At 39.5% G+C, this 72,089-nt stretch overlaps 1 protein-coding gene across 1 annotated transcript; it reads left to right on the top strand.

The window, feature by feature from the left end:
* Positions 1-30,470: 30,470 nt before the first annotated feature.
* CYP3A96 (cytochrome P450 3A96) lies at positions 30,471-59,188 on the top strand. The gene is given in 13 exon segments (NM_001146163.3): positions 30,471-30,624; positions 34,276-34,369; positions 36,549-36,601; positions 37,177-37,276; positions 40,835-40,948; positions 41,210-41,298; positions 42,604-42,752; positions 47,522-47,649; positions 48,721-48,787; positions 52,008-52,168; positions 54,523-54,749; positions 56,252-56,414; positions 58,947-59,188. Coding segments are annotated over 13 exon segments (1,506 nt in total). The 5' UTR covers positions 30,471-30,553; the 3' UTR covers positions 59,037-59,188.
* Positions 59,189-72,089: the final 12,901 nt, after the last annotated feature.

Raw genomic sequence — 72,089 nt, forward strand, 5'->3', positions numbered from 1 at the left:
CAGGCAAGGAGGGAAGGCTGATCATAGAAAGACCCTTACTGTCATCCACTTAGATAAGCAAGTCTTGCTAAGCTCTCTTGTCAGGCAAGGTGACTGGTGGTGGAGAAATAAAGAAATTTTACTTCTCTGAAGAGTTTCAACCCATTATCTATGAATTTCATTCTCCTGAGAATTTTGGGGTATCTTCTCTAGGCCAAAAGGGAAAAGAGAAAGAAAATTAACATTCATTTAAAGCATCTATTGGAGTAGAAGCTTTGGTGCCCTCATATATCCCTGAAGAACTTTTCCATGCTGAGTGCTTCCTATGCTTCAGGGACTGAGGATGCTCTGTGCCCATGGGCATGTGCTTGGCTCACTGAGGGCCAGGGAAGAAATGCCAGGTAGTTGATGTCCAAAAGAGCATGCTGCTGCACACATTGTAGGCCTTCAGTAAAAACATCTAATGGCTGTTTGTGAAACATGTATTAGAAACACTGGAGGACTCACCCCAGCATCATTCATCTTTATGTCATTTGAGGATTTCACAGGATCTGCTAACAGGAGGTTCATCTGCACCTTAATCATCTGTTGGGGTCACCAGGAACATTGCTGTCCAGGCATCTTTTAGATCTACAGACATTTTCTGACCACCACTCTGCATCAGACACGTGACACCTTAGTTTGGTGGGGAAAAGTCACACTCGTGAATAGACCAATTCGAGATGGCGGGAGGTCAGCCTAGGTCCTTCGCGAGCACAGAGAAGGAGCACTTGTCTCCAAAGAGAGTTGGGAGGAGGTGATGTCTGCTATCCATTGGATTGGAAGACCAACAGTTGGTTATCTGAAATTCCATATTCACTTCTTTAGGCCAAGAATTTTCCTCTCAAAATGAAATTTAATTTGAGGATACCAAAAGTTCTTGTGAGAGTAACAGTGTAAATCTATATGAATGTGTATATCATTCTACACATCATCTATGTATATATCTGTCTATATCAGTCATCTATCTATATTTACCCATTTCTCTATCATTTATATCTATCTATATCTGTCTATTTATCTATATTTTATCATCTGTGTATCTATCAAGAAAGATAGAAATGTCCTAAGACACCCAGGTATTCCAACTCCTGTTGTTTGAGTCTTTCCAACTCAGACACGAGAAGAAAGCATTCAAGATACCCTTACTCTAGCCTGTCTATGATCTCGTGGGAACCTCCAAGCAAGAACTGCCCAGCTGCACCCACTCAACCCCAGATTTACATGGATAATAAAATATCTTTGCTGTTTACTCTTTTAGGGTGGTCTATCACATCACATTAAATAAATGGAACATCCCTTCTTCATTTCAGCTAGAATAAGATCTACAAGACCCAGAAGGGAGATGAGAGCTGAGGGAAACTGGAGAAAGGAATAAACCTTTAAGTTACTGTGAATCACAGGAAGCAATAGAGGGGTAGTGGGTCAGCTCAGAGGAAGGAGTGCTGGGGTCTAAGCACGATGACACTAAGAATCATGATAAAATAGATAAGAATGAAGCCAGAGTAGACGTAATGTCTACCATGACCACTTCAAGGCTGAACATTGGGCAGACATAGAGAATTGTCTTTTAACCTTGCCTGTTTCCAGGTGGCCAGATAACAATGCAGTGATTTTTCCCTGCAGTTAGAACATTTGGAAAGCCCTGGGCACAAGATAAAGTGTAACTGGAAAGGGCGATGAATCAGACTTAGCCTTGCACACCCTGCAAATTTTCCCTTAAAAACCCAGTCATCCTATACTGAGATGTGCTCACCTATCAACTTGTGAGTTGAGGTGTACATCCATGGTTGGTAAACCTTTTTAATGAAGCCTACCTTTCTTTAAATAAAACTTCATCTTTGCCTCATAGAGCTGCTCATTTTGGTTGACAGTCATATGACTCAGGTGAAAAAGAAAAAAAGGGTACTGACTTTATTTATTTATTTTTTTGTGGTAATATTGGTTTATAACATTATATAAATTTAAGGGTTACATCTATATATTTCGATTTCTGTGTAGATTACATGATGTTTACCACCCAAGGACTAATTGCAATACATCACTACACAAATGTGCTTAATCAAACAATGTGACTTCCCCCCTCCCACTTCCCCTCTGGTAAGCACAAATCAAATCTCTGTCTCTATGTGACTGTTTGTTGTTTTTATCTTCTACTTAGAAGTGAGATCATACGGTATTTGTTTTTCTCCCTCTGATTTACTTCACTGAGCATAACCCCCTCAAGGTCCATCCATACGTGTTGTCACAAATGTCCAGATTTCCTCATTTCTTATGGCTGAAGAAGAATATTCCATTGTGTATATATACCACGTCTTCTTCATCTATTTATCCCTTGATGGGCACTTAGGTTGCTTGAAAGTCTGGGCTATTGTGAATAATGCTGCAATGAACATAGGGGTGCATGTGTCTTGAGACATTTGTGTTTTCATGTTCTTTGGATAAATACCCAGCAGTGCAATAGCCAGATTGTATGGCAGTTCTATTCTCTTTGAGAAATCTCAGACTGTTTTCCAAAGTGGCTATACCAGTCTGTACTCCCACTAGCAATGTATGTGTGTCCCCTTCTCTCCACATCCTCTCCAACACTTTTGGTTTCCTTTTTTGTTAATTATAGCCATTCTGATGGGCTTGAGGTGATATTTCATTGTAGTTTTGATTTGCATTCCCCTGATAGTTAATGATATTGAACATCTTTTCATGTGCGTGTTGACCGTCTGTATATTTTTTTGGTGAAATACCTCTTAAGATCTTTTGCCCATTTATTAATTGGGTTGTTAGTTTTTTTTGTTGTTGAGATGTATGGGTTCTTTGTATATTTTGGATATTAATACATTATCAGATGTATGGTTTGCAAATATCTTCTCTCAATTGTAGGATTGTCTTTTCATTTTCTTGGTTTCCTGTGCTGTGCAGAAGTTTTTAGTTTGATGTAGTCCCATTTGCTTATTTTTTCTATTGTTTCCCTTGCCCAGTCAAACACAGTACTTGAAAATATGCTGCTCTTATCAATGACGAAGAGCATACTGCCTTTGTTTTCTTCTAGAAGTTTCATGAGTTCAGGTCTTACCTTCAAGTCTTTCATTCATTTTTGAATTAATTTTTGTGTGTTTTGTAAGAAAATGGTCTACTTTCATTCTTTTGCAAGTGGCTGTCCAGTTTTCCCAGAACCACTTATGGAAGAGACGTTCCTTTCTCCATTGTATGTTATTGGCTCCTTTGTCAAAGATTAGCTATGAATAGATGTGTGGGTTTATTTCTGGGCTCTTGATTCTGTTGCATTCATCTGTGTGTCTGTTTTTGTGCTAGTTTCATGTTGTTTTGGTTACTATAGTTTTGTAGTGCATTTTGAAATCAGGGAGTGTGAAACTTTCAGCTTTGCTCTTATTTCTCAGGATTGCTTTGACTATTCAGGGTCTTTTGTTGTTCCACATAAATTTTAAGATTCTTTGTTCTATTTCTGTGAAAAATGTGATTTGAACTTTGAAAGAAATTGCATTGAATTGATAGATTGCTTTAGGAAGTATGGACATTTTAACTATATTAATTCCTCCAATACAAGAGCAGGGAATATCTTTCTGTTTCTTTGTGTTTTCTTCAATTTCTTTCAGCAATGTTTTATAATTTTCAGTGTACAGGTCTTTCACCTCTTTGGTTAAGTTTATTCCTAGGTATTTTATTCTTTTTCTTGCAATTGTAAATAGGATTGTATTCTTAATTTCTTTCTGCTACTTCTTTATTGGTGTATGGAAACGCACCTGATTTTTGTATCTTGATTTTGTATCCTGCAACATTACCATATTCATTTACTATTTCTAAAAGTTATCTAGTGGATTCTTTAGGGTTTTCTGTATATGAAACCATGCCACCTGCAAAGAGTGACAGGTTCACTTCTTCCTTTCCAATTTGGATCCCATTTATTTCTTCTTCTTTACTGATTGCTCTGGCTAGGACTTCCACTACTATGTTAAATAAGAGTGATGAAAGTTGGCATCCTTGTCTGGTTCCTGTTCTTAGAGGAATAGTTTTCAGGTTTTTTCCATTGAGAATGGTATCAGCTGATAGTTTGTCATAGATGAACTTCATTCTGCTTAAGAATTTTCCTTGTATGCCCATTTTATTCAGAGTTTTTACCTTAAGTGGGTGCTGTCTCTTGTCAAATGCTTTCTCTGCATCTATTGAGATGATCACATGATTTTTATTCTTCATTTTGTTAATGTGGTGTAACACTTTGATTTGTGGATGTTGAACCATCCCTGAATCCCTGGAATAAATCCTACTTTATCATACTGTATGATATTTTTAATGTATTGCTGTATTTGCTTTGCTAATATTTTGTTGAGGATTTTGCATTGATGTTCCTCAGTGATATTGGCCTGTACTTTTCTTTTTTTGTGTTGTCCTCATCTGGTCTTGGTGTCAGGATATCGTGGACTTTGTAAAATGAGTTAGGAAGCTTCCCCTCCACTTCAGGTTTTGCAAGTTTGAGAATGATAGGTATTAAGTCTTCTTTACATGTTTTGTAGAGTTCACCAGTGAAGCCATCTGGTCTTGGACCTTTAAATTTGGGAGATGTTTGATTGTTGTTTCAATCTCCTTACTGGTGATTGATCTATTCAAATTATAAATTTCTTCTTGATTCAGTTTTGGAAGATTGTATCATTCTAAGAATGTGTCCATTTCTTCTAGATTATCCACTTTGTTGGCATATAGCTTTTTGTAGTATTCTTTTATAATGATTTCTATTTCTGAGGTGGATGTTGTAATTTCTCCTCTTTCATTCCTGATTTTACTTATTTGACACTTCTGTCTTTTTTTCTTGGTGAGTCTAGCTAAACGCTTGTCAGTTTTGTTTATCTTTTCAGAGAATTAGCTCTTAGTTTCGTTGACTTTTTCTATTTTTTTTTTTTTTTTTTTTAGTCTCTAGTTCATTTACTTCTGCTCTGATTTTTATTATGTCCTTCCTCCTACTGATTTTGGGCTTTGTTCATTCTTCTTTTTCCAATTCCTTTAGGTGCACTGTTCAACTCAGATTTTTCTTGTTTGTTGAGGTAGGCCCGTATTGCTATAAACTTCGCTTTTAGAAGCACTTTTGCTGTATCCCATAAAACTTGGCATGTTGTATTTTCATTGTCACTTGACTTCAAGTATTTTTAATTTCTCCTGTGATTTCTTCATTGATCCAATTGTTGTTTAGTACCATTTTGTTTAATCTTGACGTATTTGTGGCTTTTCCAATTTTCTTCCTGTAGCTGATTTCTAGTTTCATGTCATTGTGCTCAGAAAATATCTTTGGTATTATTTCAATCTTCTTAAATTTATTGAGACTTGTTTTGCTGCAAAATATGTGATCAGTCAAGCAGAATGTTCCACGTGCATTGGAAGAGAATGTGTATTTTGTGTGTGTGTGTGTTTTAAGGAAGATTAGCCCTGAGCTAACACCTACCACCAATCCTCCTCTTTTTGCTGAGAAGATTGGCCCTGGTCTAACATCCACGCCTGTCTTACTTTGTTTTATATATGGGATGCCTGCCACAGCATGGCTTGATAAGCACTGTGTAGGTCCGCCCCTGGGATCTGAACCAGTGAACCCCAGGCTACTGAAGTTGAATGTGGCAACTACCACTGCCAATTGTCCAGTACCTATTGTGTGGTTTTTTGATGGAATGTTATGTATAAACCTACTAAGTCCATCAGGTCCAATGTGTTGTGTAAGGCAATTGTTTCCTCATTGATCTTCTGTTTGGATGATCTATCCATTGATGTCAGTGGAGTGTTAAAGTCCCCTCCTATTATTGTGTTACTGTCTATTTCTACTTTCATGTCTGTTAATAATTGCTTTATATATTTAGGTGCTCCTATGTGGGGTGCATAGATATTTACAAGTGTTATATCATCTTTTTGAGTTGTTCTCTTTATCATTGTGCAGTGCCCTCGTTCGTCTCTTATCACAGCTTTAGCTTTAAAGTGTATTCTATCTGATATAAGTATTGCTACCCCAGCTTTCTTTTCCTTGTCATTTGCCTGGAGTATCTTTGTCCATCCCTTCAGTTTCAGTTTGTGAGTGTCTTTAGGTTTGAAGTGTGTCTCTTGCATGCAGCATATATATGGGTCTTGGGTTTTTATCCAATTGGCCACCCTATGCCTTTTGATTGGAGCATTTAGTCCATTGACGTTTAAAGTAGCTATTGATAAGTATGTACTTATTGCCATTTTGTTATTTTTTTCTGGGTCTTTTAGTAGTTCTCTCTTCTTTTCTTCTCCTCTTGTTCACTTCCCTTGTTGCTTTCTTTAGTATTATGTTTGGGTTCCTTTCTTGAATTTTTGTGTATTTACTATAGGTTTCTGGTTTGTGATCACCGTGAGGTTCATTTATAATAAGTAACGTATGTATTTAGCAATACATATTAAGTTGATGGTCTCTTTAATTTGACCTCTTTCAAAAAGCTCTACCCTTTTACTCCTCTCCTCCCACATTTTATGTTTTTCATCTCATATCTAATCATTTTTGTGTGTGTATCTGTTACCCTCATATCATGGAAATAGGCAGTTCTAATAATTTTGTCTTTGAGCTTCATTTTATCTTTATAGGTGGTTGATCTGCTACCTTTACTGTATTTTTGCCTTTACCAGTGATTTTATTGATTTTTTGGAGATAATTTTCTTATTGCTATTTGTGGTCTTCTCTTTCCCAATTAAATAATTCTCTTTACCATTTCTTGTAAGATTTGTTTCTTGGTGATAAAGTCCTTTTGTTTTTGCTTGTCTGAGAAATTCTTTCTCTCTCTTTCCATTCTGAACTATAACCTTACCAGGTAGAGTATTCTTGGGTGTGTGTTTTATCCTTTCAGCACTTAAATATGTCATGCCACTCCCTTCTGTTCTGTAAGATTTCTGCTGAGACATCAGCTGATAGGCTTGTGAGGTTCCTTTTGTATGTAACTGCTTGCCTTTCTCTTATGGCTTTTAAGATGCTCTCTTTATCTTTAATTCTTGACATTTTAATTATAATGTGTCTAGGTGTGTGCCTCTTTGGGTTAATTTTGTTTCGTGCTTTCTGTGCTTCCTGTACCTGCATGTCTGTTTCCTTCTTTATGTTAGAAAACTTTTCAGCTATAATTTATTTAAATAGATTCTCTGCCCCTTTGTCTCTCTCTTCTCCTTCTGGGACACCTATAATGTGAGTGTTAGTGTGTCTGCTATTGTCCCAGACGTCTCATAAACAGTTTTCTATTTTTTTATTTTAATTCTTTTTTCTTTTATCGGTTAAGCTTGGGTGATTTCCTCTAGACTTTCATCCAGCCTGCTGGTCCATTCTTCTGTATCATCAACTCTGCTATTGAGTCCTTCTAATGAGTGGTTTCCAGTGTTGTATTTTTCATCTCTGATTGGCTCTTTTTTGTATTTTCCAATTCTTTGATGTTGTTCTCACTGACTTCATCCTTTAAGCATGCTTCTGACTTTTTGTTTGAACACTTTGTCAGGTAGATTGCTCATTTCTTTTTCATTTAGTTCTTCTACTGGAGATTTGTCCTCTTCCTTTACTTGGAATGTATTCCTTTTCTTCCTCATTTTTCCTCCTCTGTGCTTATATCTATGCATCAGGTGGGTCAGCTATGTCTCCTGATCTTGGAGAGATGCCATTATGTAAGAGATGCCTTATGAGGCCCACCACTGTGCTTCCTTCTCATCACCAGTTCCAAATGTTCCTGGTGTGACCCCTGTTTGGCCTACGTGTGTCCTTCTGTTGTGGCAGGGTTGCCCTTGCTACAGGTGCCCAAGGAGTCTAGGCTGTCCTCTTGGTCAGCTGACCAGCTGACTGTAATGCTTAGTTGTGTGTGGATGCTATGGATCCTTCAGTCACTGTATTGGGCATAGGGAGCCCCAGCACAGTTGGCAGCAATGTCTAATACCACATTCGTGTTGCAGTTTTTCTGTTAAGTGAGTATGCCCCTTGCGTGGCTGGTTTCTAGTTCAGGTGCTTACAATTCCTGTAGGGCTCCAGCCTGAAAGGCTCTTGTCAGCTCTCTCAGGATTGCAGCTGAGTTGGGCTGACTCCAGGAATGGGAACACCCAATTGTTTCAAGCTTTGTAAGGTGGGGCAAATCCCCTATGTGGCTGTTTGAGGAGCACAAGTGTTCTGCAGCTGACAAGCCCCACTGGTCACAGGGCCACACACACCATCAACACAGTGCTGACCTGGGTGTGTGCTGCAACCCCCTGAAGCAGACCCAGTTGCACAACTGTAGAGGCTCCACACACTCCACCTATGCCCCACACACTCCATCCACTCTTCATGCATGCCCTGCCCTGCAGAGGCGGACACACTCACCTGGCTGCAGAGGATCCAGGCACCTGGCTTATGCATGGCCACAAGTTGTCTGATGGTTTGCTGTTAGGTGGAGCTTATCTCTAAGGAGGGCTGCCTGCTCTGATTGAGCTGGATTAAATTGGTGCTCTAGTGACGGGGGCAGACTCTGTGCTAACATGCCAGTGGAAGAACACTGATGGCATTTGCCAGTGTCTGTATCAGCAGGCCACTACTAGGCTGCTGCCAATGTCTCAGTCCCTGTAGAAGCCTCACCCTTCACTGAGATGCACCCAGAGACTATCAGGTGAGCCTTTATTCACCAAAGGACTGTGCACCTTTCTTTGTGGTGATTTTAGGTTGCTTTCCAAAATGGGTGAATTGGGCATGGGCCTTCTTAGAGCCAGCTATTTCCCCCTTGTGTCTGATAGCTTTTCTGGGGAGTATTGCCCATTGTACTTAATAGCCAGCAAAGTGAGATATTATTGCACTTATCTCAGTTGTGCTGAGTCCAAAAAGATGCTTATAGAGGTAACACTCCCCCACTCAGGTCCCCCACTCCTCCAGGGAAGGCTGCGTACCTTAGTATTGACTCTGGCAGTCCAAGAAGCCCTGTGGCTTGCAAAAGTGGTCTTTATCCTCTCTGGAAGTGAATTTCTGCCTCTTCCACCTCAGTCAGGACTGTCCCCTTTTGCAGTGATTCTTTTTATGCAGTTTTCAGTTCTCTCAGGGGTGATAGTTGCAAGAGTAGTTGTAAATTCGTTGTATCTGTGGAAGGAGGTGAGTTCAGAGTCTGCCTACACTACCATCTTGACACCTCTCTGGTACTGACTTTATTGGCCACCTATCACGTGCTGGTTCAGCTTGACACCAAGTCTTTGCATGCCCACAATATACCTCTCAGCAGTGCACATTGTGTTTGTAGGTTGTGGTAGCCAGTTTTCAAGAACATCTTCAGTGAGTCTCTCCTCCTAGACATTCACACACTTTTGTAGTCTCCTCCAACATAAATAAAGTTGACTTGTGAAGCCACTAAGATATTGTGAACATGATGTTGTATGTTCTCTGTTGTTGAGTTGTAAGAAACATGGAGGTTCCTACCTCTTTCCATCTCTGATTACCCATTCTAGGGAAAGACATTTGCCATGTTATGAGGACACTCAACTAAACACATGGCAAGGAACTGAGACCTCCTGCCACAGTCAGTTCTGGCTTCCCAGGCCCCAAAGTGAGCTACCTCTGAAATAGATTTTCTAGCCCAGTCCAGCTTTTTTTTTTTATTGAGTCATTTGAAAACTGGACTGGATAGAAAATGGCTCAAGTGATGACAGCCTCAGCAAAGAGCTAGGCTGCAACCTCATGAGAAGCTCTGAGCTGGAACCACTCAACTAAGTGTCTTCTGAATTCCTCAGCCATGGAATCTGAGATAACAAAATTATTGTTTAAGCCACCAAGTTTTTTTTTTTTTAAGATTTTTTTTTTTTAAATTTTATTCCTTTTTCTCCCCAAAGCCTGCTGGTACATAGTTGTATATTCTTCGTTGTGGGTCCTTCTAGTTGTGGCATGTGGGACACTGCCTCAGCGTGGTTTGATGAGCAGTGCCATGTCCGCACCCAGGATTTGAGCCAACGAAACACTGGGCCACCTGCAGCGGAGCACGCGAACTTAACCACTCAGCCACGGGGCCAGCCCCTTAAGCCACCAAGTTTTAGGGTAAGTTGTTACATAGCAAACTATAACCACTACAGAGACAGAGGTGCTGAGACATCATCTTGGATGGCTGCAACAGAGAATGCTGAAGATTGCCCAAGCACGTGGCTGTCCTTGTGGGCAAGGGAGGGAGTTGGTGTTAGTGATGTTGTTGTTGGTGTGTGTGCCTCTGTGTTTGTGTGTCTGTATGTACAAGGACGTGTGTGTATTTACAGGGATGTGTACACACATGTGAAGGGGTAGGGTCCCAGCAGTTGTCCTATGGGAGGGTAAACATTACTGCTGCTCATAGGGTGTAGTGAGAAAGCAGACTCTCCTTGGAGTCATTAACCAGATCTGCTAGGTGGGAGATCTAGTTATTTAAACTTACTGAGTCTCAGTTTCCTCTTCTGTGAAGCATCGATGAGAATAATAACACCTATTTCAGGGACTGATTGGGAGGATTAAAAAAAATAATACAATTGAGGCTATGAGAATGAGTTCAGGCACGTGGTGAACTAGAAATAGTGCTGGCCACTGCTATTAAGATTCATACTTTTGAGCCACAGAAGTGATGGAAGCAGCTCAATTTGCCACAGGTGAACTTGCCGGTGAGTCAATTTGCTGAATGTCTCAGTCATTAAATTCCTAAAGATACTTTCTGAGGTTTCAGTTCTTCCTCCACGCCCAATCTGTGATCTTATATCATGAGGTGAAGGAATGGGTTTTCCTGTAAACACACTTTACTATTTTTATTCTGGTCTTACATTCTGTCCTGACATGTGCTGCATCCCCTGCATTGTCCGTTTCTTTGGTCTACCCTTCTGCCTCTAGTCTATGGGCACATGGGCATATTGGTGGGATTTCCCTTTAACCCACTTTACTATATTCTATATTTTTGTGGACTTACGTCTCTGTCTCTGGCAGAGAAGTGGCACTGATGGAATATCCTAGCTCTTAAAGTCTTACAAATATGGTGAATTGACTTAGCTTGATAGGACTTCAGGTGAAGTGCCAGAAGCAGGCATTGGCCTTAAAACCAGCTTCTTTAGATGTCAGTGGTCCCATGGTCCTAGCCACATTTGCCCAAAGCTTGACCCTCCCTATACCAGCAACTTTCAAGTGTCTTACATCATTGCACACCATGACTCTCGTGTTGTGCCATGAGAGCTGGTACTACTGATTAATTAGTCTATTTACAGATTGATGTGACCTCTGCAATCTCCATCTTACTAAAATTTGGGGGTAGTTGTGCAAAATGAGATAATTCCTTCATTCATGCATTCATTCAAAATGAAGCATCAGCTATAGCACTGTTAGGCTCCAGGAATATACAAATGAATAAATTGAAGTTCCTACCAAGGAGGATCTCATAATTTACCTGGAGAGACAGAAACATAATTATTGTAAATTAGTGTGCTTCCAGACACCCTTTGCTCTCACACATGAGGGAAAGAGAAAGGATCTGTGTTAATTTATTAGGGCTGCCACAGTAAAGTGTGACAGATTGGGTGGATTAAACAACAGAAATTTATCCTCTTACAGTTCTGGAGGCTGGGATTTCAAGATCAGGGTGTCAGCATGGTTGATTCCTCCTGAAACCTCTCTACTTGGCTTGCATATAGCCATTTTCTCCCTGATCTTCACATGGTCTTTCCTCTGTGCATGTCTGTGCCCAGTTTCCTCTCCTTATAAGAACACTAGTCAAATTGGATTAGGGCCCACCCATATGACCTCATTTAATCTTAATTATCTCTTTAGAGATCCTATTTCCAGCTACAGTCACATTCTGATGTGCTGGAGGTTAGGACCTCAACATATAAATTTGGAGGGGACACAATTTAGCCTATAATAGGATTTGAAGAGAGAGCCCATGGGCCTCCAGGTAGCTGTCACAGGAGGGTTAATGATACTGGCCCTGATATCAGTTACCCTACATTAAACCCAGCATGTATGGGGTTAAAACCAAAACACTCATTCTCTGCTTACTTCATGGCTTCCTGGCTCCAAAATCCACTATCCTTTATGGAGACAGACAAAGCCAAGGACAACCACCTGGATTCATTATCTCCTCCACCTCCTCCCTGCAAAGGAGCTACAGGCTTGCAGGAAAGCACTGAACAGCAAGGTCACGGGCTCCCTCCTCTCTGCAAGTGGTCTCAAGGCCAAATACAGGCTGGTGGAAAAGCTCCAACCAGCAAGAATCCTTCCCCTCCCCTACCTAAAACCCCAGCAAAAAACCTTCCTCTTAGGTTTTTGGGGAATTTGGAATTTCAGCGTTAGCTGCACTTTCTCCTTGCTCAGTGCTGTGCAATAATAAAATTCCTACTTTCTTCCACTACACCCAGTTTCAGAGATTGGTTTGCTGCACAATGGGTGAGCGAACTCACTTCAGGTTCAATATCACTAAGAGGACCAGAAGTAGTGAAAGTGCACTCTCATTAACGCTGGGTGGAGGGTGGGGCTGGGATCTGGGTGCCAGTGAGAAGGGCCCAGGCCAGCAGAGGTGACTCTCAGGGATGATAGAACCACAAATGCAGCACCGAATACTCGAGGACCCCCTGTAGAACCAGGGCAGGGAGAAGGTGTCACCTGAAAGGCCCAGGGCAGAGTAGATGGTCTGAGCCACTTCCCCACCCCCTTAAATCATACCCCCAAACATCCCAAATTCCTCCTGGGAGGAGCAAGGGAAGAGAAGGCTGGATCAGAAAGATCAAACTCAGAAAACTTGTTACCCAAATGAGACTGAAAAGTTGTTTCCTGGTAACAAGAAATTCTCCCTCCCAAAGCCCACTCCAGGTTGGGTCTTATGGGGATGATGAGCTCAATTATGAAAAGTTAAAAGGCTAAATTTTCTTTGAGCATCTGTGCCACACTGGTGTCCTCTTAGGGCCCAGAATGCTGCCAAGCACATTGTAGGTCATTAGTAAAAATATCTCATGGCTGTTTGCTAAACGTGTATTGGAATACCATGTGGACCCAAGTGGAATCACTCATCCTTATGGCACTTGGGGATTTCCAAACACCTGCTATCAGGTGGTTTATCTCCACCTAAGACACTTCTGGGAGGACAGCAGGAAGGTCCTTTTCCAATCTTCTTCTTAGATCCACAGATATTTTATGAGCACCTGACCACTCTGGGTCAGGTATGATATCTTCCCAGCTTGGTAGGGAAACATTAGACCCAAGAACAGACTTATTCAATATGGTGGGACATCAGTCCTGGTGATTTGGGAGCACAGAGAAGGAGCACTTGGCCCCAAAGTTTGTTGGGAGGAGGTGACACCTGATATGGGGCTTCTGAAAATGTATTTTTAAAGAAAAAATTTATAGATGTACGTGTTGTATAACATTGCACAGTCCTACAAGGTTTATACTGAAACTAGCCGTGCCTTGCTCTACCTGATCTGCATTCTGATTTTTCCCTCAAGAATCTACTTTCAAGCTGTTTAGTAATTTCTTCTGGTTTTTATTTCCATGTCAGTAAATTACATGGTTATACTACTGTTTCTTGATTGCTCTGGAAGAGGAGAATTTAGGTTCCTGATATCATCCTTTCCTCACACTCATTTCCTGCCTTCCCCAAACAGGAGAGGCATTGGATTCCTATTTGGTGTCTGCATCAATATGACTTAAGCACTTGGTATTCACAGCTGAACCAGGCACAATCTATGTTTCCATTTATGTTCTTGACAACTTTTCATTTTCCTTGGAATCAACAATTTCTTTTTGTGATTTCATGAGTTTTCTCGGTTCCTGCCATGGCTTTTATGCAAGAAGTGTAAGTCTGCTCTGCAAGTTCAAACACTTGAGAGTCTCTCTCCTTGCTTCAGTCCAGGCTGCTTGCTCCTGGTGATTTCTGAAAAGTCAACGTTTTGGGCAATCCCCTCATTTCTCTGCTGCAATGAACTGCCTGTCTCCGGATTCTGTAGCTGTCTCTTTCTTGGTTTTCTCTACTGTTTTGATAAAGGACATCTTCTTGTAGCTGTCTAAGGAATGATGTGCAGGAGTAAATTTTTTTTAAGAACTTGCATGTCTGAATAATTCTCTGTTATACCCTCAGACTCGATTGATAGTTAGGGCATAGAATTCCAGTTGGGATAGAGTTTTCTCTCTGAATTTGAAGACTAGAGTGTAGCTTTTAGTATTGTTTTTGAGAAGTTTAATGCCTTTTTGATTTCTTATCCTTTGTATGTAAGCTGTTTCTTGCTCCCTTGTGGAAGATTTTGGGACCTTCTTTTTATCACTGGTGCTCTGAAATTTTTTGACTATGTGCCTTGGTGGATCTGTGTTCCTCCATCATTTTACGCCAGGCTTGTCCAATCAAACTTTCTTTGATGATGCAAATGCTCTATGTCTGTGTTGTGCAGTATGGTGGCCTTCACCACATGAGGCTGTTGAGCACTTGAATAGTGGCTAGTGTGACCAAGAAATTGAATTTCGTATTTTATGTGATTTTAATAAACTTGCACTTAAATTGAACTAGCCACATGTGTCTAGGTGCTACTGTATGGGACAATACGGTGTATTGGTCTTCAGGTTTGGGAAATTTTCTTGAATTATTTCTTCCATTTTTTCTGTTCTCTGCCTTGCAACCCTTATTGGTCAGATGAGGGAACTGCTAGAATGATTCTATAATTTTCTTATTTTTTATCTCCCATTTCCATCTATTTATTTTTCTTTTGCAGTGAATTACTCTTCAACTTCCTACCTTTACAAGGACTGTTATATCTTCTACTGTATTTTTTATTTCCAAGAGTTCCTTTTTGATCTCTGTTCTGAATTCATGTGAAAACAGCTTTCAGGCTACTCTGACTGTTTTTGAATCTCCTTTCCTCCTCCCACATTTCTTTTGCTCCTTTGAGCTCCTTTCTCTGCTTTTTCTTTGACATTTCCTTTGAGTGGTGGCTGATCCTTGCCTGTTTGCTCATATTTGAGAGTGTGCGTGATTTGTCAATGGTGAGCTTCAGTGTAAAGCCATCTCGCTGGAGACTCCCTAAATTCAGGATCATAGATCATTTAGGCTTCTAAGCTTCCCAAGGAAGAATTCTCTGGTTTTCTGCCCAGGAGATGGAAGTTTGACCTGATGGTCAGGTGGGAACAAGTGATGGAAATCTCAGGGTTCCTCCACTTTTAGTTCAGCATCTTATCTCCCTCTCTGCCAAGGGTCCTCAAGGCCAAGTCTGTTCACTTCAACATGAGCATAGAATAATACCTCAGTCTTCTGGGTTAAAGGTTTAAAGAATTGTCCATAACAATGTATCACATACTGGGTGGTCTAAACAACAGAAATTTATCCTCTTACTGGCCGGAATTTTGAGCTGAAGATGTCTGCAAGGTGGGTTCCTACTTTAGTCTGTGAAGGAGAATCTGCTCCATGCCTCTTCTAAGCTTCTGGTGGTTACCAGAAAACCATGGTGTTCCTTGGTTTGTGGCAGAGTCTTTCCAATCTCTGCCTCTATCTTCACACAGCTGCCTTCCCTCTGTGTGTGTCTCTGTGTCTCTTCTTCTGAGAACACCAGTAATTGAATTAGGACCCAGAGACTTTAGTATGACCACTTATTAACAAATTACATCTGCAAAGACCCTATTTCCAAACAGGGTCATATTCTGAGGTTGCTGGTGGACATGAAGTTTGGAGGGGAGCCCTATTCAACCCAGTATAGGGAGGAATCTGGAAGTTTACCTCTTTAGTGTATAGACTTTAAACAAAGTTCTCTTTTCAGCCTCACTTACACTTTCTGATTTTGCAGATCCCTGGTGTATTCAGTTTCTGAGCCTTTCAGGGCTTCAGCAGTGTGGTTGTGATTGATTCTGGTCTCTGCAGTGTGCAGGCTTCAGCTTTCTCTGCTCTGCCAAGTGAGTGGCCTTTCATGGGAGACACATGGTAGTCACAGGTATAGATGTCGGGGCCAGACCACCTGGGTTTATATCCCGGCTCTGCGGCTGTGTGACCTTGCCTAAGTGCTTAACCTCTTCATGCCTGTGAAAAGGAAGTGATAATAAGAGTACCTACTTACTACACATGCTTCTTGTGAGGACTAAGGAGAGTGCTTAGAAAGGTGTCTGGCATGAAAGGCTTGTGATGACTTTTGGCTACATCTACTTACTGGGTGAAACTTTTGGTTGCTCTTGTCTCCTCTCTGGTTATCTTTGTCCTGTTGAATTTATACCTTTTAAGAAAGCTCTTTAGTGCACTTTATTGGGGCTTCAGCATGCTTTAGAAGTAAACGTATCTGTTCAATTAACCATGTTTAATTTTCTGAGAGGAATCTTAAAGTTAAGGAGGCATTCATTTGGGAGAGAATAAGGCAGACAGTGCACCCTGAGCAAAGGTGTAGAGGTGTGAGGCAGCACAGGGTGTGCCGGAAGCTGCACACACTCCAGTCTGAGGCAGCTTGAGGTTGAGGAAGGGGGCTGGGAACCAGCTGGGTGGTCATCTCTCCCTGGACAAAGCACAGGCAATGCCTGACTGTGGGAGGACTCTAACATGTGAGCAAGCTGAGTAGAAGTGCACAGGTCCTCTCTGAAAGGAGATAAGCCAGGAGGCTGTGGTTAATGTCTAAGTCAGAGATGATGAGAGTCTGACTAGGGCAGAGGGAGTGGGGAGTGAACTAAAGTCTATTTTGTCTGGTATTAGTATAGCCACCCTTGCTCCTTTTTATTTTCATTTGTATGGCGGATATTTTACCATCCTTTCAGTTTCAACCTACGCATGTTGTTAGATCTAAAGGGAATCTCTTGCAGACACAACATAGTTAGATTTTATTTGTTTTATCCAATCTCAAAATCTATATGTTTTGAATGGGTAGTTTAATCCATTTAAATTTATATTCAAAGTAATTACTGATAGGGAAGAACTTGCTCTTACCATTTTTGTCTTCTGTATGTTTCACAGTTCTTTGCCTCTCAGTTCCCCCCTTACTGCCTTCCTTTGAGTTTGTTGGATGTTTTGTAGTGAGATTTTTTGATTCCCTTCTCATTTCTTATTGTTTATATTTTATAGAATCTCTTTGTGGTTGCATGAGGATTATATAAGACATCCTAAATTGATAACAATCTACTTTAAACCAGCTTCAATCCCATAAAGAGTACTCTTTCACAGCTCTGCAGACCCCTATATGTTATTGATTTCATAAATTGTCTTCATATAGTATGTACTATTAATATATATTATAGTTATTCTTTATCCTTTTGTATTTTAAATGCTATAACAAAATTAAAACAGACTTAGAAACCAAAATTACCATAATATGGATTTTTATATTTGTCTTTACTGGAGAACTGTGTATTTTTGTATGTTTTTGAGTTACTGTGTGGCAAAAAAAAATAAAAAACAAGTAGAAAAGATAATCTATTTCTCTCAGCTTACCAGTCCTATGGGGATGGTACACAGTCCCTGCCTCCTTTCTAAGGGGTATTTGAAAAATTCTGGCTTCTGTAATTGCTACAGTAATTTCCTCTTTGTTGGGTTTTATTGATGAAATTCCCCAGAGAATTTAATGGGTAAGAACCTATTATGTTTCAGCCAACTTCCATAGGGTCTTTTCTTTGGTGATTATAATGTCTTGGCATGCAGATAACTGCCTTTTAGCTTCTATTTCAATGACTATATTCTTCCAAAACTGAAACTATCAAATAAATCTTGTCTTTTAGTGGCAGGCACTAGAGTTGTCCCATAATATTATGTTCCTGAGGTGAGCTGAATTCATATTCTGAACCTGTGTGAACTATTCTGATTATAACTGAACTTCCCGAGGTTCAAGTGTGAAGTTGAGGCCATTGTTTAATATTCAACAAGGATTATGCCAGTGAGGCAGTAGAGACCCTCTGTGGCCCTTGACCACATTCAGCGAAGAAATGCTTAACTTTAATTTACAAAGCTGTTCTGGGTAAAGCCAACAGGAGGCTTCTCCACTTGGCATCATCCTCTTATGACATCTATTTTCCACCTCGATTGTTGGCTATTGTTTGAAAAGTGTTGATTCAGAAAGTCAGACTTGACCATTTGGCTGATCTTGGAGTGCTCACTCAAGTTGCTTCCCTCTTCCTTCCTGCTCCATCTTTCATTGCTCTAGTCATGTCCTCTGTCCTAACCTAGCAATTTTGTGTGTTGTCTCCCTCAGGGACTTTGATTTCCAGGAATGTGTTGGACTCCATCGTGAGAACTGGGGGTCTCGGAGGTAGCTTGGAGAAAGGTCTGGAATAGGAAGTGAGGGAAGCATTGGCAGTTGGTAGGCAAAAACGTAAAGATGAGCATAGAATTACCCTTACTGTCATCCACTTGGATAACCAAGTCTTCCTAAGCTCTCTTGCCAGGCATGGTGCCTGGTGGTGGAGAAATAAAGAAATTTTACTTCTCTCAAGAGTTTCAACCCATTATCTATCAATTTCATTCTCCTGGTAACTTTGGGGTATATGCTCCAGGCCAAAAGGGAAAAGGGAAATAAAAGTAACATTCATTTAAAGCATCTATTGGAGTAGAAGTTTTGGTGCCCTCACATATCCCTGCAGACATTTTCTAAGCTGAGTGCTTCCTGTGCTTCAGGGACTAAGGATGATCTGTACCTATGGGCATGTGGTTGGCTCACTGAGGGCCAGGGAAGAAATGCCAGGTAGTTGATGTCCAAAAGAGCATGCTGCTGCACACATTGTAGGCCTTCAGTAAAAACGTCTAATGGCTGTTTGTGAAACATGTATTGGAAACACTGGAGGACTCACCCCAGCATCATTCATCTTTATGTCATTTGAGGATTTCACAGGATCTGCTAACAAGAGATTCACCTGCACCTTAATCATCTGTTGGGGTCACCAGGAACATTGCTGTCCAGGCTTCTTTTAGATCTACAGACATTTTCTGACCACCACTCTGTGTCAGACACATGACACCTTAGTTTGGTGGGGAAAAGTCACACTCGTGAATAGACCAATTCAAGATGATGGGAGGTCAGCCTAGGTCCTTTGGGAGCACAGAGAAGGAGTACTTGCTTCCAAAGAGAGTGGGGAGGAGGTGATGCCTCCTTGAGTCTTTTAAAAATATCTTTAAAGAAATAGTATTTATAGATGGAAGTGCTTTATAATGTAACAGTCCTACAGGGGTATAGCCAACTAGACGCACCTTGCCCTACCTGATCCCCACTCTGATTCTTCCCTCCAGAATCCACTTTCAACCTGTTTAGTAGTTTCTTCTGATGTCTATTGTTGTGTCATTAAATTACCAGCTCATATTACTGTTTCTTGATTACTGTGGAAGAGGAGAGTTTAGGTTTCTGATATCCTCCTTGCCTCATACCCACTTCCCACCTTCCCAAAACAAGGATAGGAATTTGATTCCTATTCAGTATCTGCATCAATATAACTTAAGTAATTATTATTCACAGTGAGTCACAAATAGATCTTTGATTCCATTTTTATTCATGAAATCTTTTCATTTTCTTTGGAATCAAAAATTCTTTCTCGTAATTTGATGAGTTTTTTATGCCCCATCATCTGTTTTTCACCAGAAGCACGACTCTGCTGTCTGCAAGTTCAAGCCATCCTGAGGCTCTCTCCTTTGTTTCGTCCAGGCTGATGGGTCCGGTGGCTTTTGCAGGGTATTTGTGCTGGACATTCCCCTCGCTTTTCTTTTAGTGCTGAATTGCCTGTTCCTGGAGACCATGGCTTTCTTTTCCTTGGTTTTCTCCCTTGTTTTTGTGGAGGCATCTTCTTGTAGCTTTCGGAGGAATGGTGTAAAGGAGTAATTTGTTTGTTAAGAAGTTACATGTTGTAATAATTCTGTTTTCTTCCCTCATACTTTGATGGTTTAGGCACAGGATTCTAGGCAGTCTCAATTTTTCCCTCTGAATTTGCAGACACAGAATCTTACTTCTAATATGGCTGTTGAGAAGTTTAATTCCCTTCCGATATCTTCCCTCCCTCCCCTTTTCTGGAAGTATTTAGGATCTTCTTTTTGTCCCTGGTGTTCTGAAATTCCATGATGATGTGCCTTGTTTGATATGCTTTCATCCGTTACTCTAGGCCAGAGCTGTACAATTGACCTTCCTGTGATGATGCAAGTGCTCTTTGTCCAGTATGATGGCCTCCAGAAGCATTAGGCTATTGAGAGCTTGAATTACAGTTAGTGTGATGGAGGAGGTGTGTTTCTCATTTTACCTAATTTTAATTAATTTAATTTACCTAACCACATATAGCTTGGGGCTACCATATTGGACAGTGAAGTGCATTGGTTTTCATTTCTGGGAAATTTTCTTCAACTATTTCTCTTATTCTTTCTGTTCTCCATTCTGAAACCCCGATGGGCCAGATAATGGAATTCCTGGAATGATTTTTCTAGTGTGCTTATCTTTTCTGTTCTGTTTTCCATCTCTTTGCCTTATTTTTTCTTTCCATTGAATTCCTTATTTTTACCTTTTTACTTTTCTACAGAATGCTACTCATTCCATATTTTTTTCCAAAAACTCCTATTTTCTCTCTGCTCTTATTTCAAGTAAGCACAGGTCTCAGACTGGTGTGATTATTTTCAAAGGTCCGTTCTTCCTCCCCCTTGCTTCAGTTCCTTTGAGCTCCTTTCTCTGTTTGTTTTGGTCTTTCCATTGAATGTTGACTGGTCCCTGCTGGTCTACTTGTATTTAAAAGAGTCTGGGATTTGTCAATGTTGAATTTCAGTGCGGTGGTTTCTGGCTTGACCCTCTTAAGTATCAGGATCTGTCAATCCTTTGGGCTGTGCACCTTCCCAAGGAGGAATTCTTTGGTCTTCTCCCCAGGAGGAGGAAGTGTGGCCTGTTGGTCCATGGGAGAGGGTAATGTAAATCTCATCATTTCTCCTGCTTTTCAGTCCAGCATTCTGTCCTCCTCTTGCCAGGGGTGCCCAAGTCCAGAGTCTGTCCAGTTCAATGTGTGTAAATAATTGTCCCTCAGTCTTTTGCAGAGTAGATGATGTGGCCTTAATATAATAAAATACCACAAACTGGGTCACCTAAAATGACAGAAACTTATTGCCTCAGTGTTCTGGAGGAGAAAGGCCTAGATCAAGGTTTTGAAGATTTGGTTCCTATGGAGTTTCTGGGGAGAATATGCTCCATGCCTCTCCCTGGCTCCTAGTGGTTAACAGCAATCCTTGGTGATCCTTGGCTTGTGGCAGCATCAGTCCAATCTCTGCCTCCATCTTCATATAGCTGCCTTCCCTCTGAGCGTCTCTGTGTCTCATCTTATAATGACACCACACATTGAATTAAGGCCCACATGCTCCAGTATGAACTCACGTTAACATAACTAATTTCATCTGTACAGATCCTATTTCCAAATAGGGTCACATTCTGAGGCTGCTGATGGGCATGAATTTTGGGGGAAAGACTATTCAACCCAGTACAGGAGGGAATCTGGAAGTGCAACTTTTCTTATACAGACCTTAAACAATCCTCTACTTTCAGCCTCACTACACTCTGATTTCAGATATACCTTGTCAATTCAGTTCCTGAAATCTTCTGGGTGTTAGCCACCTGGTTCTGTTTGCTTCTGGTCTCTCCAGTGCTGTAGCCTTCAGCTTCAGCTTTCTCTGCTGTGCCATGTCTTCATGGCAGACATACAGTGGTCAAAGACATAGACTCTGCAGCCAGGCCACCAGGGCTTACATCCTGGCTCTGTGGCTGTGTGATCTTGCCCAAGTAACTTGACCTCTTTGTGCCTGTATAAGGAGGGTGATAATAAGACTACCCACTGTATACAGTTATACTGAGGACTAAGGAGAGTGCTTACCAAGTTGTTTGGCATGAAGAGTTTGTGATGACTCTTGTCTCCTTGCTGGCTGTCTTTGTTCCTGCAGATTTCTGCCTTTTAAGAAAGTCCTTTAGGGGCTGGCCCAGTGGCTCAGTGGTTAAGTGCGCACATTCCACTTTGGCGGCCCAGGTTTCGCCGGTTCGGATCCAGGGTGCGGACAGGGCACTGCTTGGCAAGCCATGCTGTGGAAGGCATCCCACATATAAAGTAGAGGAAGATGGGCACGGATGTTAGCTCAGGGCCTATCTTCCTCATAAAAAAGAGGAGGATTGGCAGGAGTTATCTCAGGGCTAATCTTCCTCAAAAAATAAAAAAGTCCATTTGTTCATTTTACTGGGGCTTCATAGGTAAATGCTTGTGTTCAATCCACCATGTTTAAGCTTCTGAAGGAATCTTAAAGAAGAGGAGCCATTTGGAGAGAATAAGGCAAGCAGTGCACCTTGTGCAAGGATGTGGAACACAGGGTTTTCAGGGGCCTGCAAAGACTCCAGTTTGATACAGCACATAATCTGTGGAGGGGTGCTGGGACCATAGCTTGGCGTGAACACCTGCTGCCTGTAGGAGATAGCGGCAATACAGGCCTGGACGAGGGGTCATATTTGTGAGGGCCCTGATTAGATGTGCAAAGGTGGCCCTCTGAAAGATCACCCAGGAGGCTGTAGTTATTGTCCAGGTCAGAGATGATGAGAGTCAGAGTAGTGTTAGGTAGGTAGGGAGTGAAGAGATGGCATAAGTTTGAAAGATATTTGTGCTGTTAAAGAATATTGCTAGTTATCACTTCCCCAAATTTTATAATGATAATTTTTAAATAAAGAAAATTTGAACCAAAAGATGGGGAAAATTGTTTACTAACACCCGTGTACCCACCACCTAGAATGAATAATTAACATTTTGCTTTATTTGCTTTAAACCTATCTATCCACCCATCGGTCCATTTCACTTTTTGACTCATTTTGGTGTAAGTTTCAGAATGAGAACCCTTTGCTCCTAAACACTGCAACACGCGTGTCATTAACTAGATGAATCCTAGTGTGTGAGTTAAATTAACCTACTGATCCTGTCTTTATTTAAAATTTTGATATTTTGTCCCTCATAATTTTTCTGGCCTTAATATTGATCCTTAAAAATATTGGTTAGAGCACAATTTGTGTTGATTACTGAGATTTTTGGCAATTTTGTGCTCAAGTGGAATGCCTCACTCTCCTTGCTCTAGTCCTGCCCTGCCTGGAAGTCCTTACTGAATTTTGTAAACACACCATGTCTTAAGGAGGGAATCAGTTCTCCCTAGTCTTGGTTTTGGTTTCTTTGAGATTTGCATTTTCTGTACCTAGAAAGTGCTTCACTTGGGAACTGTTTAGAAGCAGATTTTGCCTCAGGGAAGGATGAGGAGAGTGGGAGAGATTTCAACCAGGGGGGGCTTTACAATCCTACAGGATCGTAAATCCTGTAGATCCAAACCCTACAGGTTGGTGGTCCTGCTCATGGCCCTGTGCTCACATATCTGGACAGGAACCACTAGTACAATTAGAATTCAGGAAATTAAAGCTCTTAACAATGATGACCTCAATGGCTCTTTGTATATCATGTGGTAAAAAGAGCCATGTAAATATAATCAGTAACAAGGACAAAGGTAACAGTCCACACTCAGCAAACTCTCAACCTTTTAATTATTTTTTCTACTAAAGCTTGAACTCACATCTTCTCTTCTTGCTAAAAGAAACTACATTACACAATTTGCTGTTAACCTATAACACTCGTCCTCTGCCAGCCACAAGTTGAATTGTTCATGTGTTCATATTAGGGAACATTTCTAGAGGACCTCCTGAGGGTCAGGTATCTGGCTGGGTAATGTCACATGTTTTCTTCAGTCCAAGCCACCAGGAGCCAGACTTGCAGATCTGGGCCCCAAAACCCTAGAGGTCATGGGCCAGGGTCTGGTCTGGTCTGGGTTCCTTTGGATGGAAGGGCATAATTATTAACACCCATTTTGTAGTATGGGCAACTGAAGCTGAGAGTGTTTATAGAACTCACACAAGGCCTGCATATCTGTCACATTCGGTCGATCCCTCTCTGTCTGCTGTCTACAAAACAGAAAGCACAGATGTCCTTGGCATCCATAGAGAACTCAGGGGCCACCTGGGCGATGTTCCCAACTACACCCTTTCCTTGTCCCTCTCTAGCTCTGGCATGTTCTCACAGACTCTTAGTCGCCATGTTCGCACAAAGTCAAAATCACAGAAATTTTACTACTTCATAACCACTAGGATGGCTATTAACAACAACAAAAAAAGGAAAATTGCAAGTGTTGGTGAGATTGTGGAAACGCTGGAACCCTTCAACATTGCTGGTGGGAATGTGGAATGGTACAGCCATCGTGGTAAACAGTTTGGTAGTTCCTCAAAAAGCTAAGCATAGAATTACCCAATAATTCTCCTCCTGGTGATACACCTAAGAGAATTGAAAACAGTTTCACAGAAAAATACTTGTGCTGCATATTCCTAGCAGCACCAATCACAACAGCCAAAAGGTGGAAACAATACAAATCAGTGGATGAATGTGTGTAGAAGCTGTGGTATATACATACAGTAGAATATTATTCTGCCTTGAAAGGAATGAAGTACTGACACATGCTCCAACAGGGATGAACCTGGAAAACATTATCCTAAATGAAGGAATCCAGACACAAAGACCATATATTACACAGTTGCATTTATATGAAACACATAGAATGGGTAAATCCAAGAAGATAGAATGTAGATTAATGGTTGCCAAGGACTGAGGACAGGGGAAAGAGGGGAGAAACTGCTTAAGGGCATGGGACTTTATTTTTGGAATAGAAATACTTTGGAACTAGACAGAGGTGGTGGTTGCACAACATTGTGAGTCTACTAAATGACACTGAATTGTTCACTTTAAAATGGTTAATAATAAGTTATGTGAATTTTACCTCAATAATTTTTTTGAAATCCCAGAAATGTTCCCTAACAAGTACAAGATAGACCACTCTTGTGTCTTGTAAGCCCAGTGACTTATTCCAGAGGCCCTGCCCAGTCTCCATCCTCCTACTGACAGGCCTAGGGACAAGCCTTGGCCTTTGAAGTAGAGGGTCACTAGCTTTGCCTGTGATCTGATTACTTCTTTTCAGCTGTAATAAAAGTTGGCTCGATTTAGACACTGTGCCTTGCAGCCAGAAAATGACAAACATACTCAACAGTGATAATAACTGTAAGCTGGGCCACTCTCACAACCTGATGCACCTTCTCTCCTTGTCTTCTTCTGACCAAACATCCCTCTGTCTATGGTGTGCAAGCAGAGTGTCACCTTGTCTGGGAAGCTCATGAACCAAGGTGGTTCCGGATCTGATTCATCTCTGTCTTCCCAAATCTTCTGATGCCTTTGGAGGTTTCTGCTTGCAGTGGAGCACTCCACCTGGGTCCTCTGCATAAGTGCGATTTGTGATAGTCTTATTCACTCGTTAGCCCCATGGTGTGTCGTACCACTGGGACAGTGAAGACCCAATTCAGACAGTTAGAGAGGAACCCATGGCCCTGGGGATCTCCGTGTGACCTGTCATGGAATAGGGCATCTTCTGCTGGAGTTCAAGAGTGGGCTGAATTTGGCTGGGCTGTGCCTCTGGAAAAGTCACGAGGGCTTGGCAGACACCATGGTGACATGTCTCCTTGAGAACTCCTTGGAACTGTGCCAAAAATGATGAGCGTTTGTTTATTTTCTGGAGAGGCAGTTCATTACTTCATCTGATTATCGCAGGAGCTGTTGTTCTAACTAAAATTCAAGAATGCCATCTTGCAAACCTAGGTGATCTCAGCTAAATGAACCACCGTCCTTCTTCTTTCCCCACTGCCTCTTGCAGGTCAGTTCAAGACTGCTCATTAGGGACAAAAACATTTAACTTTTTGAGTGATTTTCGAACTTTTAACCCTGGGATCCACAAGCTGGATTCCTGTCAAAAACAAGTAATGACATTCTTCCCATTTATAGCAAAATTTAAGTCAACTGATGGAATTTTTTTTATTTAAAAAAATTACTACTTTTGAAAAGGCTATATGTGCACATAGTAAAACATTAAAATGGAGGAATGGGGAATAACGCTTTTATACTCTGAAGATTCACATTTTCTTAGGTTTTTGTTAGATACTTTTATCAGATTAAGGAAATTCCCTACTATTATTTTATATCATAATTTTCAGTCAAATATTGTCTTATCTGAAACTATTGAGATGATATGACTTCTTTTGGTTAAAAAAGTCGGCAAGATGATAATTGGTATTTATACTTTTTATTTGTTAACCACCTTTGAGTTCCAGGATTAAATCCAATTTGGCCATGGGGTATAATCAGTGGTATATTTGGTTTGCTACTATTTTCTATAGACTTTTTGCATTGAAGCTCTTGAGTGAGACAGGCATGTGATCTTCCCCTCTTGTCCTATTTTGCATGATTTGGATCAAGCTGATACGCCTTCATAGATTGAGCTGAGCATGATGTGTTCTTTTTCAATTCTCTGGATTGATTTTATGTGACCCTTCAGTTTCTCTTGCCTTCCCCTCTGTGGTCACAGCCTCTAAGTCCGCTATCAGTGGTCCCTGCCTCCGAGTAGTTATGCCTCTCTGTAATGCCTTCTCCTTGGTAAGGGCCGGATCAGGTGCTTTGAATGAACAGAATATGACAGAAGGAATGGGATTCCATGTCTGAGATTAGGTTATAAAAAGACGGTGGCTTCCATCTTAGGTATTCTGTTTTACTCACTCATTCTGAGGGAAGCCAGCTGCCATGTTGTGAGCTGCCCTAAGGAGAGGCTCAGGTGGAGGGAGAAGTCGGGGAGGCTTCTGGGCAACAGCCTGTGAGGAACGAGGTCTATGAGCATGTGAGGAATTGAATCCTGCCAATAACCACATAAGTTGGCTGGAAGGTGGATCTTCCCCCAGTCATCACTTTTTGGGACTCCAACCTAGCTGGACAGTGGGACTGAGTCATCATGAGAGAGTTTGAGCCAGAGGCACCCAGGTAAGCTGCACCAGGCTTCCTAATGCATGAAACTGTGACATAATAAATGTTTGTTGTTTTAAGTGGTTACATTTTTTTTAATAATTTGTAATATACCATTAATAACTAATTTATCTATCCTGGTATTGGCCACTTGTTCATTTTCAGCCACCACTGCAGGGATCACTTTTGCATGGATTTCAACTGAATTTGTGGAGGTGTAACCTGATGGTGCCTCCCAACCTACCAAATTATCCATAATATGGAAGTTTTGGAAAGTTAATGCCCCATGGGAAGAATATTTGACCAATGAGAGAAGGAAACCAGTGGATATGTTCTTCTCCATTCCATCTTTTTGATGGATAGATTGAGATGTGGTGGCCATTTGGCCTCTCAGAAGATAGTCTCTGTTGATCAAAGAATCAATTGCTTTTGATATCAAATGTTGTCCACGTTGGTAAGGACCCCTTGTATAGGTTCTCCTCCTCCTATGCTTCATTCCCATTTTCCTTCACTCTTGCTCACTTGGGATAATATTCCCTAATGAAATAGTGGCACAAAAGCCTGTGTCTCAGGCTGTCCTTTCTTGGGAAACCAAGCTAAGATCTATTGGTTCCTTGACATTTACTGTAAAACTCCTTGGACATGATGTTTTCCTTATGGCAATATTTTTGACTTCTGCTTAATAGTTTTAGCATTTTTTAGACTATTTAGCTTTCTATTTCTTCTTGGGTTGGTTTTGGTCAATATGTTTTCCTAGGAATTAGCCTTTTCCTTCTAATATTTCAATTAATTCTTTTTTACAATTCTTAGCAACAATTAAATTAATAGCCCTGATATTCTTGATTTAGGTCTTCAACCCACAAGTTAAAAAAAAATTACCAGTTTGTGCTACTAGTTAACTTCTAGTAAATGCTTGCATTTGACAGAGTAAATATACAGGCAGCAAGTGAATATTAATTGAACAACTGAGAAATAACTGATTATGCCTTTTTGTGTAACTTTATATTCAAAACCTAATGTCATAAGGATATAATTCGTTTAGTAGGATATCTCATATTTGGTATGATGGAATTAGAATTATCACTATTTCATGAAAATAGACACATGGCTTCTGGAAGCAGTTGCCTCCTAATGAGGCTCAAGTACTGCTGGCTTCTCTTTGATGTGTGGCCAAGATTGGAAGCAACCGTGCCTCCCACCTTCTCTACAAGTCCTTGCTTTAGAATGGTCCACTGGGGACAGTGCCAACAGATGTCTCCATAAACTCTTGAATCACAGTGAAGATACGTTTGTTTTATGTTGGAAGCAGTTTTGTCTTTCCCATCTTTGGAGGAAACAACCCCGTTAATAAGTAGTCTTCGCTAAGTGGTGTTTGCATTTATTTTGCCATTACATGGTTGGCTGCTTCATGTGATCAGTCACCTCTTTCTTGGTTGTTGTTCTCATTATTTGACCATTTCTCAAATTTCTCTCCCTCATTAGTGTCTTACTAAGTAGTTAACAGCTTAGGAGATTCACTGTCTGGCCTGCTACTCTTTCATATTTGGGATTTCCAGGTTATTCCTTGCTATCTTCTTATCTCTCATTATCCTTCATGTATTTTATTAATTTAATCAGTCTTTCCTTTATTCAACAATCATTTACTTACTGTCTCTGATATACTGGGCAGTGTGCTGGGCCAGGGATTCAGAATCAATAAGACAAACTTCCTGCTCTCAAGGAGAAAATTCACATGATATGTATCATATCTGAATCAGCAGTGATCACCTGCATGTTAACATGACTAGATAGGAAAGTTTTCAATTCTGTTGTTTTGTTTTTTAATGCTTGTCCTTTCTTCCTACCTTCAGATATTTTGGTGGGCCCAGGCATCCGTATTTTTTAAAGCTCCCTATGCACATGGATTGTAATGAGCATCCAGTGCTCATTACACTGGATGAGTGTTGCTGAGAGTGCTGAGAGTCACTATGTGTTCCTCTTTAGGAACTGTGGGCTTGCAGAAGTGGGATGTTTCCCACCACCTGCCTGCTGAGGAGTGGAGGGGTGTTGGTGGAAGAGATCATACCCTGGCTGGCTCCTGAAGGATGTCTGGGAATTCACCAGAGGGAAAACATGTTGGGCTGTTTCCAGGTCGAAGAACAGCCTTTGCAGACACAAGGAGACACAGAAATATCTCATTAGGAGAGCTTGGGGAGTGGCAAATCATACCATTTGCTTAGAACATCCTGTCTACACAGGGAATTGAACCAGACAAGACTGAAACAGCCAGCCTTGGCTGGATGAATGAGGGTCCTGCATTCCTACCCAAGGCCTTTCGATTTTATCCTGGGGATGATGGGAGTGATAGGAGGGACTTGAGCAATGGAGGAATGTTACAAGATCTGTGTTTACCAGGCTCTGCCTTGTGGCTGGATAGGGGATTCCCTGGGAATAGGGATTCCCAGCTCCTCACCACGCATTAGAAAATCCTCCATTGGTCAAAAAACTGGAAGCCGTCTGCTATGACTCTTTGCCAGGGAAAAAGCTCATGTCATCTACTGTTGTCCTGTGTGCTGTGTGTGCTGGCCATAGTGACACCTGTCATGTAATTGGTGACTAAGGTCGTTGGGGTCCACTAGGCTATCTAGGCTGTGTTCGCCTCTTTGCTCCCTTCACTATCATTGTTCTTGGACATTGATCATTCCAGAAAGAGGGGGCTATTATTTGGCCAAGAGTCTCTCTAACTTGCCGTCTACTGCAGGACCCTCTGAGGGGCTGGAAAGGAAGCAGCATGAACTGATACCACTTGGTGCAGCCATCGTCATGCCATGTGCTGCTTCTCTTTCAGGGGCCCTCTTGTCAACAGAATCCTCATGGGTCAGACTAAATGTGCAGCAATGGCAGTGAGGTGCAGCCAGGTCCTCTTGTATTAACAATTGAAGAAGATGGTGGTCACCAATGAGACACAGGAAAAAGGCACACAGGTGGATCAGCATTCCCACCTCTATCAACTCAACTCCACCAACTTTTCTGGATGCCCCCTCTGCATAAAGCACTCTGCTAGGGAGTAGGGACATAATAGTGACTAATACACAGACTGTGCCATGAGAAGCTGTCAATCTGATAAGAGAACTAATTATAGAAACAAACAATGGTGTTGGAGGGTAGAGAAGGCAATAATAGACATTTTAAGGAGGATAGAAGTTGCCCAGAGGAGGAAGCGGTTAAATCTGTTCAAGCAGGTTTGTGAGGAAAGACTCTAACAGAGGGGGTCCTGATGAGCTAGGCTTTGAAGGTTGAGAAGGGGGCTTCCAGGGGCACAGGGGCATTTTTAAGCAGAAGGAACTGCATGGGTAAAGATTGGTAGACCTAGTTTTTTTTAGGAATTTCAAGTATTCTGGCGTGCATGCAGCCATGAAGTCAAGGGCAGGTTAGAGATTAAAGGCCAGTGGGTTTACCTGGGTTTCTGTAATATTTGAGCTTACTGATAACACTGATTGAGTTGTTTATTGATTTACCGCAGAATATGACCTCAAGGTAGATCATACTGGGAGTGTCCATGATGCTTTATCAACTATCAAGGGGGAGAGGGCACCTGTACATGGAGTACAGGTGGCCCTGCTACTGGAATCAGCACCAGCCCCACCCACTTTCCCAGCACATAAATCTTCCAGCCTCTGGGCTGGAAGGGAAGCTCTGTATCCACAGGTCTGCAAACAGCAGCACAGACTGCTGAAAGGACAACTCAGAGGAGAAAATCTCAGCAGGAAAGTGGCCATGGACCTGATCCCAAGCTTTTCTGTGGAAACATGGGTTCTCCTGGCTACCAGCCTGGCTCTCCTCTATCTGTGAGTAACCGTCCAGGCTCATGTCCTCTTAACCTTGGACTTGGGGTGCTAACCAGGCTCCCCTTTCCATTATCTGTTTTGAAGACTAAAATAGTTATCAAGGGGGAAGTTCCTTAGGTGTTTGATGCTACAAACATATGAGGGATTGTTGTTGATCTTATGCAGACCCTTTGAAAGAGTAAAACTCCCTTACAACTCTCAATTTCTGTGGCCATGAGGGCTTAGTAATGTTATTTGCTCCTGGGCATGATCTTTCAAGTGACTACCAGTTTGGACCTAGACTAATCAACCAGAATTCAGCAGAGGCAGATTAGAAGCAATTGGTTCCTTTGCAGTGGGGTCCTCATCCCCTTCTCAAGGTCTGGGAATCCCAGAGGCAAAAGGAGTGGCTTGGGTTTTTGTCTCATTATCTTCACCTTCTGATGCCTGTGTCTGCTCCAAGAGACTTGTAGAAGGACTGTCCCCTGTGTTACTCAGGTGGCTCCTAATACCCTCCTTCCCACCCCCTTGCATCATTTACACAAGGCACCTGGTGCTCCCAGACTTTCCAGACAGGTTGAAGATTGCTCCAACCCATCCTCAGACTCAGACCTTCCCTATTTTCTGTAACTCTCCTCTAGAAATCCTCTCCTAAGACTTAATTCCCCCATCCTGCAATTTACAGAACTTTTTACCCCTAAATGAGAAATCTCTAGAGAAGAGACCTGGAAGAAATCTTGACTTGTATTCTTTTCTTTCACCTTTTCCTTCCATTCTCTTGGAGAGTTGGCATCAGTGTAGAGATTTCTCTTCCCCCTGATATGAGATCTGCTAGCAACCTGTAAAGGCACTGGCTCCAAAAGCCAATTTGGATTCTAAATAGTTTTTACCTTTGAGTTACAATATAGGAGGATGAACCAAAACCATCCAGCAGAGGAATTACTCTCAATGCTTGGATTCCTGGCATCATGGAGCAGGTTGGAAGAGGTGTTATTTTCGATGTGTGGGTAGGGTTCAGCCTAGAGATCTCATTTGATCTCTATCTTAATTTCACTTTTTGAGAGCAGGAAATTATGAATACAGATGTGAACATAGGAAATATAAATCTCATTTTAATTCTTTGAAAGAAATTTTAGGAATTTCGGGTATTGTGGCAAAGTATTTTATGACTGATGACATTTTAAAATTAATTGATGTGGTTTAATTTCCTTCTATAATATGAAGTTTTTACTGTGATGAAACTATTTCTAACATGGACTTTCTAAAGGAGAAAAGAAAGCTGTTGGTTTATTATTTGTGACAACAAACATGCATAAATAACCTCATCCTTGTAGAGTAATGTCAGGAATGTGAAGCTAGGGTACAAACCTATACTTCTATGGTAAACATTGTATATATGTGTGTGTGTATATATATATATATTTAAATGTCCAGGCCCAGCAGGTTTTTAAAATCTCTCAGTGCAGGTGAATAAGTGAAACTGTGAGCCAGTGATGATATGAGAGGCATCCGGGTAGGAGTCAGGGTGAAGTGGAAGAATATTCCTCATCCCTCAGAGCAGAGACACTCCTCTGTCCTGGTCCCACAGGAGGTCCCTCACAGGGCAGCAGGGTTGGCATCTCTTCTGCTTGAAGCCTGGAGACTAGGACACCATCTAAGTCACTCTGTGTATGGTCTGTTTGGTAGTGGCTTTGTCACAAGATAGTGTCAACACTGGACATACAACACTGTAGACTTAGAGAGACTGATGCCACCAAGAATCAGTTGCTGTAGAGTAGACAATGCTCTTTTTGTCCCAATACAATGGAAACATAATAAAAGTAATCAGCTTTATTGTTAGTCCCTTAATTTGTACTGGAATCGGCACTACTCTACCAAAAGGAGGGAAGCTGGAGGGAAACCAAAGAATTCACCCAGCCCACCCTCTGCCTTAATATGGGATTATGTGAGTTTAGACACTAGACCGGATCTTTCCTTGAGGATTAATGTTTCTAACATCTACTCAATTACTTGGCTTCACTTGAGAGTTTGTACAACAAACTGAAAGTTCAGAAGCAGAAATTGCGTTAATTGATTTGCCATGGTTGTGATTGCAAAAGAAGGAACTTGGTGGGACTAACTGAGGCCAACCCTGTTTCTGGCAGTCAATGCACACACTTCCACCAACTGTTCTGGAGGAAGGATCCAAATGCCTTGGTGGGCCTGGCTGAAGTACCTCTGCTGGGACCTTCAAGTACATATCCTTTCATGAAATTTTTGGGGTTTATACCATCACATATTATAAGATTTGCTGGATTTGAACTAAATATTTATATCCTGTACTGTTTTAAAGGCCAACCTCCAAAGAAGAGGAGACAAGGTCTTAATATGACTCTCTGGAACATTTTATTACTCATTTTATTTTGCTTAATGCATCATCTGCCATCAACAGGAAGGTACTGAAGTTTGGAAGGCCCCCTGTCTTTTAGCCAAAAGCTTTTGTAGGACATGTTGAACTATTCATATATAGCATATTTTTCAGCCACAATTTCCTCATTTGCTTCTGTAGAGTTAACCTATAGGCCTAGCAACATCATGGTGAAAATGGTTGTTGGTAGCCTCTTCCCTCAGCCTCTCTTCTTCCTCCACTGTGCCACCTGTCTGTAACACGGTAGTGGGAAGACTTGCAAGGATCCAGAACCCTCAGTTGTGATATTGCACACATGATACATGAAAGATAAGTTGCAAGCAGGCCTGCCATTGGGAACACCAGTCTTAATGGGTTTTTGAGATAGTTGATCCACAGAGGCAGCAAAGTAACTGCTTTGTGAGTGACCATCTTGAAAAAGGTGAGTGTGTCTGGCATGGTGCTTAGCAGGTAAGCATCACAGGTTGAAGGATCACATGCCACAAAGGGAAGTATCGTCTGTAAATGGATTCTCTAGTCATTGGTTCCTTTATTCAGTATCATTCAGGAAACATATGAGTCAATCACCCTTCTCTATAACTCAAGTCAACCAAATTGTCTGACAACAGAGGTGTGGATGGAGCTGAAAGACACTCCCATTTCTACAGGGCCAATGGAAGCCTTGAACATAGTTTTCATTCTACAGAAGTAAGAATCCTGTGGCTGCTTCATAACATCTCTGTGAAGATAGTCTTAAGAAGTACCAGATTCTAAATCAGGGTCAGGGCACAGAGGGAAAGAAAAGCATAAAGGTCTTTGAGCAAACGGTAAGAACAATGTCACAGTAGGCTCTCAGTAACTCTCTTTTACTGAGTGGACCCCGTTATGCAAAATCTCATCATCACAGCAGAAAAATAATTTTTCCCCTTTCTACCTAGAAATAGAATCTCCAAATCATGGGAGAGTCAACTTACTAAATAGACATGAGTGAATTCTCTGGAAAAATTCCAGCCTGAATCACTCAGGAGCCCTCAAGTTTGGAAACATTTATGAAGTATTCACTCTAGTATTGGGACCATGAAACCTTCAGCTGCTTTTAGCTACTGCATTACTTTTCATGGGTCACAGAGTGGAGGTGGGAAAGGAGAGGGTGAGTGAATGTAATTATTGCTGTTTTTGTTCATCACCTACATGCTCTCTTGACTGTTCCAGTTCTGAGTCAGTGACTGCCCAGCCCTACCATATTAAATGATGTCTGTGACCTGGCTTTCTTTTTCACTTTATAGATATGGGATCTATACACATGGACTTTTTAAGAAGCTGGGAATTCCAGGGCCAAAACCTCTCCCTTTTTTGGGAACTCTCCTGGGCTACCGTAAGGTGAGTTTTATTTGAAGTTCTCCTTTGCTTCTTATGACTGGAAATTCCAGCTTAGTTCCATAATACACATGCCCCGGCTCTGGAGGAAGTTCTGAAGTTTCACACTTTCCAGGACTGTTGCCATAGGCCTCAACCGGTACATGGCCAGGTTTACCACAAGGCTCTATTTTCAGCTGTTAGGAGTCTCAGGTTTTCCTTCAGTTGGTCAACCCAGCTCTCTGGCTGATTCAGCACATGACTTGATGTTCCAACTTGTATGCATTGTGAAGAGGATTTTCTTTCTGCCATGTGCAAGTTCCCAAGAAGCAACAATCAGACTGTGTAGTAGGAGTAAAGAATGAAGGATGTGCCCAGTAGTGGCTCATTAAACTGTCTACTGTAAAGTCAGAGTTCCCTCTTTATAGCATAAGCTCTGGGTAGCCTTTTCGTTTCTTCCTCCTCTTGGGTAGTTTTTAAAATTCAGTTTATTAGGTAGCCTCAGTATTCATCATTTGGTAATTTGCACATACTTGAATTCTCTGAAGAACTGATAAACCCCTGCAGTTATTTCCATGGCTCTAACTAATCCTCTGCTACCCATGATATCTTCGGGGTTTGAGAGGTGGAAGAAGAGCTTTCTGTTTTACTTCTCTTCTTTCAAAGGAGGCATCTTGTGGGTGAGTCTGAGCATGGAGTATGTAGACTGTGACAAGATGGTGGTTGTCTATTGGCTTCAGATATATAACCATTGATCGAGTTGTATTTTCTTTTTCTTTTTAGCGTAGACAGACTCACTTATACAGAATCACTGGAAAGGAGATGGTTTGAGAAATGTTTTAAAAAATTTAATATAACTGAGCAGAGTGTACTAGGTGACAAATGGACTGTGAGTTCTGGCAGAGCCTTTGTAGTTAACCCAGCTGATGCCTGAGCCAGGTCGTGGCCCCTGGTCGGAACGTTATACATTTTTGTCCAAATGTAAGGAGGCAGAGACTTGTGTGCAGGCTCCTCTCTGCCTCAGATTTCCTTTCTGTCAGATGTGAAGCTTATTTCTCAGATCCCAGTTCTCCCAACTGAGATCTTCAGTGCCTCATTACCACCTAAGAAATTTTGTGCTTTTTTTCCCTCTGAAAGAGCAATAATTTCCTTTCTACCTTTCCCAGATCAGCCCCCTTAGTAGATACACTCCTAGATCCACACTTCTGGAACCTTCTTCACATCGTTAAAACATCGCAACTGAAAGCAACAGAAGGATTTTTAAAAGTTATATGTGAAAAGTCATATTAGGTGTTTTGATGTTCCCTGTCTTATGTGGAGTGGTGACATCTCCCATCTTTTCCAAGTTGAACTGGAAAACTGGAAGTTGGGTCCACTTTTTCATTCATTCATTCACTCACTCACCTTCTTTCTGAACAAACATGGCTTAGACTTATGGAATCTGCTGGAACAAAAGAGTTCACTAGTGTCTTTTATTTATTTATTTTTTTAAGATTGGCCCTGAGCTAACATCTGTTGCCAATCTTCCTCTTTTTTTTCTTCTCCCCAAAACCCCCCAGTACATAGTTGTATATACTCGTTGTAGCTCCATCTAGTTCTGCTATGTGGGACGCCACCTCAGTGTGGCCTGATGAGCAGTCCTAGCCCAGGATCTGAACCAGTGAAACCCTGTGCCACTGAAGTTGAGTGCGCAAAATTAACCACTTGGCCACGAGGCTGGCGCCCACTGGTGTCTTAAACTTCCTAATTCTGCTGGGATTCTAGAGAAAGCTCATGAGATAAATGAAAATGATGCTTAACTAGGAGATCAAAGAGTGTGCAGGCCATTCTTACTTTCTCTCAGCTTCAGTTTTTTCCTGTGTCCATGAAGGTAATAATTCAGAGGGTTATTTGATTCAGAGACAACACATGCACAAGCAAAAACACTTGAGAAAGACAAGGAGTTACTTAGTATTCACAGACATGGGTAAGTCATTTAATATCTGCAATACTCAGAGAAATTTCTAGAGTGACTTTAAATGTTCCATTTTGAACAGCTCCATTATTTTCTCTGCTTCCCCGTAAGACATCTATGAATAAGAGATTCCCTCTGCCAGTGAAAGATAGTAAGCCCAGTTTCGTGGGATTCAAATAATTTATGTCCCAATTAGAGGTAGGTTTCAATACATTTACATTAATAATCCTATTTTGTTTCTCCTTGCAGGGTTTCGGGGGTTTTGACACGGAATGTCTTAAAAAATACAGAAAAATGTGGGGGTGAGTATTCTGGAAACTTCCATTGGATAGGCTTGTTATGAATAGGTTTCCTGGAGTGAAAGACTATCTTAGTCCAGAGCCATTTTTAGAAACTTTAGAAATAAGGGAATGAAATTGCTCAGAATCCTACTATCACTTTTTGATCGTTCCAAATCTTTTTCCGGTTGTAGGCACATTATTACACATTTGTGTTAGTATGTCTACAGTTTTCCTCTAGCGTTATGCCTTATGCACTTATCATATTTTTGATATATCTTCAAAGTTATAATTTTCATGACTGACTCTCATTAATTAATTTTTCTGTTCCTAGATAATTTATTTGCCATCCATTATTTACTAACCTTACTTCCATTTTGTAATAAAATATTTTAAACATGCAAAAATTTATGGAGTATGGTATAGGAAAAATCCACAGACACAACGCCTAGACTTAACAAATGTTCTAATGTTATTTCCAGCCCTGATCTCTAGGGTTATAGATCATGTAATGTCAGGATGAAAGTCTGGATTTCCAGGTGTGGCTCCAACTGTAGAATCTGGCTTGTTAAATTTAATCAGCTCTGTTTTCCCAACAGGTTTTATGATGGTCGACAGCCTGTGTTGGCTATCACAGATCCAGACTTGATCAAAACTGTACTAGTGAAAGAATGTTATTCTGTCTTCACAAACCGGCGAGTAGGCATCCATTTTTTAAAATTAAAAACTTTACTTATTTATTAAGTTTTTATTTAGAAATAATTACAGATTCACAGGATATTCCCAAAATAAAAATTATAGGGAGATTCCATGTTGTGCAGCTTTCATCCTGTTTCCCCCAGTAGTAATAACTTCATAATTATAGTACAGTATTAAAGCAGGAAATTGACATTAGTACTATCCATAGAGCTTATGCAGATTTCTTCAGTTTCATGTGCGCTCATTTGTGTGTGTGTTGTTCTATGAACATTTAACATATATGTAGATTTGTGTAATGACCACCACACTCAAGATACACAACTGTCCCATCACCATAAAGCTCCCTCTTACTATTTTTTTATAGGCATGATGTGTAGCTTGTGTTTTCTTCTTATCAAGGAGGATAAAAAGCAGAGAAAACACTTTTTTGTTTTGCTGAGGTTGATTTATCAATTTTTTCTTTTATGGGCTGTGCCTTTGATATCAAGTCTGAAAACTCTTCGCCTTCCACTAGGTCCTGAAGACTTTCTTCTATTACTTTTTCTTGAACATTATATAGCTTTACATTTTACGTTTAAATCTATGATCCATTTTGTGTTAAATTTTATATCAGGTGTGATGTTTTGGTCAAGGTTCACTTTTGTTTTTGGCCTATGGATATCTAATTGCTTCAGCACTGTTTGTGGAAAGGCTCTCTTTCCTCCATTTAATGGCTTTTGCACCATTGTCAAAAATCAGTTGGATCTATTTATGTGGGTCTAATGTTCATGCTCTATTCTATTAATTGATCTCTGTATCTATCCCTCCACCAGTACCACACAATCTTGATTACTGTAGCTATAGAGAAGTCTTAACATCACGTAGAGTGATTCCTCTCGCTTTCTTATTTTGTTTTTAGAATTGTTTCAGCTATTCGAGCTCCTTCATCCTTCCATATGAATTTAGGATAAGCTTCTCTATGTCTATAAAAAAATTGCTTGGATTTTGATATTATCTATTGATCAATTTGGGAAAAATCTTTACACTTACTAGGTCAAGTCTTTCAATCCATTAACACAGTATGCCTCTCCATTTATTTGGGTTTCTTTGATTCCTTTTACAAAGATTTTGCAGTTCCCACCACAGAGATCCTGTGCATGTTTTGTTAAATTTACACCTGAAATATTTCATTTTCTTTGGAGTGAATGTAAATGGTATCATATTTTCACATATTCATTGTAGTTATATAGATGTGGTTGACTTTTGTGTGTTGATTTTCTATCCTACGACCTTGCTGAGCTAATTTATTATTTCCAGAGATTTTCTTTTTATGTTACTTGAGATTTTCTACATTGACAATTATGTCACCTGAAAATAGGAACACTTCTATTTTTTTCTTTCCAGTCTCTATGGTATTTATTTCTTTTTCTTGTCTTACTGTACTAGGTAGGACTTCCAGTATGATGATGAAGAGTGGTGAGAGTGGTTATTTTGCATTGTTCCTGAACTTAGCAAGAAGCATTCAGTTTTTCACCATTTTTAAAATTGTTATTAATTTATTTTTGACAAGTAAAAAATGTAAATATCTGCAGTGTACAATGTGATGTTTTGATATATGTATACGTTGTGAGATGATTACCACAAATGAATTAACATATTAATTAACTCCATAGTTACCTTTTCTTGTGTGTGTGGTAAGAACACTTAAGATCCACTCTCTTAGCAAATTGCAAGCATACAGTACAGTATTATTAACCATAGTCATAATGCTGTACATTTGGTCTCCAGAGCTTGTTTGTCTTGTAAGTGAAAGTTTGTACCCTTTGATCAATATCATCCCTTCCCCTTTTCCCTAGCCTCTGATAAACCACCATTCTACTCTCTGTTACTATCGGTTTGACTTTTTTAAAAAATTCTACATATGAATGAGATCATATGATATATGTTTTTCTGTGTCTGGTTTAGTTCACTTAACATTTTGTCCTCAAGGTTCATCCATTTGTTCACAAATGGCAGAATTTGTTTCTTTTTCAAGGCTGAATTATATATATATATATATATATACATATACATACCGCATTTTATCTATTCATTCATCTGTCCACTTACATTGAAAGTAATTACTGATAGAAAGTATTTATTAATGCCATTTTGAATGTGCAGGTGTTTCATAGATGCTTTGTTTCTTCTTCCTCTCTTCATCCCATCTTCCCTTTGTGATGTAATGTTTTTCTATAGAGGTGTGCTTTGCAGGCATCCATAGCATCTATGCTGGTTGTTGGTTTCCTCAGCAGCATAGGCTCCAGAGTCTTCTGCAGAGCAGGTCACAAAGATTCATGGTCACTCCCACTGCATGGCTGATCCTGGCAGCCCCGGCCATTCTTCTCTGTTCCTAGTTGTCTCCAGATGTCTCAGCTATGCAGTCTCTGGATGGATTGAAACCAAAGCAGGTCATTTGTTCAGTGCACTGAAAGGCTGGGGAAACTGGTCACTTACTCTGCTGTGCTATTCCTGGCAAGGGGAACTCTCTCAGCCTGGAGAGTTCCCTCTTAGTGCTGATCAGTGCTGGCCTGTGGGATGAAATGAGGCAGACAAAGAGAAACTATTTCCTCTACAAATTTTGTGCAGTATTCTTGTTTCTTTTGGTCCACTGTGTTGCTGAAGCTTCTTAAGTAGGCTTCTGAGCTCTCCTATACCTGTTTTCCTTTTGTCAACAGCTGTATATTGTTTGTGGGTGATGGATGTTTGAGTCTCCTACTCCGCCATCTTGGTGATATCACTCTAGTCTTTCATCATAAGTGTGATGTTAGCTGTAGGTTTTTAATAGATGTTCTTTATGAAGTAGAAGAAATTACCCTCGCTTCCTAGTATTTATCATGACTGGGTGTTGGTTGTATCCATTTTAATACAAAATATAATTTTGGAAGATGAAATAAAGTCTCAAGCAGCTTAGCTTGGTAGGCCAGTCCCAATCTAGAAATATAATTATTTCTTTCTTTTCCTTTCTATACCTGAAGAAAAAATGTAATGGAAAGGGATTGCCATGTGATTGTATCACTTCTTCAGAATAGCAAATAGATTACCAATGTTTTAAGTATTAAATATTATTTATTTAAAAATCACCATATCAAGAAATCTCTTATTTTGAGTTGCTTTTGCTGTACATATATTTAAAGACAGAACTAGTCTGAGGCAACATACAGTTTGACAAGGCCATCTGGATATCTATCACAAATCCCTTTCTACTCTGCAGCCCTGGAGAATGAACCAGGGCTCTTTCTGTTCTATTCTCATGGAAGAACAGAACAGTTTCCCTACCACATGAGTCATTTGCATTTAAAAGGAGATTGGAGTATAAAGGCTGGAAACAACATTGGGTGGCTAGATGTCTCCTTCACCTTCACAGGAACCTAGACATTTGGGATAAATATTTATTGATCACCTATCATAGGATCTGCTACTAAGTAGATAGTCACTAAATATTTGTTGAGTAATTGATGCACATTTAACAAATTTTTCACAAGTGTTGAGACCTCCAAAACTTATGTAGGGCAAAATGTCTTTTGCCTTTGAGTCTAGTCTTTTGGTCCAGTGGGGTTTATGAAAAATGCCATCTCTATATCTGAGGATGAACAATGGAAGAGAATACGAACTTTGCTGTCTCCAACCTTCACCAGTGGAAAGCTCAAGGAGGTAAGAAAGTAGAAACTTTTACTTAGAAACTTAAAGAATACATCTGGGTTCACGTAAAAAATAAGATCATAGTCTTTTTTTAAGTGGTATTTTGCTGAATTTGAGCTGCCTAAAAATGGTGTTTTCTTTTTGTTTCCTAGAAGAGACATTATAACATACATTATACAATGTCATTTGCTGCTCCATGCATGTGAAAGCTAGGTCTTTCTAGGACTTGAGTCTCCTCATTTAACTTTGTGTGGTGTTGTATATTGTGTCTAGATGTTCCCCATCATTGGCCAGTATGGAGATGTGTTGGTGAGGAACCTGAAGAAAGAAGCAGAGAAAGGCAAGCCCATTGCCTTGAAAGAGTAAGTAGGAGTGCACATGCTGGGATTCTGAGCTCAGTCAAGAGACCCTCCAACTACCTGCCATGCAACCCAAATTCAAACTGTTGAGTTATTCTAGTGAACAAACAGAAGTAGGTGTGTGGTGCTACAATTCCAATGGGCCACCCAAGGAGTGCAGGGCAGCAAGGAGAGAATGGGTCTTCTCCTGTGTACATGAAACAGGATTAGTTTATCTGCTTATTTATCAACTTGTATATTCTGGAATTCAAAACTATGTAGTTTCGAAAGAAGAAACATGATCATACCAAAGTTTTCAGCGTGGAGGGTATGGAATGGTGAAAAGAAGACGTTTGGTACATATCGATGGACAGTGCGTGGAGTAGGAAAGTTACAACGTGGAACTTGGAACAACTTAAACCCCTTCATGATTTCGTTGAGCATACCAGCAAAATACTAAATAATAAATCTTACCACCACTTCCCCTTCCTTCAGTCTCAAAAGAGAGAAGGCCCCAGATAGGCTATGCATATGGTGATCATATCATCTATTGCATAAACTTGTATATGTAATTATGCAGGAACACCAATGTAAACTGGGACCATCTTGGGGAAAACTGGGGGCGTATGATCACTTAGCTATGGGATCCCCCAATCAATTTTGGATGATTTATTATTATTATTTTGTACCTAGGGACATTCTTAGTTTTTACATTACAGAAATGAGTCTGTACCCAGGGCAACTGAGATTACTGGAGTTGAGGAGGAATGGTTCTTTCAGGAGTCTTAGCAGGAGTGTAGAGAAGGAGGGGTGACATTACCGGCAAATTAGAATAGGGGTAATTCCTTTGTAATGTGCTAAAGAAGAGTCAGCTTTCAGTATAGATACTGTGGTGAGGCTCAGTGTCATCTTTCTTGACTACCCTAGGAAGAGTTAATTATTCCACCCTTTGTCCTGCTCAGACACAGTGCTTATATACCTACTATTGCCCGTACTCTGTACATCATATGGTAGTTTGTCTGATTATGGTTCTCTATCCACCTATGACTCAGCTCCTTCAACTCAGAGGAGGCTCTAAGATGCCTTAGTGCCCCATCTCCCCTAACACAGGGCCAACTGCATCACTGGCACATGATAAACACCTCATAAGTGAGTGTGATGGTAGCGTAGACTCTTCAGATGATCCAGTAAAAGGTTCTGAAGGTATGTGTCTCTTTACCTGTATTGCCTGGGAGCATGAACTTACATGCAGTTCTTGCTGTGTATTTTGCATAAGGATAGTAAAGAGGTGCTGATTTTAGCTTTCCATGTCTTTCTTTCTCTCCTCAGCATTTTTGGGGCCTACAGCATGGATGTGATTACTAGTACATCATTTGGAGTGAACATCGATTCCCTCAACAACCCACAAGATCCCTTTGTGGAAAATACAAAGAAACTCTTAAGATTTGATTTCCTTGATCCATTCATTCTCTCAATAAGTATGTGGACTACAATTTTTCTTTTCCTGCCTTCCTTCCTTCTTTCCTTCCTTCCTAAATGGGCTTTATTAATACATACTTCACATATGTAACTCAACCATTTAAAATGTACAACTCAATTTTTTCACATTTTAAGTATCCACCCACAGATGCATGGCTAAAGAAAATGTAGTTTATATATAAATTGGAATAGTATCCAGCCATAAAAGTGAAGGAAATCTTGCCATTTGTGACAACATGAATGGACCTTGAGGGCATTATGCTAAGTGAAATATCTGACGGAGAAAGACAAATACTGTATGATCTCACCTATATGTGGAACCTAAAAAGAACCAAAACCACCAAACTGATAGAGAAAAGAAATCAGTTTTGTGGATACCAAAGGTGGGGGTAGGGGATAGGGGGATTAGGGGGAGGTGGTCAAAAGATACAAACTTTTGGTTATAAGTTAAGTCCTGAAGATGTAATGTGCAACATAATGACTATAGCTGACACTGCTGTATGGCATATTTGTAACTTGCTAAGAGAGTCAAATCTAAAAATTCTCATTGCAAGAAAAAATATATTCTTTTGTAACTATATGAGGTGATGGATGTTAACTAAACTTATTGTGGTAATCTTTTCACTATATATATATAAATATATATATATATAATATACATATATATGTCAAGTCGTTATGCCATACATCTTAAAATTATACAGTATTGCAGATCAATTATAATTCAATAAAATTGAAAAAGATTTTTATTCCATTCAAAGATATGTGCAACCATCACTATAGTCAATTGTTAGAACATTTTTGTCAACATAGATACTCTGTATTTTTTAACTACTACTTCCCTCTCCTTAGTCCTAAGCAAATGCTAATTTACGCTGTCTCTATAGATTTAGGTAGCTTGGAAACTTCGCATAGATGGAATCATACAAATGTGGTCTTGTGTGGCTGGCTTTCTTCCTTTAGCATAATGTTTTCAAGGTTCATCCGTGTTGTAGCATGTATCAGTACTTCATTTCTTTTTATGGTCGAATAGTATTCCCTTGTATGGACATACCATGTTTTGTTTATCCATTCATCAGTTGATGGACATTTGAGTTGTTTCCAGATACTGGCTATTGTAAGAGTACTGCTATGGACATTCATGTGCAAGATTTTTTTAATCTACATACCTGTTTTTGATTCTTTTGATAGTGTACTCAGGGGTAGAATTGCTGAGTTTTATACTTATTCTGTGTTTAACCTATTAAGGAACTGCCAAACTGTTTTCCACAATAGCTGCACCATTTTCCATTCCCACCAGTGATGTATAAAGTTTCCATTTTCTCCACATCCTTACCAACACTGGTTCAATACTTTTTTGTTTTTTGATTATGGCCATGCTAGTGGGTGTGAAGTGGTATCTAATTGTGCTTTTGATTTGCATTTCCCTAATGGCTAGTGACGTTGAGCAACATTTTACATGTTGTTGACCATTTTTATACCTTCTTTAGATAAATGTACATTCAAAGCTTTTGCCCATTCATAGTTGTGTTGTTTGTCTTCTTGTTTGTAAGAGTTCTCTATGTACTCTATGTATCCTTATCAGATATACAATTTGAATTTCCCCCCCCATTTGGTAGGTATCTTTCATTTTCTTGATAGAGTTCTTTGAAGCAGAAAGTTTTAAATTTTGATGATGCACAATTTATGTATTTTTTATTTCATTGCCAGTACTTCCGGTGTCATATCTAAGAATCTATTGCCTAATCTGAGGTCATGAAGATTTACCCCTTGATATTCTTCTAAAATTTATATAGTTTAGTTCTTATGTCAGATGTTTACTCCATTTTGAAGTATTCTTTTTTTGTGTTTATGGAGTGAGGTAAGAGACCAACTTCATTTTTTTGCATGTGGCTATCGAGTTTGTTGAAAAGAGTATTTTTCCCCACTGGACAGTATTGGAAACTTTCTCAATATCCAGTGTAGTATAGACACATCAGTTTATTTGTAGACTCTAAATTCTATTCCATCGATCTCTATGTCTATCCTTATGACAGTACCACATTACCTTGATTGTTAAAGCCTTGTGGTAAATTTTGAAATCGGAAGTGTGAGTCCTACAAATTTATTCTTTTTTTTTCAAGATTGTTTGGCTGTTCTGGGTACCTTTCAATTCCATGTGAATTTTAAATTCACTTTGTCAATTTCTATAAAGAACCTCGCTAGGATTCCCTAGGAAACACCTTAAATCTTTAGATCAACTTGGAGAGCATTGCCATCTTGACAATATTAGGTATTCTGTTCTTTTCTTTCTTTCTTTCTTCCTTCCTACATTCCTTCCTTTCTTTTTCTTTCCTTTCTTCCTTAAGAAAGAAAGCCAACACTTGTGTCAATCTTCCTCTATTTGTTGTATGTGGGACACCACCACAGTATGACTTGGTGAGTGGAGTGTTGCTGTGTGCCTGAGATCTGAACCTGTGAAACCCAGGCTGCAGAAGCTGAGTGCACGAACTTAACCACTAGGCAATCAGGCCAGCTCCTCTGTTCTTTTTGAAGTTTATGTAAATTGAGTTCTTTTCTTAATTTCCTTTCTGAATTGTTTGTTGCAGTGTATGGAATACAGTTTATTTGTATATTTATTTTGATCCCTGAAGCTGAACTAGTTTATTATATCTAAGTGGTTTTTAATGGATTCTTTAGGATTTTCTATATATAGAATCATATTATCAGATAATAGAGAAACTAGTTCTTCATTTCTTAGTGGATGTCCTTAATCAGGTTCTGATTTCCTTCTATTCCCAGATGATTGTGTGTGTGGTATTTTTTTTTTTTTTTTTTTGGTGTGGAAGATTTGCCCTGAGCTAACATCTATTGCCAGTCCTCCTCTTCTTGCTTGAGGAAGATTGTCCCTGAGCTAACACCCATGCCAATCCTCCTCTATTTTGTATGTGGGACGTTGCCACTGCGTGGCATGAGTGGTGTGTAGGTCCGTGCTGGGGAACCAAACTGGTGAAGCCTGGGCTGCCAAAGCAGAGTGTGCGAATTTAACGACTATGCCACGGGGCTGGCCGCAGACTGAGTGTTTTTAACGCAAAAGGATTTAGAATTTTGTGAATTGCTTTTTCTGCATCTTTTAAGATGATCATGTGGTTTTTGTTTTTTATTCTACCGATATGGTGTATTACACAACCTTGCATTCCTGTGATAAACCTCACTTGCTTATGGTGTATACCTTTCTTTATATTTTGCTGGATTCAGTTTGCCAGTATTTTCTTGAGGATTTGTGCACAAGATATATTGTTCATAAGATATGTTGGTTTATAGTTTTCTTTCCTTGTGATGTCTTTGTCTGTTTTTAGTATTAGTGTAATATTAGCCTTATAGAATGAGTTTGGAAGTATTCTCTGCTCTGTTATTTTTTGTAAGAGTTTGTTAAAAATTGATGTTAATTCTTTTTAAAATAATTGGTAGAATTCCCCATTGAAACCATCTGGAGTTGAGCTTTTCTTTATGGGTAGGTTCTTGATTACTAACTCAATCTTTTTACTTGCTGTAGGTCTATTCAAATCGTATATTTCCTTTTTAGTCATTGAGGTCACATTGGTTTATAACATTCTATAAATTTCAAGTGTACATCACTGTATTTCAACTTCTGTGTAGACTACATCATGTTCACCACAAAAGTCTAGCTGCCACCCATCACCATACACATGTGCCCCTTACCCCTTTCATCCTCCCCCACCCCATTCCCCTTTGGTAACCACCACAGATTGTCTATTTCATCTTGAATTAGTTCCCGTAGTTTTTGCCTTTCTAGGAAATTGTCCATCCCACCTAAGTTATCTGAATTATTGGTGTACAATTCTTCATAGTATTCCTTTATAGCTTTTAATTTTTTTAGTATCAGTAGTAATGTCCCCTCTTTTGTTTCTGATGCTAGTAATTTGAATCTTCTCTCCTTTTTTTGGTCAATCTAGCTGAAGTTTTTTTTTAAAAATCTACTTTTGGTTTCATTGATTTTATCTATTTTTTAATTCTCTATATCATTAATTTCTGCCTTACTTTTATTATTTCCTTTCTGCTGCTTCCTTTACGTTTCATTTGCTCTTATTTTTTCAGTGTGTTAAGGTGGAAAATTAGATTATTTATTTGAGACTTTTGTTCTTTCTAAATGCAGAAATTTATAGCCATAAATTTATCTCTGAGCACTGCTTTTGCTACATCCTGTAAGTTTGGGTATATTGTGTCTTCATTTTTATTTATCTCAAAGTAATTTCTAATCACCCTTTGGACTTCTTTTTGACCCACTTGTTATTTAGGAGTTTATGGTTTAATTTTCATATAGTTCTAAGTTTCCCAATTTTCTTTCTGTTATTGATTTCTAACATCATTTCATTGTGGTTGAAAGACATCATATATTATTTCTATCCTGACTCCAATTTCTTGAATATACATGATTAATTAAATTAACAGAATATGGTCTGGTTTATCCAAAGAGACTCTAGTCTAATGGATAAAAGGCTAAGAGGTCAAGGAATGCAATCCCATTCCTTGGGTCACTCCAAAGATGCAGAAAGAGTCACTGACGTCATTGCTATAGTCATGGCCCCTAAGCATGGACTCACTGTTGCTCAACCACTGGCCTGGAAGTCCAAGCCAAGGTCATAGAGGGATTTGCTCCTGGCTAAGAACCCTGGTGTCTTTTACTCTTCTAGTTAGTAGAGGAAATTATAATTGCTCCAGGTAAAATGTGCATTTTCATTGTGCTTTCTTTTTTTTTTCCCTACAGCAATTTTTCCATTTCTTAATCCAGTTTTTGAATTATTAAATATATTTCTATTTCCAAAGAGTGTTACTGATTTTTTCACAAAATCTGTAAAAAGGATAAAAGAAAGTCGCCTCAAAGATAAAGAAAAGGTAAAATCTGGGGGATTACATAAGAGTATTCACTTTTTGATAGTTTATTGAGCTGTATACATATGATTTGTGCACTTCTCTGTAAATTTTTAAAGGTAGATAGAGAACTCTAGGGTTTAGAGTAAGAGAGTTCTAACATTTTGGAGGGAATGAAGAAGGTGGACACTGGAGAAGGAGATAATCAAATAAGTCAGAAAGCAATGATTAAAATTTAATAAGCGTTAAAATTAGTATGTTACCACATGAATATTGTTGACATAAAAACTTTACCACTTCCCTTCAATAAATTGTGAAAAGATAAAAATTACAGCTTACAAATTATTTTACTGGTATTATAACTTCCCCAGATCTTATATTGGCCAAAAATCACTTCCTTCAAGCCTTTCATTTTGCACATTGCTCAATGGTGGGCCCCAGCAGGCTACCTCGTGAAGTATAGCGTATCCTGAATTTGAGCCCTAACCTAGTCTGGAGTGGGCAGGAGTCTTCTCTGGGTATTGAAGCTGTAAGCTGACTAACCCAGCTTTGACTTCATGAGTCCTGGACATCAGCGTCTGCAGGTCTGCAGGTCAGGTAGACAGGGCTGAGTACCACAGGATGTGACTGAAGATTGCATAGAATTCTGAGTGGGTGGGGCATTTGAAGATGTTTACACAAAAGCTGCTGCTGATCTCTGCAAATTTCAGGTTATTAATCTATGTGGCCATTCATTAAGAATTAAGGCAGGAGAGAAAAATGATTTAAGTCAGGGTCTTTCTCCTGAGCAAGGAGGCATGACCAGAAAGGGTGCAGGCAACTCTTTGACCAGGAAGCTGTGTTCAGAAGCCAGAGAAGCCAAGGATCAAAGAGAGCAAGGATCAAGAAGCAGTTGGACATGATGGCTAGCTTTTTCTCAGGTAAACATCATGCTCTCCAAGTTTGAAGCTGGATGATTTTGTTCAGACAAGACTAGTCACATTTATGGACTTGAAGGGCCTATAGTCTCAGGAAAAAGGCTAAGTACTGCATTCCTGATTTATTTTGGACTTCACAAGTGACTGTGTATCATTGGAATTTTTCTTCTGCTTCCAGCAACGAGTGGATTTCCTTCAGCTGATGATTAACTCCCAAAACTCCAAAGAAATGGACACCCATAAAGGTAACCAAGGAGTTTTCAGAGGGCCACTATGGGGAAACTTGGAGGGTGGGGATGGTTCCAAAAACATGCAGGAAGTTTTCCAGGTAGATGAGAATTTCTGCCAAACTGAAGAAAGGTGCATGTTCAGATATAAATTGTAGTCAGGGGAACTTTCTAGAAGCAAGCATGCACAACTTTCTTCAAAGCTTGATGGGCAACCATAAACATGTATTTCATGCCTAGAAGTCAGTCAGTGGTCTGTGGATCACCTACATCAGAACTTCTGGGGAGCTTGTTTCCATGTCAATTTTTAGACCTCATCCAGACCCAGTGAATCAGAGTCTCTGCCTGGAAATTTGCATCAAGGCTTCATCATGTCTGGAGGCACATTGCTCCAGTGTTGGGTGACATTCACTTTGACACTTGATTAAAGTTCACTAGCTTAATATACTGTAAAGTTTTAATTTTCTCCGTGTAATTAGTAAGTAACTAATGGGAGAAGCCTTTGAGATTGTGTAAACATTCTGTTTATCTTCAAAATCACCTACTAGTTTTATTAATGTGGATCTTTTTTTTTTTTTTACTGAAACTGCTATTACTGTGATGGTTGCAAAATGATAATTTTCTAATTCCAGCATTTATTCTACATTTATGTGTTGAGTTTCCCTTTTAAGAGATAATTTTCCATTCTCTCCAATTTATTTATTTATTTGTTTGTATCTCTATAATCTCATTTATTACTAATTTAATCTTTTCCTACTTAATTCTTTATTTTGTTCCTCAAATTCTCTCAGATTTGTCCAATGGAATCTCTTTCAGGTGGGCTCCTGTGTCCTTTTTTAATATTCTTCCTTTTGAAATTTTACTTTTCAAGTACTTTATCTTTTAGTGCAACTTTAGATTCATGGGCAAAATTTAGCAGAAGATACAGAGATTCTTCACATACCTCCTGCCCTAGGTACATACAGCTTCTGCCACTGTCAAAATCCCTCACTGGAGTGGCACATTTGTCACAATCAATGACCTACGTTGACACATTATTATCACCAAAAGTCCATAGTCTACATTAGTGTTCACTCTTGGTGTTATACATTCTATGGGTTTTGACAAACATATAACGACATATCTCCACCATTATGGTCTACCGAGTATCACGAATCCTTTTCACCTATTATTTTCTGAACATTTCCTTGCTTTCTGATGCAAGACATTCCAGATTTTTTTGTATTTCTCCTGACCAGACTTGCAATCAAGCATTTCTCCAAGGAGCCTGGTTCCTTTTAGTAAGAAATGGTATTTAGAAACAAAAATGTGTCCTCTTGTTTCTGATCATTTATAGTAGCTCACTGCTACTGAGGGTGTCTTTGCTTCTAAACCCTCTCGGTGGAGGTAGCTAAGAACATCAAATATTTTTACACAGATATGACAAACATAAATATTTCTGTATCTACCGATAGCCAGTGATGTAAACATGCTCTGTCTCTGTCTCTCTCAAAAAAGTCTCTGATTCTAGTTTATTTCTATGACGAGAATACTCCCATATGTTCAATTTCAAGTTACTAATGGTTTGACAAACACTTCACAGAATTCCTGAACATTTAACAATTGGTCCCTAGACAGCAGTGATGATCCGACTCCAAAACAAGAGTATAAATATAATATATCTATGTCTAATGCTTACATCTATTTCTATCTTTCTCTCTATCTGTCTCTCTCTATCTAGTCCAATACAGCTTTCTGTCGTGAAGGAAATATGCTATATTTGCACTGTTCGATATAGAAACCACTAGGCACATGCCGCTATTGAACACTTGACATGTGACCACTACCACTGAAGAACTGAAACTGAAATAGTATTAAAATTTAATTGGTTAAAATTTAAATAGCCACATGTGGCTACCACATTGGACAGCACAGATCTAAACTTGGAGTATCATGAGATTCATACTAACCAGAGGAAAGAATATGATTACTGAATTTACCCACAACAGCATCACGGAAATCATCATTGGGAAACCAGCAATTTGTAGTCCTTTCTTACACTTACTTTGAAAAGTTTTTAGTTTTGAATTTAATGACTATGATTGGTACCATGTTTATTTCAGTGCTCTAAGAATCTAAATTTCCTAATCTAGTCTCAATCAAATAGATTAGAGCCTGAGCATACTTAGTGTCTTTCAGGAGAAAAACTAAACTAAAGGGAGGCCAACTTATAATCACAAGGGCAGTTTTCTGAGCATAAAGTAGACAAAGAGGGGCAGCATATGCTGAGGAAGATGACATTCAAGCCATTAGTGAGTAAGCATTGTCATTACTCCTGCTGGACCCTATTTTTCTACATTTCATGCTGGCCAATGCCCTCTACTGACACGTTCTTTCTTCTCCTATTTTAACGCTGTTGACTAGACTAAGGTCAGTTACAACTCTTCTGGCATTTTGTGTGTCTCTGTAGTTGCTGTATATATCTGAGGTCTTCCATTTGAAGACTTGTGCCCCAGGTCTTCCAATACCTGATGCCTCTCAAGTACAATCCATGCTTTTCAAGCTAGGTTGTGCACACAAACCACTACATCTTGTGAAACGTCAGATTTTGGTTAGATAGTTCTAGGGCAGGGGTTGATATTCTGTGTTTATAATAAGCTCCAATGTACTGCTGAAGCTTCTGGCCCATGGACCACGCTTTGAGTAGCAAGTGTTTATCTTTAGTGCAGTGTTATTCTCTTAAGTTCCCTCAAAGATGATTCTATGAAAAATCCTTTAATTTTCTCTACAATTAAGCCTTAATATTGAAAACTTTCTTAAAAATTTTCAAGTTATATTTTAGCTAGAGTAATTTAAGTTTTTCCTTGGGGGAGGATGCTACCCCATATTACTTATATAGTTGTAGTAAAGTACTTTTCGGATTCTCCAAGGGACATGCTAATAACACTGTGTATGTAAGCCAGAAATGCTATTTCTTAAATTACCCAGCTGTGTTGGTGGCATAATACAGGGTCTCATAACCAGGAGCAGAAGGCCAAGAATAGTATAGACCTTGGGAAAAATAGGATTAAGATAATTTTTGCCTTTTTCTGGATTGGTCAGATAGCCATCAGAGTGCAAACCACTCTCAATTTGACTGTGAATTGCTTTTCTATTTTTTCTCTAGTGGTTTGGTAGTTTCATTTGGATTTCTAATAATGTAATCTGTGCTGTTTTACAATGACATGCTTTACCTAAACTGTCTTTCCTCTCCTTTTAGCTCTGTCTGATCTGGAGCTTGTAGCCCAATCTATTATATTTATTTTTGCTGGCTATGAGCCCGTCAGCAGTTCTCTTTCTTTCCTTCTGTATCTTTTGGCCACTCACCCTGATGTCCAGCAGAAGCTGCAGGAGGAGATTGATGCAACTTTCCCCAATATGGTGAGTGGATGATACCTGGAGGGAGGGGGAAAGTGAAGCCTTCACAAGAGTATCTCCTCACCACTTCCTAGAAGTGGTGCAAGAAAGCATAAATATCAGTTCTTTCTGTGCTATTTAGGGAGGATCTAAAGAGACAAAAGCAAAGAGAGAAACCTAGGTAGTGTATTCTGCTCACATAAATATGAGATCTTTGAAAAAAGTGCTGGTCCTGGCATATCAATTGTCTGTTCCCACAATAATGTTAAGTAAAAATCACAAAACCTCAGTGGCACCTAACAATAAGTTATCTCTGTTGATATTGTTGATATGATCCACACATCTCTCAAAGTACAGAAAATGAGTCTGGGTGTGTTCTTCTCCAGGCAATGGTAGAGGCAGAGCATGAAGCCTAGTCCTGTGGGTGTCTTTCAAAACTGCTTGCATCACAATTAGCCATAATTCCATTGGTTCAAAGCAAGCCACATGACCAACCCCAGAGTTATAATGGGAGAGCACCACAAGGGTAGATGGCAAAGGCCATGAACATAGGAGCGAATGGAGAGTTGGAACCATTAGTGTGATCACCCTGGGTAAACTTTGCAGACAGAAGAAGCCTGGTGTACAGGAAAGAGCATAGGGTAGGAAACGGAAGACGTGACTTTGAGTCCTAACTATGGTTTTGACAAGTCTTATGAAGTTTCTGAGTCATGGGTCCTCCAAATATAAGGTAAGCAGACATTTTAGGGCCTATGTAAATTAGAGATTATCTGTATTCTCTGATAAAGCCCATCTTATGATTCTTTTGATTACAGTATAATAGGTAACTTAGAGACAGAGACTAGCTAAGCATTGTGTTCTCCCTTTCTTATGATAATAATTACAAGGCATCAACAATACTAATAAATAACATTCGCTTCATACTAAATATGTCTGTTCTAAATGCTTTTTATTTATTAACGAATTTAATCTTCATAAAATTCTGTATCAGTTAGGAAAGGCTAGGTTATTCCTCAGTAAAAGATTACTCATCAATCTCAGTGACTTTGCATAGCAAAGGTTTACTTCTATCTCACATTTAAATGTCCAAAGGAGGTTAGTGGAGGATGGGAGTGGGAGTTTCTATTCCACATAGTTACTTGGGGATATGCACTACGATGCTCTGCCTTCTTGTAGCTGATTATCTGGAACATGAGGACTTCGTGTTGGCTGAAGAATAAAGAATAGAGTGATTTTTTCCAAATGTTTTGTCCCCAAACTGACGTACATCACCTCAGCTCACAGCCTATTGTCAAAGCCCGTTTCTCCTACGTTCAAGTGGGCTGAGAAATTTGGGGGACTACATGGATGTTGGGTGAGCAGTGAATATCTCTGCCACACAGTGCTGTGAAATGTAAACTCTAATTATCTCCATGTAACATATCAGAAACTAAGCTGCAGTGAGATGAAATACCTTTCATACACTAGTCATACAACTAGTGATGAAGAAGCTGAGCTGTGATCCAGGGTGTCTGGTTCCTGAGCCAAAATCTTAACCTCTGCAATATTGCCTCTTCAATATAACACCAGATGATAGCCACATATTGTCCACACAGTTTTAAGATCTCTGCCAAAACTGGAATTCTTTGCGGTTGTGAAGACACCTGCCCTCTGGGGCTGGAGTGGGTTTTTCAGATCTTCAGAGCTTAGAGTCAAATCCTGAAGTGACGGTTAGGAGACTGTTCCAGCAACAGTGGGTGGGGCTGAGAGTGAGGATCTGGTGTTCGTAAAACTTTCAAGAGAAATGAAGTTGTCTGTCCTGGTAGCAGTCCTTCTTATCCTCTCTTTGTCATATTTGGTTTAGAATGGTACTAGTTTCTCCTCAAGTTATTTATAGAGATTTTGTATAATTCAGTGTTTCCAAATTTTTTATATATAAGCTAAAGTGTTAGCAAGCAGGATTTTCAACTGAAAAACTTTATGTGGAATTGAGGATTTGCTCTTTTACACGTTCTCTTTCCTTGGTAGAGATATGTGGCCTGTCCTTTGAAAGGAAACAGTGACTTCAGTGTATTTTACTTAAGAGTAAGGGTCATAATATATTAGGCACATTTGTTCACATGAGAAAAGAAAATTCCTACATGGTAATGTGAGGGATTTTGGGACCTATTTAAAAGATTGTCCCAACAGTCTCCCATAGTCATAGCTACTCTACACATCTCAATGAGCCATTGAGGAGGTCAAAGGAGATGACAGATATTAAAGTGTCTATAACTGCTAAGGTCCTTTACCAAAATAAATTTTTTTTTTTACTCCTAACATTTCAGTAGTCCTGCATAAGCTGAGTGGAAAGTTGATCCCATTTCTCAGTTTATCAAAATCTGTTTCTTTGTTCCCAGGCACCTCCCACCTATGATGCTCTGGTACAGATGGAGTATCTTGACATGGTGTTGAATGAGTCTCTCAGATTATTCCCAGTTGCTGGTAGAATTGAAAGGACCTGTAAGAAAGATGTGGAACTTGGTGGGGTATTCATTCCCAAAGGAACAGTGGTGATGGTGCCATCCTTTGCTCTTCACCGAGACACAGAGCTCTGGCCACAACCTGAGGAGTTCCATCCAGAAAGGTACAAGGCCCTTGGGAAAGGGAACCCATGTTGGTTCAGGCTGGTTCAAGGATATTCTGATGCCTCTTAATATAGATGACAAACCTGTGATTGTACAATCTTTTATTTGTACATATTTTAATTTTTGTATGTTTTTTAATCTCATTACAAGCATGATCATTATTTGTTTTCAAAATTTTACAATCTTTAGACTAGATAAAAGAAAATTATAGCCATCCACAGTTCCAATACTTTAAGAGCAATCTCACTGATAGTGTGATGTATGTCTTTATGGACACGGTTCTTTGCATATATTAATTTTTAGAAATTAAAGTTGTGTTATATTGATTTTGAACTGCTTACTTTATGTAGCAGTAAACTATAAACAACATCCATGTTACACTATATGTGTTTGTGTGTGTAATTTTATGCATATACCATTATTTGGTGAACGATTATCTGATTTTAGTAATATGGACTTTTGTTTCCTTTATGGTTTTCCTTACTGCTCTCTTCAGTTCTCTGATTTTGCCACAAACATTCCTACATTCTATTTTTTTAAACATTGTTACGATTCACTCTATGGAATTTTTTATGGAAAATTTTCGACATACACAAGTATATGTGTATTTGACATATACACACCGTATTCCCTACACACGTCTTTGGAACTGTTTTCATGCATCTATATGTGCCCAACAAAACTTACCCAGCAACCATCAACCCATGTCAGCTACCCAATCCACACACCGCTGCTACCCTTCTCCTAACTCTAATGTTATTTTAAGGCCCATCATATGAAATTTTCTTGAATGTTCTCCAAAATATGAAGGCTCTTTAAAGAATACATAACCACAATGTCATTATCACTTTTTCCAAATCCACATTTTTTCCTTAATATAATAAAAAATTGAACAATGAAATTTGGATAAAACATGAGTCTAACCTTGAAGGAATTTAAAGCCTAGTGGAATGCATAGACAAGGAAGTCAGTGATTATGCTATTGTAGAGTAGCATCTTACTCCTATGAAAATCATCTGATATGAGCTATTCTATGGGAGACAGAGAAAGAGAGAGACAGGGAGGAGTGGGGAAGGGGAGGAGGGAAAATGGCAATGAAAATAATGGGAGGCATTTCTCCTGCTTCTTTCCTCCATGCGCACATGACCAACATAAGTTAGCTCAGGTAGAGACCTACTTTTCCTTCAATCACTCTCATTTCTTTTTGTGAACATCTCACCACCCTGGAAACAGTTTTAATGTTTAAAGATAAATTTTGTTTTTACACAGCATTTGACTCATCTCCTCAACAAGACTGAAAGCTCCTATAGAGTCATGGGAATGGAAAGGATCTGTAGCTTTTAACTGTCTCAGTAAAATACCGATAGCAGGATGTCAATGACTACCCACAAGGGAATCTTGTATACCATTGGTTGAGGAGTCTAAGTGAAAACTCCAAACCTGTAGTTCTTGTGCTTTTTATGTTTCAATAACTTGTTTTCATCTACTATTGTGGATCCAGGTTCAGCAAGGAGAACAAGGACAGCATAAATCCTTATATATATATGCCCTTTGGAAATGGACCCCGAAACTGCATTGGCATGAGGTTTGCTCTGATGAACATGAAAGTTGCTGTTGTCAGAGTGCTGCAGAACTTCTCCTTCAAACCTTGTAAAGAAACACAGGTCAGACAGTTAACTTCCTACATAAATAATGTTTTATTGGGAGGTTTTTTTTTTCCTTTTTAACTGAAGGAGTATCTCTCTACATATATATATATATATATATATATATATATATATATATTCTACATATATATATTTATTTAATATATATTTTTATATATATTTATATTTATATACTTATATATATTTATTTAATATATATTTTTATATATATTTATATTTATATACTTATATATATTTATAAATATATATTTTTATATATTCATATATATTTATTTTATATATATATATAGATAGATATATAAAAGAATGTATTCTATTCAAATAGTAATTCATTCTATTGGCCAGAGAATCTATTTTGAACCATCTGTGAACTTTAGGGATCCTTTGTTCTGGATTGCTAAGACTGTGGCTTTATAAAGACCTAAATGTAAAAGTCAGGTAGAGTCAACGCAGTTAGCGTGTGTGATTATGCCCAGTACTTTGAAGCTGAGCAAAGTTTTAAATTTGGTTTCAAGTCCCCTGGAAGGAAGGGGAAGTGTGCACAGTCAAGACGTGCAGTGACTACCACGTCATGACTTTTGAAGGATGATCTTTTCCACCAGAACCTACTAAAGCTTCATGACAGTGGTTTTCAACCACTCTCTTTATAATGAAATAACCAGGGGGCTTTAAAAAGTCCTTATGCCAAGGAAAAGGGGGGGTGAGGGTAAGGCACAAAGGGGGAAGTGGCGTACCCACAACATGACTAACAAAAATGTACAACTGAAATCTCACAAGGTTGTAATCTATCATAACATTAGTAAAAAAAAAAAAATCCTTATGCCTAGATTGTCTCAGAAATTGTAAAATAATTCTCCCAGAATGTGGCTTAAAAGCATCCCCATAGTTTCTCATGTGCAGCCTAGGTTGAGAATCATGGATTGAAAGCATTTATACCAGATGTGAGGGTCTTCCATAGTCCAGGGTCATCCTGCCTCTTTGATCTCACCTTCCAGGAACGCTGCTCCAGTCTGTCTTTTATGTCCTAATAATGACTCAACGAATATTCTTCCTGCTTTTCTCCACATTATGTTCTCACCTTTCAAGTCCTCCTTCAATACCCAAGCCCCTCCATGGAGTCTTCCACTCACAGTCTAGAGCCCACCCTCTCCTCTGCTCTATTATTAGTTACTGCAGGCTGATGTCATTGGTCAGACCACCTAACTTTATACTTTGTCCTGAAACAAGCCAGTTTTGTTCTCTATGTTTTCTTTGTACCTATGAATATCTTTAACTTTAGCACCTCACATTATTGCTTTCATAGACTACCAACGGTGCCTTGCAGTCATCCAGTAAATGATTAAGGAGTAGTTTGAAGTTGATTTACAGCTCTTGGAGACAAATTTTAAACAATTTTAATTTGAAAAATTTAACAACTGACATTTGTGTATGTGCATATTGTGTGTGTCTGTTTGCAGAGGATACGTATGCCATTTGAAATTATAAAATAACGAGGTTTTATATTTATGGAAAGATGTGGAATCTGTCCTCTGGAGAACAGAACAGAAGACATCGACTCATATCAAGCAAGGCCCTGTGATAAGGCTTATTTCTGTGACTTATGCATTTAATATACAGTTCCTTCTCTTAAGTATGCTTTCTTCAGGTAGAGGAGGATAGAGATAGTTTCCATCTCATTTGTGACTTTAGGGAAGCTGTGTGGCAGTCCTGTAAGTGTGAACCAACAGGAGACCAAGTCCTGAGAAAAAACAGGTCTCTCATACACATGTGATGGAGCAGACACTCCCTGTGAGCTCCCAGTCATCCACAGGCTGGTGCTTCTCACCCTTCATGGCAATTTACTGGTATTTTATCAACTGAGTTCAGAAGGTTGCTCTTCTGCTGGGTCCCACAGCACTGAAGGGGTGACTGAGTGAGAATGGAGCTAAAAGTATCAAAACACTGTAGGTCTTCAGAACTTCACCATCTGCCCTGCACATGGGAGCCAAGAGATGTTAGAGAATAGGCAAAATGCTTCACAAAGACCTCTTCTCACCATGAAGCTGGATGAGTTCCAATGGAAGAGGTGACTGGACTCTTTAGAAAGTCAAGGATGGTTTATACAACAAAAAGGTGTAAGGCCCATTCAGGATTACATTGCAAGTGCTAATGTATACAAAATTAATTCTATATGGCTTTTAAAAATAGTTTGCTATAATGCTTCAGATCCTGGCTTAAATTTTAAATGTTCATCTCTTTTATTTAAAATGTAGATCTAAAAGGAATACAAACCAGAATGATTTAGTGTCCAGCCTGGTGCAGAATACATGTTCAATAGATAATTTTTTGAATGAATGGACAGCTAAAACTTTCAGTATCCAATCTGACCCAGCTTATAGAATCAATGTAAATAATCAAAGATACATGACACTAAAATTAATGTCCACATGTTTGTGAAGCATTATTTTCCTTAATGTAGCTTGTATACTTTGCTTCTGTTCTTGGTGGGACTTCATTACTCAGCTCTCATGTGCTTTTTAACTGTTTCAGATTCCCCTGAAATTAGTCACTTATGGATTTCTTCAACCAGAAAAACCAATTGTTCTAAAAGTTGAGTCCAGAGCTGGGAGTGGAGCCTGACTTTCCCTGAGGTCTTCTGCTTTGGTCTTCAAGGAAGCTATATCCCAGAACAGGAGAGACCTCGATTTACTTTGTGAATGAAATCCAGAATAAAGATTATCTTAACCTACTCCACTTGATGGATGCCTATGGATTCTTACATTCATTGAGCTTTCTCAGTGTCTACTTAGAGTATCACATGTTTGTGTGATATAAAGGGGGGGACAAAGTAAGTGCCAGATATGCCAGATATGTGGACTCAGCTTATCTGATTCTCCATTCACCCCCAGTTAGTACCATCTACTCTTCCTAAGCACTGATCAAGAATAAAACTTTCTCAACAATTTTATCAACAAACTTTAATGAAAACAAGAATTATTGTAGTGATTGTAGTAGAGACATTTATATCACATTTTCATTTTGAATATTCTATAAAGTTTTATATTAAACAAGTTTATAAACATCTGTTTACAAAAGTATTATCTGATGCCTTCATACATATTAGGGAGAATCTATAGAACTGAATCTGTGATCCAGTAACTAAAGATTTTCAACCATCACAATCACTGGTTGAGTGGGGCCTTTTTCAGGGCTCCCATTTGATTTTTAAGGTATGTGAGAGTTAATCCACCATGACTTTGCATCGTGCTTGGAAAGTGTATTCATAGTTTAATTCTCCAATTTTGGGGGCGCATATTTTTTATAACTCTCATCCGAGGCACTTATATTATTAGTTTTGATTAAATGTTTTTATCGTACCTCCCATGACTTTGTTGATGGTTGGCAACATGTTTTCTTATACCTCTTTGCACTTTATCCCCAGCTCCCAACTGTTTTAACACAACGGAGATGAAATAAGGAATGGTTGATAGGTCAGTTGATTGGGCATAGAGGCTACAAATATTCATCAGTCTCAGTGGGTATCAGCAGGTGCAAAGTTCTTCTTTTTCCTTTTCTGCCCCTTCCCTCACCTTCCTTCTTCTCCCTTCCCTTCCCTCCTTTTCCCTTTCTGGATAATTCAATCCTAAAGCCAGTAGGTGGCACACAGCAAGGTGAGCAGCCTCACATTGGGAAATGGGAGCAAAGAAGGGAGTCAAAGTGTCTCCAAGTCAGAGACCAAGTAGTGTGGGGAGGCTGTGCACATTGAGGGGTAGTTTGGAACGAGTGTGGGAGCCCAAGCAAGGTGCGAAGGGGGTCCCTGTGGAAAGATGGTATGGCAAGAGAAGCCAGAGCCTCAATAGGGTGTGGAGAACAAAAGTAGGGTGTGGAGGGTGTGATGAGTGGAAAGTGATAGAGTCAGGATTGGCCATATAAAGGGGGATTGATCAAATAAGTAATTATATTAAGGATGACGAGGGCCAGGTTTCTCACTGTTGGAGAATAGAGTCTCTGACTGTAAAAGGGAGAAAATCAGAATGAACCCTGTGGTATCAGAGATTGGAACTGAATGTATCAGTGTAAATTCATGCTTTTCTTTATAGATAGATTATTGATACATAATAGATAGTTAGGGGTGTGCATGTGTGTAGAAATGAAAACTATCTTCCCTACTTATCTCTACTGTTGTGGCTTAGAAACAGTGACACCCTAATAGCAGTGAGTATACCTGGTGCCCACATCTTGGCTTATAAATACCATTTTCCACTACAAGGAACTAGGACTCCTTAGAGAATTGGCTTATTCCAGGACTGGGATGAAGAAAGCACAAGATGAACCTCAAACATCTTGTTGTGCTAGAGAGCAAGAGAATGCTAAACAGTGATGGGGAGATGTCAACAAGACATGGAGGCCAGCCCTAGGGGCTTCCACTGACCAAATCGGGCAGTTTAACAATCATAATAAAGAAGTTCTCACTGCATGATCAGTGACCCATTGAATAAAAAAGGAAAATGTGTACATACATAAATATATAAATAAGTGGATAATTTGTAGTTCAACAAGGACATTTACACAGTTTCAAAATACTGCTGCTCAAAATACCCATTAATTACCAGGAAGAAGGGTAGCTTCACAGTAGAAAAACCTTGCAGATAGCCCCTTAATCAAGTGGTCAGAGAGAGCTTCACTAGAAATGGGATAAATTGATTGAGTGTCACCTGATGGGACTCAGTGAGAACTCAGCATTACCTCTGTGATAGTCCTGCCAAGGAGAAAAACCTGAAAGAAATCCTAAAAGAAGTCAGACAAACCCAAACTGAGGAATGTTCTACTCATGGTCTGTAATTGGGTTGTAATCTTCAAAGACTAAAAGTCATGAAACCCAAAAGTGTTCCAGATCCAAGGAGATTAAATAGAGATGACGTCAAATCACAACAGATGGGCAGGGTTCTTCTTCTGCTGTAAAGGACATTGTTGGGACAACCAAGAGGATTCAATGGGCTCTGAGGGTTAGATGGCAGTAATGTAGCAGCATTAAGTTCCTGACTTTGGTGGTCATGTTGTGGTAATGTAGGAGAATATCCTTGTTTGTAGGAAATACAGAGGTTTATGAAATAACCAGATCTGCAATTTATTCTGACACGATTTAGGAAAATAGTTCTTTGAAGAGATCTTAGTAAGTTTGTGATTGTTTGTGGGGGTAAGAGCCACAAAAGAACCTTTTGGCTTATACAGTTCTCCCCCTCTCTCACTTTAATTTTACTTGTACTGTTTTAATATAAGGAAGCATCACTACAGAGTGATTGAGAGATGGAGGGCTCTGTAGCTGGAGGTCCTGGGTTGAATCCCAGCTCAGTCCATCACTGAGTCTAGAGCAATCAGTGGCTTTGGGAAAATGCTTAAATTCCCAGGTGATGTGGTTTTAGTTGACCAAGGTGATTCTCCAGAGAATGGGGCATCTCTGAGCTAGTAAGAGCCAATACTCCCAGCAATTGGGGATGGGTACACAGCCCAATGAAAGGGGTATGGTACCTCCCTACACTACATACACTTACTAGTACAACCTTTAGCAAGTTACTTAAAACCTTCATATGTTAGTACTTAGTGCCTCAGAGTACCCATCTGCAAAATAGGGGCATAATGACAGCACCTATCTCAAGTTACAATGGAATCAGATGATGTTTGTGAAGTATATATGACATAGACCACCGAGCATGCAGTGAGCACTTAACAAATGTCAGCTATTATTTTGATTGACATATTATCCTGAGACCTCAGGAGGCCAATATCGGTTTTGATATTTGGGCTCCACAATTCTCAAGTCCAGCTTCATCTACCATTTCAGAAAATCATTGCATACATCTCTCATTGAGATTTAAGTATGAAATCTTTGGTGTCACAAATGATGCTGTTTAATAAGTTCCCTAAGAACACTATACACATCCCCATTTTAGGAGTGCCTTTGTCATCACAGCTAAGCATGGGAAACACTGAGGAGGATGTGCTGCAGTGACTCAAGGGAAACGCTCCCACTGCATTCATGTGGGCCCTCTGCTGCCCTCCCTTAGAATTGCTTTTCTGGTCCCAGAGTTCCGACAAGTGTTGCTGGTCATGTTCAGGTTGTACGGTGTTCAGGATACATGAAATGCTTAGATGAGATAGGTTTATCTATTCAAGGGTCAGAAATAGGCAGCACCACAGAATTGTCAGTTTTATGTTGCTTAATTCAGTGATTTACTTCCTCTCCTTGACTGGCTGGCTGAAAACTTCTGCAGAGCACATGCTTGCTTATGGGGTTGGAAGGTCATCAGTTGGTTATCTAAACTTCCATATTCGCTTCTTTAGGCCAAGAATTTTCCTGTCAAAATAAAATCTAATTTGAGCATACCAAAAGTTCTTGTGAGTGTAACAGTGTAAATGTATATGAATGTATATATCATTCTACACATCATCTGTCTGTCTATCTATCTGTCTCTATCACTCAGTCATCTATCTATATTTATCCATTACTCCATCATTTATATCTATCTATATATCTGTCTATTTAGCTATCTATTATCATCTGTGTATCTATCAAGTAAGACAGAAATGTCCTAAGAGACCCAGGTATGGTATTTCAACCCCTGTTATTTGAGTCTTTCCAACTCAGACCTATGAAGAAAACCTTCAAGATACCTTTACTCTAGCCTGTCTATGATCTCATGGGAAACTCCAAGCAAGAACTGCCCAGCTGAACCTAGTCAACCCAAGATTCACATGCAAAATAAAATATCCTTACTGTTTACTCTTTTAGGGTGTTCTATTATGCCACAATAGATAAATGGAACATCTCTTCTTCATTTCAGGTAGAATAAGATATATAGGACCCAGAAGGGAGATGAGAACTCAGGGAAACTGGAGAAAGGAATAAACTTTTAAGTTACTATGAATCACAGAAAGCAGCAGAGGGGTAGTGCATCAACTCAGGGGAAGTAGTGCTGGGGTGTAAGCAGGATGACACTAAGAATCATGATAAAATAAATAGACAAGAATGAAGCCAGAGTTGAGGTAATATCTACCGTGACCACTTCAAGGCTGAAAATTGGGCAGAAATAGAGAATTGCCTTTTAACCTTATCTGTTTTCAGGTGGCCAGATAACAATGCAGTGATTTTTCCCTGCAGTTAGAACATTTGGAAAACCCTAGGCAAAAGATGAACTGTAACTGGAATGGGTGACCAATGAGAACTGGACTCAGACTTAGCCTGGTATACATTGCAATTTTTTGTCTTTAAAAACCCAACCACCCTAGTCTGAGGGGTCTACTTGTGGGTTGAGGTATATGTCCCTGATTTGTAAACCTTTTAAATAAAGTCTCTCTTTTCTTTAAAACTTTATATGTTTGTTTTGTAAAGCTGTTCATTTCAGTTGACATTTCCGGTGACAGGGAGGGGATGTGAAGCTCCCACCTGATTGTTTCCTGGTGACCACTAGACACTGCATGCCAGCATGTATGGAGCCCCTTGTCTTCTCCTCTGCATCTCTGTTGGCCTCAGGGAGAGGATAAAGTTATGGACCTCTCAAATCCTTGATGTCCCATCCTTTGGTGGAGTCTGAAGGTTTCTTTAAGGAGGGGAATCACTCAGGAGGTGAATTGCTCAATTTCAGGTTTCCTTAAGAGGGGAAATCCCTCAACTTCAGGTTTGTTTAAGGTTCAGCTGGCTTAAAGGAAAGTTGCTCCATTCAGAGATGTGTCTCAATTTAGAATGGGCACCTTTTGTTCTAAAGCTTGTTCTAAAGAGGGAACAGATGGCCAGTCACCTTCCACTCTTCTGTGGCCTTTGTGTAGAAAAATTATAGACCAAATACTTGCATGCACCTTGTCACCTGGGTCCAAATTACTAGAGATGATGTAAAATTACATTGGCCACAATTAGGCTGCTGTCATATTCCCCAATTGGTTTGATTGCACATGCAATTGGAAAAGAGAGGATATCATACCTCTCAAAGACAATGGAAAGCATATTTTAATATTTTTGAGGCTTAGAAACAAAATAAGGAATCTCTATTTTCATCTTTAAAAAAATAATTAAGAGTCAGCACTGATGACATAGTAGTTAAGTTTGGCACACTCCCCTGTGGTGGCTTGGGTTCAGTTCCTGGGTGTGGACCTACACCACTCTTCTGTCAGTGGCCACGCTGTGGTGGTGGCTCCAAACCCAAAAGAGGAATATTGGCAGTGGACATTAGCTCAGGGCAGATCTTTGACAACCAAAGAGAAAAAAAAAAAGACAAGAAAAGAAAAGAAAAGAAAAGACAGAAATAGTTAAATAAGAATCATACCAGATTGGAGGGCATCCGCTATACTGGTGACCATGCTAGTGAAACAAAACCAAATCTGCTGCTGCTCTCTCCTCTTGCTGAGCTACCCTAATTCAAGTCCCATGGAATTCTTGATCTAAAACTAAGTAAGTGAAAGTGGGTAAAGTTTTGAGATAATTTGAAATTATAGTGGTCATTATGGGGAAACATTTTGTCAGATAAGTCCACTTTAAGAGTCACCCTTAAAAGAGAGGATTTGAAACCTCTCAGAGACAATGGAATGCATTCTTTTATTAATATGCTGAATTTGTCTAGAAGACAAAATGACTTCAAAAACAGCTCTAAAAAGAATCCTTACAGAAGAAAGGAAAGACTGTTTAGTAAAAATCTTAGCCATCTGAGCAGATCCATCTGCCAGCGAGCAATTTAGATCTAACTATACTTTTGAGTTTTGTTCCTGAGACATGGCTAAAGTTTTTAAGATCTTTGTTTGTGTTTATGTATGTAAGTCTTTCTTTATATGTATTTGTCTGCCTGTGTATAGTATAATTTCTAAAAGAGCTCTATTTGGATTGCTGAAAAGATGGTGGTGTAGGAAGACTCCAAACTCACCTTCTTCCAGAGACACAACAAATTTACAACTACGCTTGGAACAATTACCCCTGAAAGAGAGCAAGAACCTGGTTTAAAAGAAACCCCACAACAATGGACAGCACTGACTGAGGTGGAAGAAGCAGAAATACATTTCTGGAGAGGAAAAAGCCACATTCTAGCCATGGTGCTTCATGACTGGCACCAATCTTAAGGTAAGAAGCTTTCCTGGAGGAGTGGGGGATCTGAGCAGCAGAACTTTGCCACAATAAGCATCTTTTGAAGTCAACGCAACACAGATGAGTGTCATCATATATGGCTTTACTGGATATTAACAACAACAACAGAGAATACCCCCAGAAAAGCTATTGAACATAATTGCAAGAAATGCTTGCTCTTCAAAGGCTGACACACTTCAGCAATAATGTGAGAATCTTCTTACCTCTGCCTGTTCTATCACTCCCAGTTAAGCAGAGCATGCAGGATGAACCTATAGACACAAGTGAATCTCATACTGTAATTTCCAAATGTGTATGATTTATTTCAACTATAGTACATAGAAGGAGTTTATATTCATTTAATGTAATGCACAGGCAATTATGCTATGCTCTATAAGTCAAATCTGTAAATATTCTGTAACAACTGGCTGGCGTTATTTCTTTTCTAGATAAATTTTGTAAGTTTTGAAATTGAGAAAATGTTTACGAAAAGTAGACAATAGCATATATGTTTTCAGTAAGAAGATATAAAGAATGAACATATTTTTGTTGTTTTGTTAAGAAAGATAAATTTATCCTTAAACACCAGGAAAGAAAAATGCAAAGGAGGCATGGAACAAATTCTGAATGTAAAAAGCAAGTGACGTGTGCTTTGTAGAAGTAAAACCCAGAGGAAAGAGTTTGTGTATGATCAAGTTGGCTAAGATTACAAGAAATCCAATAAAGTAAATAAGCTTTAATATCAAAAGTATACTGGTTCAGGGTCCAGCCCAGTGGTTAAGTTCGTACATTCTGCTTTGGCAGCCCAGGGTTTGCCGATTTGGATCCCAGGTGCAGACGTATGCATCACTTGTCAAGATATGCTGTGGTAGGCATCCCACATATAAAGTAGAAGAAAATTGGCATGGTTGTTAGCTCACGGCCAATCTTCTTTGGCAAAAAGAAGAGGATTGGTGGTGGATGTTAGTCAGGGGTACACTTCCTCAAAAAAAAAAAAAAAACTATATTGGTGCAAAGGTAGAATTTGGATTTCCATCTCTTAAAGGGATAATTTTCTTGAAGTTTTAGTCTGCTCTTGATAGAGAAATTGCAAAACGTTTTTTTTAAATTTATGGGTAAGTTTACCTAAAAGACAGAAAATCTATATTGTGTTAAAAACAATTTCCTCTATACAAAAAGACTGAAATCTCTCTGTTCAGTGTTTTTTAAACTGTTTTACTCTCTCTGCTTGCCTTTGACATCTTCTGTTGTCACTTTGATTGAATGGATAACTAAGTATTGTTTTCTATTTGAACAAGTGGCTTAAAACCTTTTGATATTTTTCACAAATTTCTCCAATAGTTTGAATCCCACTTAAAGTTTTTCTTGTGACTGAAAAAGGAACTTTGGGAATTTCCAGTGGGCCCTCACACTATTCAAAACATTGCTCTCTCTCCGTCTGTAAAGAAGGAGACTGTAAACCACTTAGACTTATTTGATATGTTATATGACATGGAATGCATTATCAAATAAGAAATAACATTAAGCCTTCTTTATGTTATGTCTTTGTAAGTACTTGTTATAAGAGTTCGGAAATTATGTGAAATTCCTAGTACAAATTCCTAATACAAATTACGTGAAATTCCTGGTACAAAATATTGTGTGTCATCAAAATTGAGGCTCACACTAAACCTCAGGAAAGTGCCCTTAGCTGACTATCATGAAAAGGCAGCAAGAACAGAACCTATAAAAGTTATGACACGTGGATAAAGTCATTTTGCTTCTCTGGGGAAAAAGAATTCCTCATTGCTAGACTTTTGCCATCTTGATGTCCTTGTAACACAGCAGCAGTCTGCTCTTGAATCAGAGAAATTCAGTCATGTTAACAAAAGCTGTAAATTATAAAAACAGTTGGGACTATGGGAAATTAAACAGTCAGGGCTATAGGAAACCCAAGATGGCTGCTTGTTTATCCTGGCTGCCTGGCAACCCCATTTTCTTGTTTTTACATTCTTTCACTCACAATAATGCATTAAGAAAAATTATTTCTGGGGCCAGTCCCGTTGTTCAGTGGTTAAGTTTGTGCACTCCACTTTTGAAGCCTGGGGTTTCACAGATTCAGATCCTGAGTGTGGACATGGCACCACTCTTCAGGCCACACTGAGGTGGCATCCCACATGCCACAACTAGAAGGAAGCAAAGCTAAAATATACAAGTATGTACGGGGGGATTTGAGGAGAAAAAGCAGGAAAAAAAAGATTGGCAACAGTTGTTAGCTCAGGCGCCAATCCTTATAAGAAAAAAAAAAAAAAGAAAAACTATTTCAGTCCCGAGAGGCCTCACAACTACTCCCTCTGGGTCCTTTGAGCACCTGCAGCTGGATTTCATTCAAATTCTAGTTAATACTTGTTAGCATTATGCTCCTGTGATTATACGTATGTTTTCTGGATGGTTTAAAGCCCTCTCTTGCCACAAAGCTGATAATGTCACAATGGCAAAGACATTGTTGGAAAACGTATTACCCACCTCGAATATACTTTCCACAGTTTCCAGTGATTGAGGCACCCATGTCACTGGGTAAACCATACAAACATTAAGAAAAACCTTTTAGACTTCTTGGATTTTTAAACTTTTAAACTTCTTGGTATCTATAATCCTCAATCATCAGGAAAACATAGGAAAGCTAATGGAAAAACTAGATTCAACCGGAAGAAATATTAAATTACATGGGACTACTTGAACTGAGGAAGAGGCTCTAATGTTTTGTTTTTCCCAATTTAAGGAAATATGTTCTCTTAAGCTAACTATGACCTAGCATTTTGTATGCAGAATTGAAGAATTTATCTTTTTCTCCTTACTTGACCCTTCCAGAGTTTGGAAACTGTTGATAAGTAACTATTCTTATTTTCATGGCAATAAAGTTGTTCGCACAGGTTCAATAAGAATTGGTTCCCCTTATAACAGGACACAGTTGAAAAACTGGGTATATTACCAAGGCTTTGACTGGAATGCCATATTTGAAAAGCAGGCAAAAACTTGGATATGATCAAACCGTTTTAAGAAACAAGGATTGACTTTATGGGACAAATAAAGCTGCCTGGAAATATTGTCTTGGTACCTTGCTTACAGGGTTCCCAGCAACCTTGGGGTGAGTAAAGAAGGTCACTTCCCTGACAGGTGTACAAACCTCAGGATATTTTGGGGTATCTCAAGAAGAGAGGAATTCACTGAAGTCTATAGGAATTGCAGACGGTGTCTGATGACAAGTCATTTGCCTGGCTTTCCTGGCCTCAAGAAAGTTTGAAACTTCAATCCGAGATTCCTTGTAAAAAGTTCCAGCAAAGCAGATTGAAAAGACCCTATATAATCAATTGCTATTCTTGCTCTACTTAGGTAAATAATTGGGCCAAGTTTAATAAAGATAGACTTATTTTACAAACAAATGAGCCTCAATTTGGCTATCATTGGTAGAAATGAGGACGATTTTAGGGAGAAATTTTATGTTTCAGTAGAAAGTATAACACATTTGTGGATAATAGGTTCTGGTTCTGTTAATTGTCTTTGAGGTTTTTGTTTTCTATCTGTAATGTGTAGTGGCTCCTGAATCCTACTCACCTCAAATATCTGGTAAAGATCTGCAAACTAATATTTTCAATTTTTTCCAACCTTCTCATTTGGAATATTGAGAACTGAAACCATCTTTTTTTCCTGAAGCCCTGTAAACTGAAACTGGAAAACTTGATATAAACTTAGGACAGATCACGCAATAGGGAATGATTAGACAATTCTCATGCCTGTTGCTGTGTAAGCCATTCAAAATTTTGCCTGAACAACCAATGACATTATCAGAGACATTTCAAATTGCAAAAGATACTTTGATCCTGACATCCAGAATTTTTTTTTACCTGGCTGTTCTCTGGGCTCAGAAATTGATGTATACTTTGCTCCAACTCTTACCCTTGTTTTTCTCTTTGTTTACCTAGAAATTCTTTTTCTTAAATACCTGGTTACTTGCTTACACAGTATGGGTCTAACTTTAGGAGACAATTCCTTTGTTCTAGAGCTTATCCAAAAGAGTTGGTGGGAACTCAAATTAAGTAACTAGACACTGTCAGATGTCCCTTTTCACTATCTTTCTCATGAAGACTGGGTCCCATTCAAATCCTGGAAGTGCAAGCACCCAGAAGATCATCCCCACTAGGTGAACCCATATTAGCAATGCCACAGGAAGGAGAACTTTGCTATAGAAGAAGATCACAAGCAGGGTCACTCAAACCTTGGCTGGCTTCACACTCTAAACACTGACTTCTCCGAATGGACAAATGAACCCCTGACAGACTGCAAGTTACTGTCCAGAAGACAATCTTCTAGAAATATGTAATAAATGACTGCTAGATTCTTACCTTACTTCTTGAAGCAAACTTGTTGGTGTACAGTCCTCTTCTCCTAGATTCCCAAAGAACTGAGGTCCATTATGGAGGGGATTCTAAAATTTTGGCTATTTTGCTAATATATGTGGTTGTCTATGCAATCATAAAATGTGGACTTAATTGTTGTTCCAAAGTCATTGGCTAGAGTACTAAAATATTAGTCATGCAAGTTGTTCCTCATTATCCCCACTTGGTTCCAAAAAGTCCTTTTAAACAAAAGTAGAGCAACTTCATTGACCCTAATCTTTGCCCTTTCACAGCGGGAATTAACCAGAGTGGTCTTTGTCCCCATTCTCTAAGATTGAGGAAGGATCATAAGACAGTGGCGATTGAAACCAAGAACAAAAGAGTTAAAATTTTGCCTGGATTAGGGTGAAACCATGCCTCTTACCCACAAGATTGATGAGGGAAACAAAGTAATCAAGTTTCTGAACTTGTTTTTCAGAACTACAGAAAGACTTCTGATAAAATAGTAGCTTGCTGACAAGCCCTCCCTTCTCTGACTAAGTCTGATACAGCAGCACCTGGATGCCACTCCACCACAAGCAACACACATGATGCTGGCTCCAGTAACCACCTATGTTCAGCCTATGCTGCCCTTTGATGCCTCCTATGTGGGATTGGATGGAACCCAAACAGCCAAGGGGCAATTTTGCATCGAGGGACCTGAATAGTTTGTGAATTGATCAAAGGTGTAACCCTGTGAACCTATGATCCAAAGGGGTAAATGATAAAAAAGAGAAATGATGAAGCCAGAATCAATGTGACTGTTACCATGATGACCTCAAGGCTGAACTATGGGCAGAAACAGAAAATTATATTTTAACCTTGAATGTCTCCAGATGGCCAGAGAACAATCCAGTAGTTTTTCCCTGTGGTTAGAACATTTGCAGAGTCCTGGACACAAGACAAACTGTAACGAGAAAGGGCAACCAAACAGAACGGAACTCAGACTTAGCCTTGTATACCATGCAATTTTTGCCTTTAAAACCCAGCGACCCTATATCAAGGGGGGGATCACATATCAATTTGCTAGTTGGGGTGTACTTCACCAGTTTGTAAACCTTTTAAATGAAGCTTCTCATTTCTTTAAAGAAAACTTGATCTTTGCATGGTAAAAATGCTCATTTTGGTAGACAGTCACATGGTTCAGGAGAAAAGTGAAAAAAAGAGTATTGACTTTATTGACCACCTATCACATGCTGGGACATCATGACTCCAAGTCTTCGTGTTTCATGATATACCTCTCAGTAGAGCACATTGTGGCTGTTGGCTGTGGTGGCAAGCTTTCAAGAGAACCCTCAGTGATTCTTTCCTGCTAAGACATTCACACACTTGTATTGTCTCCTACTACATAGATAGAGTTGATCTATGGAGCCGCTGGGATACTGTGTACATGGTGATGTGTGTCTTCTGTGGATGAGTCATAAGAGACATGGAGGCTCATACTTTCTTCCCTCTTGGATCACTCACTCTGGGAAAATATTTGCCACATTGTGAGGACACCCAAGTAGCCAAATGGCAGGGAACTGAGGCCTCCTGCCACAGTCAGCCCTGACTTTCCAGGCCCATCAGCCAGCTACCTTTGAAATAGATTATTTAGTCCATTCCAGCTTTCAAATGACTCAAATGACAACAGCCTCAGCAAACAGCTTGGCTGCAACCTCATGAGAGACTCTGAGCTGGAATCACTCAACTAAGACACTTCTGAATTCCTCAGCCACAGATTATGAGACAATAAAATTATTGTTTAAGCCATTAAGTTTTAGGGTAATTTGTTACAGAGCAAACAATAACCAATACAGAAACAGAGGCCCTGAGACATCATCTTGCGTGGCTGCAGTAGAGAACACTGGGGACTCTCCAGGGGCATGACCATCAGCTGAACTTTCTGGGCAAGGGAGGGAGTTGGTGTTAGTGGTGATGGTAGCAACGGTGTGTATGTGTACAGGTATATGTGTGTCTTTACAGGGGTGTGTTACACATTTGAAAGAGTGAGGTCCCTGCAGTTGTTCTGATGTGAGGGTAAAGATTACTTTGCCTATAGAATGTAATGATTGAGAAAGTAGGCTCTCCCTGGATTCATTAACCAGCTTTGCCACTTGCATGCTGGTGGATCTAGTTATTTAAACTTGGTGAGCCTCAATTGGGAGGATTAAGAAAAGTTATACAAATTAG

This window comes from Equus caballus, chromosome 13 (genome assembly GCF_041296265.1).
Source record: "Equus caballus isolate H_3958 breed thoroughbred chromosome 13, TB-T2T, whole genome shotgun sequence".
Classification (NCBI taxonomy): Eukaryota; Metazoa; Chordata; class Mammalia; order Perissodactyla; family Equidae; genus Equus; species Equus caballus.